Below are 72089 nucleotides of genomic sequence, written 5' to 3'. Positions count from 1 at the left end.
TTCTGTTTGTTATCTATATCAATGATTTGGATGAGAGTGCACAGGCAAGGTTAGTAAGTTTGCAGATGAAACTAAAATGGGAGGCATTGTCCACAGTGAGGAAGGTTATCAGAAATTGCAACAGTACCTTGATCAGCTGGGGAAGTAGGCTGAGAAAGAGCAAATGCAAGTGTGATGTCTTGCATTTTGGAAAGTCAAATTCAGGTGGGAGGTTAATAGTGAATGAGAGGGCTTTAAGGAGTGTAGTGGAACAAAAGGATGTTGGAAATCAGGTGCACGATTATCTGAATTTGAGTCGCAGATACACAGGACAGTGAAGAAGGCTGTTGGCACATTGGCCTTCATCAGGGCATTAAGTATAGAAGTTGGGACGTTATGTTGCAGTTGTACGGGATGTTGTTAAAGTTGCATTTGGAGTATTGTGCTCAGTTGTGTTCACCTTGCCCTAGAAAGGATATTATTGGACTACAATGAATGTAGAACAAATTTACAAAGATGTTTCCTGGGCTAAAGGGTCTGAGTTATAGGGAGAATTTGTACAAGTTAGAATATGCATAGGGATGAATATTTAATTTTTTTTTGCAAGGCTGGGGAACCAAGGACTAGAGGACAAATGTTCATGTTTGGAGAGGACAAAAATAAAAAGGAACCTGAGCGTCAACTTTTTTACACAAAGTGTGGTTTGCATATGGACTGAGCTGCCAGTGGAAGTGGTTGAAGTGGGTACAATAGCAACATTGAAAAGGTATTTGGCAAAATACATGGATAGGAAAGGAACAAGGGCAGGGAAATGGGCTGAGTATGGATGTACATTTTGGTCGGCATGGAACAGCTAGGCCTAAGGGCTTGTTTCCATGCAGTAGAAATGTATGACTGTAAATATGTGTGTTTGGGGATAGAGACAGAGAGGAACAGAGTGAGAAAACATGTCATGGAAAGATATGTTCACAATTTTCAGAATGCTGATATGAAGACATTTCGATAGTATCATACAACATGAATGAATGGAATATTGCTGTGAGTTCAGGCGATGGAGAGTTTTGAATGAGCATTTGTTCTGCAGCTATGTAACTGGGAGTGAGGACAGCAGAGTCTTCGGCTCATTGAACTGTATAAAACAGTAATATGTCTCAGTATCATTTTCACTGAGTGTGACAAAGGAATTGTCTGTACGAAGCTGAGCTAGTTTCCTAGTGCAATCTTATCGAACTCACCTCATTAAATGCCACCCACCTCTCATTGAATTCCAGCCCGATTCTGCCACCCATTAGGATTGGAGGTACTCACAGTCGCCAGGATTTCCCTAGATATTCCGTGTTCCCTGGCACTGCTGCCACCTTTAAAAGGCCAAGGGGCACACGGCTGAGCTTTTTCAGTTTGGAGCTGCCCTGCACAGTTTACCCCGATCATGGCAGATAAGCGGCAATTATACCACAGTTCGTTGACGCTGCATGGTGTGCATAGTAGATGGGCTAGTACAGAGGGGGACCATTGCCTTCCCAGAGGGGGCCTTACCACCAGACCCACTGAGCGTGGTCTGTGCTCACCACCCAGCTCAGTGCAGTATCTGCGGTCTGAAGAAATGTCCAGCAATACAGGACAAGCATCAATAACCTTCCCAGCTCTATCAGGATAAGACTCACCGTATTCTCTCTGCTCCCTCACACTCACTGTATATCTGTTATAGCACGAACAAGGCTCATGCTCCACCACTCTCACCGTCGCATGCAGCAACTTCGCTCTCTCTCTCTCTCTCTCTCTCTCACACACACACCTTTGCAATATCCCCCACACAGTTAGTGAATATTCCGGAGAATACCAATTATGGAATGTTCCACACAGTGTTCCAAATAATGCCCAGTTTCAGGAAAATGCAGTGCTCCAGTGTGTAACCACATAAGAGGAAGGAGTAGGGATGCACTTTTTCCGAATCACACACATTTCAATTCCTGTTGAGGCCATTCAGCCCTTCAAACGTGCTCTAGCATTTAATAGGTCCCGGCTGATCTGATGCTTTTCTCAGCTCCATGTTACAGAAACTTTCAGTCATTCAACCCTCTGGGTTCCTGTCACTGTCCTGACGGCACTCGGGCACTTTTACCCGAGTTTTCTTCAAGCGCCTGTTTGAGGGCTTTTCCCATGGAATGCACTCTCCTAACAGTATATTCCATTAATTATATACTTTCATGCAATGGTCAGCATGCTTTACACAAAAATATACACTTATTTTATAGTTATAGATATCCAATCACACTGAGTATGTCTGGTTATTTCACTTGACTCACCTTAAATATAAAACCAAAAACAGCTTCTAAACACGTCTTGTCATAAAATACAATTTCGAGCAGAGAACGTTTTTACCCTCAGCCGTTATCTTGACCGTTATCTGAACTGTACCACTTTCCTTGTTATGAAAGTTTCTCTTGCCCTTTGTCTGTGACTGTTTCTGTGTGTAACAGTTACACTGTCTCCCACTCAGTTGGCAGGACGGCAGGTTTGTGATACAGAGGGAGGCCAACAGTTCAGGGTCAGTTCCTCACACTGACAGAGGTTACCATGAAGGGGATGCTCTCTCAACCTCACCCCATCACCCGAGGTGTGGTGACCCTCACGTTAAACCACCATGAGTGGTCTCTCTAATGAGAGTTCTTTCGGACTCTATTCTATCAATGTTAGCATTTTAATATTTGTTAAAATATCTTTATTGAAAAATGGATTTTTAATATTATAATAAACCAATAGCAACACAACTCCAGTAACTGATCAAAATTAAACGCATGTTCATTTACATACAAAACAAGTTAAAAATACTAAACGGACAGAAGAAAAACAAAAATAAGCAATAAATAATGAATAAATAATGCAGCTCAGCGTAACAAAATGACAGCTCTCGTTCTTCAAGAGCATTAACTGATATCCATTTTTCTGTTCATTATTCTTCCTCTCTGGATATAAGAGTCATTAGATAATATCGTCAGGGCTGTATAAAAGCCCTTCTGAGAATGCCAAATAAGCCTGTATCATGGTAATCCAAAAAGGTCTGCAATGTCCTATATAAATCTCTGTTTTTTGGTGCACCATGCTAGTGAAAAAGTCCAAAGGGATATTCTCCATGAAGAGCTTACGTTGACCCGGGGGTGGGGGGAGGGGGCGGCGGCAGGGTTTCAGACATCCAACACAACAGAATGCTTTTCCTAGCACAGAAAGTAAGGATATTATTTCACATGTGCATTTGTGTAAAGTACCTTGTGCAGGCCCAGGAAAAGAGAAACCAGGTCCATCTCCAATTCGGTCTCCAGGACCCACTCTATCACACCTAACACAGTGCTCCAATATATATGAAGCCTGCAGCAGGACCACATGCAATGAGCAAGTGTGCCTGTAGTCATTCTGCATTTCGGACATGCTGAAGATTATCCCACTTTGAATTTTAGGAGATAATCTAGGGTCAGATAGACCCTTTTAAGAATTTTCAACTGCATGGAATGGATCCTATTGCAGATGAAATTCTTCGAGCATTTTCACAAATATCCTCCCATGTTTCTGAAGTGGCCTGAAGCCCCAATTCTCTCTCGCAGACATCACAAAGCTGCACAGTCTCGCCTGAGGGGACACTCTCCAACTAATGATAAAGGGTACTGACAGAGAGTGAATTTAAAGAAATAAGCACCCTCTTCTGTCTATTGGATCTGTAAGAGTCTGTTACAAGTGTGCTTATTTTTTAAATCAAATCTCTGATCTGGAAAAGATTGAGAAGAGGTCTCTACTAGCCAGTCCATATGTACGAGTTATTTGATCAAATGACATCATCATTTCTCCCTCAAATAACACTTGGTGGATCGGTGGTGAGCATTGCTGCCTCACAACAGCAGGGTACCGGCTTTGGTTCCGACCTTGGATGCCTGGCTGCATGGAGTTAACATATTCACGCCGTGTCTGTGTGGGTTTCCTCCCACAGTCCAAAGATGTGCTGGTTAGATGAATTGATCATTGATAAATCACCCAGAGTGTTCAGTGATGAGTAGGTTGGGTCATTAGTCAGGGTAAATATAGGATGGTAGAGGAATGGGTCTGGGTGCGCTACTCTTCAGAGGGTCATAGTGGATTTGCTGGGCCCAAGGGCTTGTATCCACACTGAAAGGATTCTACTAATTCTAAATCACTCAAGAAAGGCGCACCCCTTGCTGCCCACAGTTTAAACCTGGAATCCATTATCCCAGGATGAAAACCCGGTATACCAATTATAGGGGTAAGAAACATGGTTTTGGCTGTATTGACCTCGATCTGACGCATTGTGATTCAAGCTATAACAGTATTGATAATTATTGGGTTATGACAATACTCCATAAGTGTTGTCATTTTGTCTAAGACCAGCAGACTAATAAGGGTTCACTTTGTCTGAGAGGGTTCAATATCTAATCCTATTGACGCCGAGTCCTCAGCGGCCCAGGCACTAACATAGGATAAAAAAGTTCTGAATTCATAGCTTTTAATCTGGGAGATCTACTCCCCACAATCTGCGGGGTAGTTAAAATTTGGTTAGCTTGATAGAGAGTCGCTTATGGCCCCTAATGAAATAGCTAAACCAGCCATAAAGTCTCCTAAATGTCTGTCTGGGAAACATCAAAGGAAGCATTCACACAGGGAATAGTAAATGAGGAAGAACATTCATTTTAAGAACAGCCATCCGACCTAGCCAGGATATTGGAGGTGCCTCCCTTCTTTGAATGTCTTGTTTAATTTTTCAAACAAATGGACATAGTTCACGTTAAATAAATGATCAAAAGCGGATGTAATGAATATACTGAAATAGAGCTACCTCCCCCACCTCCCCGTCCATTTAAAAGGAAAACAGGATTTACCCTCAAAATCAGGTATTTCCCTAAGACCTCACATAGGCATGGACTCCAATTTTGTAAAATTAATCTTAAAGCTCAAAAAGGCCACAAGCAAATTAATGCATTGCATCACGTGAGCTTCCGAAATTGCGGGATTTGACAAAAATATAAGACCTTCATCTGCAAACAACATAATCTTATGTGACTTCTATCCCACTTCTGGGGCAGGTATGCTGGGATAATATTCCCAATTGTGCAGAATGCCAACGAACCTAAGATTGTTGCAGGGATGGGGAAGAGAACAACCCTCGTGTGCCATTTATGCGGGTTCAAGAAGAAAATAAAATCTCTACTTGTGAGGTAGATCTGCCTCCAGACATCCACCAGCTCTGATTCTGCACACAAATCCACTAATTACGTACATTATAACGAGGGTAATGGGGACCTTTGGACATTCTGTCCATTGTGGGGTACATAAGACAGTTGAAATATCCTTCTAAAATAATGTGCCACGATGCAAGATAACTTAATTTGGGAAATGCATCTACCAGGATTTTAAGAGGATGCACTGGGTGGCAATAAACATTCAAAATACTGTATTAATTCCCATAGTTCAAGGCTTTGAGGATTATGATCCTTCCATGAGTGTTTAATGCAATCTAATAATTTAAATGGAAGATTCTTACTATCCATTATGACTTTTCTCCTACTGCTAGTATTAAAAGACGCGAAATAAACCCGAATAAAGCCGCCCTGCTGTCACGTCAAATGTTCCTTGTCATCACGGTGCCTCTCCTGCAATGGAGGAACATCCACCCACTTTTTTTTTTAGTCGAGAAATTACATTTTTCCTCTTGACTGGCAGATCACTGCCGTTAATGTTTCAGGTAAACGATTTTAAGCACATAATAATCCATAAAACACTGCAGCAACATTTGAATTCGAGAGAGTTTCACATCGAATTACACATCGCTGAGCATTAATGATAAAAGACTCAGCGACCCTAAAAACTATACAAACTAAAACTAGTACAACTAATAAGCTCACAAAACTTTCCAAAGCTAAACACATTAAAAAACAATGAACGAAACAAAATCCCAAGTGCTAATGACACTTTATAGGGGAATTATCCCCCTCCCATTGGGGACGCTTACATATCCCAAAACTTTATCTTCTGCCCGCTACCAATATGGCATTCAGGGCAATTAATAACAAAAACCAGGCTTCAACTGTCCTTCGGTCGGCAGTTTGTCATCACAACTACCTTTGTAACTCCCTCCAGCTTGAGCCACACCACCGACACAAGCAAAGAAAGAGAAAACGAGTAGTAATACTAATGAAGTTAAAAGTGTGAACTCTACCCATCCCCGACTATAATTTAACACTGGTTAATACCAGAAAAATCCAACAACATTTCTTTAAGGGAGAAACATGATTATCTAAACATCCAGCTTACTTTAAAATGTCCACAAAGTTTTCGCTTTCTCTGGAGAGTCAGTCGAGTTTATTGATCCATTCAAAGCAATACGGAACACCACTGGGAACCATAAGGAATACTGAATCCTCGTTATAATCCCGAGTTCCCTTACACTACTCTTGATATCATCAAAAGATTTTCTTTCCTGAATCACTGTAGCTGAAAAGCCCTGAAAGAATATAATGCTGGAGCTCTCGTGAATTAAAGCCATTGGAAACCACACTGAGCTTCCATCAGTCTTTGTTTATCCCTGTAACTATGTAACCGTACAAGGACAGGGCAAAGGCGTTGGTCTGAGTCTAACCGCCGCGCCATAACGCGATGAACTGTCTTCACCCATCCCTCTTCGGCTTCGAAGTGAAGGAATCACAGCAGCCAGATCTCGAAAAACTCACGAGCTGACCACCTGCCGTCTGGCCCAGCAGATCGACGATGTGAACATTCTTCATCCTGTCCCTGTTCTCGAGGTGGTCATCTTGTTCAGTTAAGGTATGGACCTGTATGTCAAGGAGGAGGATCCTCTCCCGAGAGGAATTGATCGCAGTCTCAGTCAATGCAGTTCGGCACTTAACATTGTATGTTCTGTTTCCAAGGCTGTCTAGTTGCTGCTCAAGATTTTGGAGCACGTCTGAGAGCGGTTCTAGCCACAGCTGAACTTCTGTTCAGTCATGCCTTCAATCATTTCACTTAAGTTGGTGAACTCAGTGACCAAGGCCTGGTGAGTAACTGGGTCTATTGAACGAGCAGAGTGGGTTGCAGCTACAGCCTCAGGCTGTCGATGCTTCTGACGGGTGCACCACGTGTTGGGACTTACTCAATCCTTTCCCATGTTTTGTCATTTCCACTTGACAAAACGGGATTAGTAAAGATTCTATCGCTCTTTTTAGTGTTGAATGTTAAGTAACTGGCTGGGATAGGGTGGGTTAGAGAACCACTTTGCCTGTGCTCTGATGCAGACCCCATTAAAACAGACCTTCCAGATCACCACCATCTGAGCTTCCCCCTTAACATTTTATCGATATTACCATTTCGTTTTGAATTATATTCCTGGATGTTCTGGAGCTTTGTCATTTGGTACCACTGTCTACATTTACCCCTATACCGCATATTATGCCAATCCCTGATAATCCTCGACACCGTTGTTATTTATGAATCTTATGTCTGTTCATCAAAATTATTCAATATCCCTGCCTCCAATGCTCTGTGGGGAAGAGAGTTACAAAGAACCACAACACTGAGAAAAAACTATAAAACTCAAGATCTGAGTGTGATTTTTTTTTGTCTCCTTCTCTGAGAAAGAATATAATTATGTGAGAAGCAGTTCGGCGATGTTTCACTTCACGCATTCCAGGAATGAGTACCTTATATTATGAAGGATTTAACCGGTCACACTTGGAAAGAGAGATGATCTTATTGAAACATACAAGACCTAGATGAGAGTGGATCAGATAGATACCCACTGGGTATAGTCTAAATTTCTTGTCATTTTTACAGAATCTCTACAGTGTGTAAGTAAGACATCCCATTCATCAAATCCACACTGACCCGCCAAACAGCATCCACCGGACCTGTCCCCCTACCCTATCCAAGTAACCCTGCATTTCCCATGACTAACCTACCTAACCTACACATCCCTGGGCATAATGGGCAATTTATCATAGCTAATCCACTCTAAGCTGCGGAGCTTTAGACTGTTGGAGGAAATTGGAGCATTGGGAGGAAACCCACACAGAAAACTGCAGAGAGAATGCTCAAACTCCACACATAGCGTCGCCTGAGGTTATATTGAATGCAGCTCCTTGATGATGGGAGGTAGCAGTGCTAACCAGATATCCACATGCACATCCATCAGTTCTATTAGTTATTTGTGGCTGACTAAAGAAATCTGCCCGACTTGTTCCTGTCACTGAACCTGATGCAGTCTGAGAACTTTGTGATTGGCCACATCACCAACCTGGTTACATTTAAAGTTTACTAGGAGAATACTTCATCCACTTTACTAACACCTTCCACCTCGACCTCAAATTTACCTGGATCGTCTCAGACTCCTCCCTCCCCTTCCGTGACCACTCCATTTTTATCTTGGACGACCGACTCAACACGGACATTTACTATAAACGGACCGACTCCCACAGCTACCTAGATTACACCACTTCCCACCCTGCCTCCTGAAAAAACGCCATCGCATGTTCCTAATTCCTTCGTCTCCGCCACATCTGCTCCCAGGGAGACCAATTCCAATACCGAACAACCCAGATGGCCTCCTTCTTCAAAGACCACAATTTCCCCTCAGACGAGGTTGACGATGCTCTCCACCGCATCTCCTCCACTTCCCACTCCTCCGCCCGTGAACCCCACCCCTCCAATCGCCAGAAGGACAGAACCCCACTGGTCCTCACATACCACCCCACCAGCATCCAGATACATCATATCATCCTTCATCATTTCCGCCACCTCCAAACGGACCCCACCACCAAGGATATATTTCCTTCCCCACCCCTATCATCGTTCCGGAACGACCAGTCCCTCCGCAACTCCCTCGTCAGATCCACACCCCCCACCAACCCAACCTCCGCTCCTGGCACCTTCCCCTGCAACCACAAGAAATGCAAAACATGCGCCCACACCTCTCCCCTCACTTCCCTCAAAGGCCCCAAGGGATCCTTCCATATCCATCAGAAATTCACCTGCACCTCCACACTCATCATTTACTGCATCCGCTGCATCCGATGTGGCCTCCTATACACTGGGGTGACAGGCCGCCTACTTGCAGAACGTTTCAGAGAAAACCGCTTTGACACCCGCACCAACCAACCCAACCGCACTGTGGTTGAACACTTTAACTCCCCTCGCACTCCACCAAAGACATGCAGGTCCTTGGCGTCCTCCATCGCAAGACCGTAGCAACACGACGCCTGGAGGAAGAGCGCCTCTTCTTCCACCTAGGAACTTTCCAACCACAAGGGATGAATGCAGATTCCTCCAGCTTCTTCATTCCCCTCCCCCCAACTTCTCTCAGTCCCTCAGACTCAGCACCGCCTTCTTGAGCTGCAATCTTCTTCCCGACCTCTCTGCCCCACCCCTCTCCTGCCTATCACCTTCACTTTATCCTCCTTCCACCTATCGTATTCCCAACGCCCCTTCCCCAAGTCCCTTCTCCCTATCTTTTATCTTAGCCTGCTTGGAACACCCTCCTCATTGCTGAAGAAGGGCATATGCCCAAAACGTCGATTCTCCTGCTCCTTTGATGCTGCCTGGCCTGCTGCGCTTTTCCAGCAACACATTTTTAAGATACATTTTAAATTTGTTGGGAGCTGTGGAAGAGTGGGATAAAAATGAAACAGTGACACCCTCCAACCTCAGTCAGAGCAGGAATTTGGAGAAATTCACCTAGTGGGAATTTATTCCAGTGGGAATTCTCTTTCGCGGAATTTTGGGATGGCTGAATCTTTATATTATATCGAGGCTGGCTTCGATATAATATAAAATGATTTTCCACAAACAGGTGAATCAGGGATAATAGTGCATCGGGAGCAAAGTGCAGCTGGGAACACAATGAGATGAGCCACAACCTTATTTACTGGTGGAGTAGCGTCAATGGGCAGAATGGCCCACTGATGTGCCTCAGCCCCATGTTCTGATGTTACGTTCAACCCTTCAGACCTGCAACACAGAGGTACATCGAGGCCACTCCGATGGTGAGGTGTAGTTTCGGAAAACTACTTGGAAAATCCAGGCTGGGTCAGGAACCGACCCCCACCCCCAAGCTCTCTTTCCAGGCTTCCCCACTCTGTTACCTCTGCTCCAGATGTGGGTCATGTTACAGATACGTTGGGGAAACAGCCCCCATACCCCACCTACGGTGAACCTAAACAAATCATCTGCTGTCCCTGAATGCAACATTGTGCAACACAACTTCCAGGAAAATAACCTGTTACTTCCAAAGCGTAACATGTGAAATTAATAAATAGGAACGGAAGTAGGTCATTCGCCCCCTCAAGCTTGCCCTGTCATAAAATAAGAACATGGCTGATCTACTCCAGGACTCAACTCCTCTTTCTTGCCGAGTCCTGTATCTCTCCACACCTCTCTGGGTTAGGGAATTCCAGATATTCACTACCTTCTGAGAGAAGGCATCACTTTGCATCTCAGATTGAAATCGATGTTCCTTATTCGGTATCTTTATCCTCGAGTTCGGCACTCTGCCCAGGAATGGGAGCAACTTCTCAACATCTACCTTTTCAAGCCCGCTCTGTATCTTATATATTTCAGCAGTATCCCTCTTCATTCATTTAATCTCCAATGAATAATCACCTCACCATTATAGAGATTCTGAATAACTCATCCCTTTCATCTCTGGAAGCCGGTTAATGATCCAACCGCATTACTTGCTGCAGCAGCATGCTGACGTTATGCTTCATACTCAGGAAGACTCCAATCACTTTGTACTCCTCCTTTTTTGCAAGTCCTCTCCATTAAATAACAGCCAGCTTTTTGGTTTTCAGTGTCTTCCACAAACTCGGATGTATATTGCACTCAGCTCCCTCCTTCAGGCTGTCATTATAGATTGCAATAACTGATGCCATCGGACTGATATGTGTGGTGATCCAGCAGATACACCTTTATCATAAAGATCCATTAATCCTGACTCACCGATTTCTATGTGTTAACCAGTCATCATCGCATGTTAATACATTATCCGTCATCCTACGAGCTTCCGGCTTGAGTAAGATCTGTTATTTTGTAATACCCTGCGGAAAATCTCTGAAAAGCCTCTTGTCTACCAGATTCCCTTTATCAAGTCCGCTTGTTATATTTCCAGGCATCTCCATAAATCTTTGCATGATCTTACAGGGCAAAATATAATTTCCCTTTCACAAAACTTCACTGACACTGCGTGAGGCTTTTCTTAATGTCCATGCTGGGCAAGTTTTCCAAACGAAACTAACTCCATCTGCTTTCATTTGGCCCATAGGCCTCCAAATGTTTCCCATTCGTATGTATGTCCAAATGAATTTTAAATGTTATAGCTATATTGGGATCTACCACTCTTCCTCTGAAAGCTCATTCTATACCCGTACCACTCTGTATAAAAACACTGCCCCTGCGTCCCTTTTAAATCTTCCCCCTTTCACCTTAAACTTATGCCTCCTATGGTTGAACTTCCCCCTCCTGTGGAAAAGCCCTTGGCTTTTCACCCGATCCATACCTCTCATGATTTCATAAACTTCTATAACGTCAGCCCACAACCTTCTACACTCCATCTGATACTAACTTCAAGAACAAGCATTTAAAGACAAGTGCTGCAAATTTGAAACTATATTAAACATGACAGTAAAACAATATACAACCAAAACTTCATACTATTATTTGTTTTTCTCCATATTCCAATACTGAGGCAGCATGAAACGCTTATTTAGTGCCAATAACAAGTCACGCACCTGAATTTATTTGTCTAACGGGGGTGATGATCTCGACAATGAAAACGTAACTATGGCCAGATCTACATAATACCATATAGTCAACATTCCCCCTCCTGGCCTATTAATGATCTTCTGTGCTTGTGTCTTCCTTATCTTGCACTCAATAGAGAGAACCCCTTTCCCCATCGCATCTTAATTTAAACCCGTTTCACAGAATCTTCTTTTATCTTTTGCCACACCCTCTTTTCCCTGTCACCCATTCCCCAACCCTGGCTAGGGATTTAAAGCACATTTTCCAATCATTTTGAGTTCTGAAGAAGTGTCACACTAGACTTGAAACACTAATTCTGTTTCCCTGTCTCTGCAGATGCTGACAGACCTGCTGAGTTTCTCCAGAAATGAATAGGAGCATAGAACAAATTTTCAATGAAAAAATAACGATCGATACTGGAAATAAAAATACCAAAAATTGCTGGAGAAACAGAAAGCTTTGTAGAAGGTTCAATGGACCTGCAAGTTTATATCTGCATTCACTCCAGAAGATGCTGCAACATCTTCAGCAATTTCTGTTTTTGAACAATTTCCAATGATGAATGTCAAAGATGCCCAAACATCCAGTCGAACATGGAGTGCCGTACACTGGGAACTGAACGATAACGCATGGTGACAAGTTCCTTAACTCTGGAACTGCATAAGGCTGGCATCACTGACACTGCAGTGCTCTGAATTATGGTCAGGGAGAAAAACAGAGGAAAACACATTCACTTCAAATACAGAAGATGGCATTACTGAAAGGAAAAGATTTAGATTCGTACCTTAAATTTATTGAGTTAAAGTAACAAATTGGAGGCGTGACACCAAGGAAAGAATTTCAGCAGAATGAGAATATGAAAATGGAAGTGTTACCGCATCAGAAACCAGAGTAGGTCACTGAATACTAGGCTGTTGGGTGAATTGGTCTTGGTGTGAACTGGGGGACAGTCAGTAGAATTGAATTGTAGATATTGCATATTAAACTGGGTTATAATTTGATGCTGTAGGTCACAGCAGCAACAGCAGAAGCAGAATTGTATTCAATGACAATCTGTAACCTTTCCCTCAGGATAATCCCTCAGTCCACCATTACCCTCAAGCCGATGTATAGTTCAGTGACGAGTGTGGGTGAACATGCCAGGGTCAGTACCATGTGTACCTTTACCTGATGACAACCCATGAAAGCTACCGCAATTGGCTGGTTACTCTCGAAACAGCAGAACTAGCATCTTGTACAGAGGCAGAAATTACACCACGAGTAACAAATCAGATCGAAGCACTGTCATCCTGCCAAATCCAAGCATAAATGTCGATGGACCATTAAACAACGTACTGGAGGAGAGGACTCCACAAATATGCCCATCCTAAATAATGGAACAGTCCTGTACATCAGTGTAAAAGTCAAGTATGTGGTGTCTGCACTGTCCTCAGCCAGACGTGTTGAGTGGATGTTCCAACTTACCCTATCATGATGCCCACAGAATCACAGATGCCAGTCTTCAACCATTTCGATCCGCTGCACATGACATGAAGAAACCGCTGAACACAGTAGATACAACAAAGGCAATGGGCCCTGACCCCATTCCTGCAATGGGACTGAAGACTTGTGCTGCACAATAAGCCGTGTCACTGGGGAAGCTGTTTCATTCCAGCTCCAACTCTGACATCTCCCTGGCAATGTGGAAAATTACTCAGCTATGTCCAGTTTCCTAAGAAGGGAATAAATACAATCTGACCAATTACCACCCCATCAGTCCCATCACGACAGTCAAATTGGTGGGAGTTCTATATGACAGAGCTGTCAAGTAGCACAGAAATAACCTGCTCAGTGTGGTTTCAGATAGGTCTCCATGTGGAGATGCTGCTGTTGTGGAATTGTCATTGGATTACTAATACAGACCAGGCTCATGCTCGGGCAGCTGGTGGAAGATAAAAACAATTGTTAACATATCAAGATCGAAAATCTGGTGTCAGTAATAGTGATCTTGTGTCCAATGTTGATTGTTAACATCGATTTCCTTCCCCAATGTACTTTCAGGAAGTGAATCTCCCGTGTTTTCCTGGTCTGGCCTAAAAGTGACTCCAGACGCACAGACATGTGATAAACTCTTCAATAGTCCCTGAAACGGCCAAGCAAGGCACTCAATTGTATCAACTGCTCCGAACTCTTAAAGGACATACCCGGAGAGAACACCTGGCTCCAACTTTGTTGTCGGAAAAGGGAACGGGAAACATAGTCCTGTTGACCCTGCAGAGATCTCCTTCCTAACGTCTGACGGTTTGTGACAACATTTACTGAGCTTTCCACAAACTGTACAGGAACTTCGGGAAATGATTACGTCACACAACACATCAAGCTTTCTCTGTGCAAGTTAATGGTCGAACATCTCCTTAATGCAGTTTTACCCATACAATATTCATATCCATTAATATGTTTAAATATTGTGAAATATAAAGTGAGAACTGCTGTAGTCCCTTCAGCCCATCAATTTTGCTCCTCCAGTCAATATACAGGCAGTTCTCAGATAACGCGTGTTGATTAAATACAATTTGGTTGCAATGTAATTCGTGAACTTTTTTCCATAAAGTGAACTCCCGTTCACTGTGACACAATTCCTTGCCGGGAACCAACTGAACAACAAAACCCAGCCTCAGGATCCTCTGTCTGCAAAATGTACAATCAATGTGTTCAGCTAAAACAGGAATGTAATCCGCTCTGGAAGCCTTGAAACTGAGGCTGAAATGGGGAGTTGTAGTCTACATTTAGAAAGAACTTTATTTCAAACTGTGGGAGAATCTTGAGGAGAACTGGAGTTTCCCCATCGGCATCACGTGTTCAGTCAGCCTCACGCGCTTTCTGGTGAAGAGTGTGGTGAAAGGTCCACTGCTGTAAGTCAGTGACCTGTATTTTGAAAGTCTTACATTTACAGCACTGTTTTATTACAATATGGGACTTAAAGATTTATTTAGACTGTGCTAGTATGTGCGTTAGTCTAAATTAAATTTTTGGCTTTACTAATATTTTTGGGGGTTCGCCCCTTACCCTCTTTTTCCCATAGACCCCATTATTAATATTGCACAATTTTGCACAACACGGTGTTGCACAGGAACACAGCTACTGAGTTATTGGAGAATAACCTGGATTGATAGCTGATCTTCTAACTTCACACGATACTCCGCTCTCTCCCAATCCTTTTAATTTCCAGAAATCCTTATTTATATTCAGTGCCTAGGTTTCCACAGCCCGAACTGGGAGTGAGTACTCCTGGTGCGCCAGCCTCTGAGTGCAGATATTTATTCTCATCTCAATGCAAAGTGGCCTGTCTGTACTTAATGCTGTGGCCCCTTGTTTCAGGCGTCCAAGCCAACTTCCAATCTGTCTCGCCCTGTCAGAGTTTTATATATTTCACCCTGATCACCACTCATTTTCCTAAATCCCATTGAATACAGGTCCAGTCGCCCAAAACTCTGCTCCCACAACAAGCCTATCATCCCAGAGATCAGTCTGGTCATCCTTCCCTGCTCTCCCTCAATGTCAGGTTTGTCCTTTCCTGGGTAAGGCGACCAAAACTGCACACAATACTGTACAATGTTCGAGATGGGGTCTCACTAAGGCTCTGTACAACTGCAGTAGGATACTCTTACTCCTGCACTCACTTCCCCTGAAATGAAGGTGAATACATCATTTATCTGTCTACCTGCTTTCTGCTCCTACAATATTGCTTTAGTGACTGGTGTACAAGGTGATCGTGATTCTTTTCAATGTTACAGCTCCCCACTTGCTGGGTCTATATACACTGGTCAGCGTGTCAATGCTATTCCCAGTATTGACTTCTGGCTTCAGATTCACTGTCACATGTACTCAGAGGGCTGCACAGAAATAAACGAAAATGCAGCTTAAGTTCCTTTATAGAACAACATGTTTCAAACATTCCCTTTTAAAATTACAGGCTGCCAAATTAATTGTTCCCATCAAAGTACACAACATCTCATCTCTGCCATTACTCTCCATCTGCCACGTATTTTCCCAGTAATTTCACTTGTCTCAGTCACTTTGGAGCTTTTTTACATCTTCCTCACAACTCACATGCTGACATCATTTAGTGCTGTCAGCAGACTTGGGAATATTGCATTTGAGCCCGTCAACCAAATATATGATGTGTATTGGGAATAGCTGGGGCCCAAGACACGATCCTTGCTATATCCTCCTCGACTTCCATTTTTTAAAAAAATGTTGTTTTATTCCTGCGCACTGTTTCCTGCCAGCTCTCCCATTCTAAAACCATGACCATACGTTAGACCAAGTCCTTCAGGATTCGAATTCGCACAATATGCTTGGGGCTTTATCAAAAATCTTTCTGAGATTCCCCTCGTATTACATTGCTACCTTCTCCATAATGTTGCTAAAAGCCACTTTAACAAATATGATTCCCATTTCATAAATCTCTGTTGACTTTGTCTATGTCCATTAATTTCATTCCGATACTTTCTCTAAACTGTTTAGTTGCTAATTTCATTCTATTTCCTTTTTCTAACCAGACTAAAGATCCCTAGTATTGCTACGAAGTTTTCTTTTTTATTTTGTTTTCCTCTGTGAAGGCATAACTGAAACTTTTGTTCCATAGTTCTACCATTACCCTGTCCTCAATTATCTGATATCAAACTGTAAGAAAGCTGCACATTTCTTTCTCTTAATTTTGCCATTAACATATTTTCCGAAAATATCACAAGTTCTGTCTTATAAACTTTGTTAAGACATTCTTCAGAAGCCTATCAAATCCTATTTTAAGGTACTCACTGATTGGCCTTCTACAGCCGTACAATCATAGAAGCAAAGACTCTGTACTATCAGAAATACAGCATGGTCTACATAAGGCCCACTTTCCGACACAATACGCATAGCTGTGAATCTTAAGGCATTTCAAGTGCACAACCGCGTATCTTTTAATAGTTTTGACTTTGCCATGATATCTCCCCTCTCAAGAAGTGTACTTCAGACCCCAATACACACTGGCTGAAAAGCAATCCTCAAATCTCACTAAACCGCAAACTCTTCACTTTAAAAGTGTGCCCCCTTGACTAAAAGGAACAACTGCTGCCCATCTACCCTGTCCTTGCTCCTCGTAATCCTATCCTTCAGAATCACGTCCCCCTCAGCCTCCTCTCCTCCAAACTAAACAACTCAAGCTTATCCAGCCTCTCTCCATAGCGGATATGCTCCATCCCAGGGAACATTCTGGTGAATCCCCTCTGCAAACCCTCCCATGCAGTCACATCCTTCCTGTAATATGTTCCCCGGAACTATACACAGTATTCCATCTTGGCCTCACCAAAGTTCCGAATAGCTCTTATAATCTGCGCCTCAATGTTTACAGTCCCTTATACTCTCCCAAATTGTGTATGAACCTGTCCACTCACATTCAGGGATATGTGGAGAAGCACCTTCTGACCTTCCTAGTGTGCTACCATTCATTGAGTCCTCTCCTGTCTGGTTCCTTCTTCCAAAGTGTATCCCCTCCTATTTATCAGGGTTACATTCCATCTGCCATTGATCTTCCCAGCTGACCATTCCATCTGTATCTTCCCGTAACTTAAGGCCGTCCTCCTCAATGCCAGCCAACAGCCAATCTGCATATCAAACACAAACTTACTTCTCACACTCCCCACCTCTCATCCATATTCACAGCTTCATCATTTATGATTACCACAAATATTAAAGTTGAACATCACACAACATCAGGTTACAGTCCAACAGGTTTATTCAGAGGCACTAGCTTTTGAAGCACTACTTCTTCATCAGGTGATTGTGCGCTTTGATGAAGAAGCAGCACTTCGAAAGCTAGTGCCGCTGAATAAACCTGTTGGATTTAACCTGGTGTTATGAGATTTTCAGCATTGTCCACCCAGTCCAACACCACCACCTCCGAATCACAAACAATAAGAGATACAGCACTGATCCCTGTAGTATACCATTGGACACTGGCCTCCAGTCACCCAAGCAGTCAACCACCACCTTGTGTCTCCTACCACTAAACTTCATTTGGATGCAATTTGGCAAGTCACTAATGAGACGTACCTGTTCCCTGGTCATTCTGTTCCACTGGACACACTTGTAGAATATCTGGGAATTCTCCCTAATCTTGCCCTGCCAGCAGGTTTCCATGCCCCTGTGTTAGTTAGTCCCCTACCCGTGCAGAATTGCCTCCTTATTGCAGTCTTAAATGGTCTGTCCTTTATCCTGCCATTATTTCCCTTGATTGTGTATTAGGCAGCCGGAGAAACATCCTGTTAATTTCCAACTTGTCACATGTTTTGTGAATTTTATGCATTTCACAGTGACCCATCTCTAATTCTTTGAAACTCTGGAGAACACAGGCCGAGTTTCATTATCACGCAATCTCGCCAATTGAGGGATTAATCTGGAGAATGTCCATTGAACTTCCTCTGTGGTCGGTATATTCTTTCTCAGATTTGGTGACCAAAACTGTACTCAATATTCCAGGTACAGAACTCACCAACACGCTGTTAAACTGCTTCAAAATGTCTTTACATCTATATTCTGACTCCCTTAAAGCAAGGCAATCCAAACTTTAATTTACCACTTGCATATATTCCTGCAAATACCCTTCACATTCATTGCATTTATGAACTCATTGCGTGAGTTCTTATAGAAAGCCTTCTGATAATCTAAAATATGCCAATTGTAATGGTTCCCCATTATCTATGCTGTAGGAATCATCTTCAAACAATTCCAAAGCTTGTCAAGTATGATTTCCCTTTCAGAAATGCATACTGATTCTCTCCAATGTTGCTGTTAATTTCTAAATAACGAATATCACATCCTATATGATAGATTCCAACCGTATCCCCACAAATGTCAAGTTAATTGGTCTGCAGTTCTCCACACTAACTCTTCTTTCCTTTGTAGATGCTTGAATCACTACCGTTCATCTATAGTGCTTGGATCACGTTTACTAATGTCCATTTATCTGCAACGGCTTCCAGACGATGCAGAATGCACTGGGTAATAGAACACAGTCATCGACAATGCAACTAATACTTCTATTAGTCGTTTATTTCTGAAGATTTTGGTATGAACGACATCTGGTTTGTCAAGGTTAGCAATGCTCAATCCAGCTGCATGTTCAAGTAGAGCCTTGTTACTGATATAAATTGACTTTTTGTCTTTTGATCCATAAGTCCTATATAATGACGTTGTAATTCTGGGTGATTTTCTGGATCTTCCTCCATGAAGACAGATGCGAGGTAACTGGTTATTTGCTTGGCCATTTCCCTGTTATCCATAATAAGCTCGTCTCTCCTGATTGCAGATTTCCACATTTGACTATGCTTCTCTCTTTCCTTTGAAATATAGACCATAGATATATGCAGTCTTTGTGTTCCTGTTTGTTTGCATGCATGTGCCCTTTTTGATTTCCTTACCCGTTTCATGGCCCTGCTTTTCTGGATCGTAAATTTCTGAGAATTCTCAGGATTCCACAATGTGTGGAATTCTTCTGAAGTCACTTCCTATGATTAATATAATCTTAATTTATTATGCTAATCATTGTTAACTCACTTTCTCAGGTGTTTTACCTGAAATAAATAAAGATATTTTTCAGACTTTGTAGTATTTCTATAAATATCCTGGTACTGACCAGATATATTCAGGAACACTGCAGGAGGACAGGAAAGAAATAGCGGGGGCCGTGGATGGTACTTTTGCATCATCAGTAGCCAACGGGTGAAGTCCTGGAGGACTGGAAGGTAGGGAATGCTGTGCCCTTATTCAAGAAGGGCTACAAAGAAAAAACCGGGGAACTATAGACCAGTAAACCTAAAATCTGTAGCAGGTAAGTTACTTGAGGAGATTCTGAGGGAGAAGATATACATGCATTTGGAAAGACAGGGCCTTGTGAATGGGGGATTATGGCTCACACATTTGCTGGAGTGCTTTGATGAAGTGACCACTAACTTTGGTAAGGGCATGGTTGTATATATAGTATATATGGATTGCAGTAAGGCCTTCAATAAGATTCCACATGGTACGCTGCTCTGGAAGGTTAGATCATATGGAATTGAGGGGGAGCTGGCAAATTAGGTCGAAAATTGGATTGATGATAGGAGGAAGAGGGTAATCATGGAAGGATGCTTGTCAGACTGGAGGCCTGTGATGAGTGGAATGCCTCAGGGGTCGGTGCTGCGACCATATATTCATATATTACATATATCTATGATTTAGATGAGAATGTACAGGCATGATTTGTAAGTTTCAAGGTGACACTAAAATAGGTGGTATAGTGGACAGCGAGGAAGTTTATCAGAAATTTCAGAAATTACAGCAGTACCTTGATCAGGTGGGGAATTGGGCCGAGAAATGGCAAATGGAATTTAATTCAGATAAGTGTAAGTTCTTGCATTTTAGAAAATCAAATCAAGGCAGGAGTTTCATGGTGACTGGCAGGGCCTTAAGGATTGCAGTGGAACAGAGTGACGTTGGAATTCAGGTGCACCGTTTTCTGTAAGTGGAGTCCTAGGTAGACAAGGCACTCATAAAGGCTTTTGACTCACTGGCCTTCATCAGTTGGAGCACTGAGTATCGAAATTAGGGAGTTATGTTGCAGTTATACAAGATGTTGGCGAGTCCACACTTGTAGCGTCATGTTCAGTTTTGTTCACTTTGCTCGAGGAAGGATGTTATTAAACTGGAAAGAGTGCAGAAGAAATTTACAAGGATGTTGCCAAGACTCAATGGTCTGAGTTATAGGGAGAGGTTGAACAAGCTAGGATTTTTTAACTTTAGAATGCATGAGGCTGAGGGGGATCTGATAGTAGTGTATAAGATCATGGGTGGCATCGATTCACTCAGTCTTTTTTTCCCTAGGATTGGGCAATCACGGTCTAGAGGGCATCAATTTAACGTCAGAGGGGAAAGAGTAAAAGGGAACCTGAGGGGCAATTTCTTTTAAACACAGGGTGGTATGCATATGGGATGAGCTGCCAGCAGAAGTGTTTGAGACGGGTACATTCACAAAATTTAAAATACATTTGGACAAATACACAGGTAGAAAAGGATTAGAAGGATACAGGGAAATGGCAGGGAAATGGGGTTAGTGTGAAAGGACATTTTGTTTGGAATGGTCCAGATTGGGCCGAATGGCCTGTCGCCGTGCTATAAGACTATATGGGTCTAACAACCATTGTTCTCCTACTGAATGTTATATTGTATTTTCCCAATTCACTGGAGCGAACTTGACACTCTAACCTCTGGGCTTCCATGATGTTTGACCAGAATGTTCAAACATTGCACGTTGAATGCAGACGCCGTGTAAAATACAACATATTAATGTCACTATTCCTCCAAAGCTGCTTCAGAGCAAGGTTAGTAATTAGTCCTTCCGACTACACAATAGACAAGAGACAATAGACAATAGGTGCAGGAGTACGTCATTCTGGCCTTCGAGCTTGCACCACCATTCAATATGATCATGGCTGATCATCTTTAATCAGTATCACACAACACCAAATCCGAAATGATCTGCTCTCTAGTTTGGTTCAGAACATACTCTTCAACCTATCTGATATTCACTTATGGAATTTATTTTTCACAACATTAGCAGTCACTTAGTCAACTCAGTTTCGATGCAACTTGACACCATCCATTATTACTGCAGAACCCACGAGTATTTGTTCCTCATTCACAGGTTGAGGGCTTAGCTGGATACCTAGCATTTACTGGCCATATCAGACGGCAGTTATGAGTCAACAGCGTTGCCTTGGATCCGGAGTGACATGCAGGCCAGACCAGATAAGAACAGCCGTTTCCTTCCCTAATGGACATTAGTGAACCTGATGAGTTTTTCCAACAATCAGGAATGGATTCCTGATCATCATAAACCCTTGATTCCAGATACTTATTGAACTCAAATTTCATAATCTGCCATGGCAGGATTTGAGACCATGTCCCCGGAACATTACCTGGGTCTCTGGGTTAAGAGCCCAACGATAATATCAGTATGTCATAGCTTCCCTTTGCATATAGCTGCATATATAATTTCCAGAGCATGTGATGTAAAATATTTGCGCGTCAGTTTTGGTTCAGATATATAACACATCAAGTTTGTTTCTCCTTGCGATTTGTAAGACCCACCCAAACTGATTCTGTGGAATCTGAGGGACAGAGCCTGTGTCATTATTAGTGATAGACTTGAATAAGACATTCGGGGATGCTGAGATTATGTGAAGACATGTCCGGCAATACAGGACAAGCATCAATATCCACCCTGCTCTGTCAGGATAAGTGTCATCGTATATTCTCACTGATCCCTCACAATCACTGTATGTCTCTTACAGCACCTATCCTTGACCAAGGCTCACACTCTATCTCCAGGTAAGGCTCAAGCATGACCACTCTCACTGTTGCATTCAGCACCTACCCTCCCCCACATGTTCTGCCCCTGATGCAATAGCCCCGCACTTTAATAGCACTATAGAACATAGAACAATACAGCACAGAACAGGCCCTTCAGCCCACGATGTTGTGCCGAACTTCTAACCTAGATTAAGCACCCATCCATGTACCTATCCAAATGCCGCTTAAAGGTCGCCAATGATTCTGACTCTACCACTCCCACGGGCAGCGCATTCCATGCCCCCACCACTCTCTGGGTAAAGAACCCACCCCTGACATCTCCCCGATAACTTCCACCCTTCACCTTAAATTTATGTCCCCTAGTAACACTCTGTTGTACCCGGGGAAAAAGTTTCTGACTGTCTACTCTATCTATTCCTCTGATCATCTTATAAACCTCTATCAAGTCACCCCTCATCCTTCGCCGTTCCAACGAGAAAAGGCCGAGAACTCTCAACCTATCCTCGTACGACCTCCTCTCCATTCCAGGCAACATCCTAGTAAATCTTCTCTGCACCCTCTCCAAAGCTTCCACATCTTTCCTAAAGTGAGGCGACCAGAACTGCACACAGTACTCCAACTGTGGCCTAACCAAAGTCCTGTACAGCTGCAACATCACTTCATGACTCTTTAATTCAATCCCTCTGCTAATGAACGATAATACTCCATAGGCCTTCTTACAAACTCTATCCACCTGAGTGGCAACCTTCAAAGATCTATGTACATAGACCCCAAGATCCCTCTGTTCCTCCACCTGACTAAGAACCCTACCATTAACCCTGTATTCCGCGTTCTTATTTGTTCTTCCAAAATGGACAACCTCACACTTGGCAGGGTTGAACTCCATCTGCCACTCCTCAGCACAGCTCTGCATCATATCTAAGTCCCTCTGAAGCCGACAACAGCCCTCCTCACTGTCCACAACTCCACCTATCTTCGTATCATCTGCAAATTTACTGACCCACCCTTCGACTCCCTAATCTAAGTCATTACTAAAAATTACAAACAGCAGATGACCCAGAACTGATCCCTGCGGAACTCCACTTGTAACTGGGCTCCAGGCTGAATATTTACCATCTACCACCACTCTCTGACTTCGACCGGTTAGCCAGTTTTCTATCCAATTGGCCAAATTTCCCTCTATCCCATGCCTCCTGACTTTCCACATAAGCCTACCATGGGGAACCTTATCAAATGCCTTACTATCAAATGGATGCAACACTGTGGACAGACACCCTCCGGCCATCTCAACATGTCACAACTCACCTAGTCCAGCACTAACAGAAGGGGCATCCACACCCACCCCCACTCATACCCTCCCTTTCTCCCATTCCAGGAGAAGCAGTCCGAAATAGGACAGAACGGGCCAAGCCGGGTGGTGGAGGGCCGGATATCCGTTCCCTCATCCCCCTACCCTGATATGTGGAGAGGATCCTGGAGAGCTCCGGAGAGGACCAAGAGACCTTGTGTGGAGATTCTGAAACATCCACGTCAAACCAACCGAATAAGGAGCAGTGTTCAGTAAAGAGCAATTCTCAATTCAAACCTACTGCCATTTCCAACCTCATCTGTCTCACTCGCAGAAGAACAGATACCCCATTGCACAGAGATGCAGGCATTGAAATACACAGACGTATTGGTAAATACCCCACTATACTAACATACACAATGCATACAAGGAGATAAGCATGCACACATGTAGAAGCACACAATGACATAAACAGTCACACACAAATAGACACAAACACAGATAGAAACACACAGGCTGATACAAAGACAGACAGACATAGTCACACAAATACAAAAGTAATAAGCACATGGACACACACACACTTAAATACACATTAAGACACAGACACGAGTGCCATTAAGACACAAATAAATAAGTTTTTTGATGTATAAGGAGATCAAGGATTCTAGGGAGAAGGTAGGAGAATGATGTTGAGGAACATATTAGAAATGACTGAATGGAATATCAGACTCGATAGGCCAAATGGTCTAATTCTGCTCCTTTTCTAACACTCATCTGGTGTTATGCTCTCAGGTATTCTCTTCCTGAGACAGCAGTAGCATCATATTTGATTGGAAACAGTCAGTGGTAATATGGGAAAAGATTGGAGGGCAGAATGGTTAATGTCTATTCCTAGTTATTGTACCACTATATCCGAAAAGGGGCAGTGATTTGATATGAGGTCAACACAGTTTTTAAGAAAATGTTTCCCACAATGAAAGAAGGATGTCCCTTTCCCTTTACTGTTGTGCTAACTGTGGTGTCCTCATCCTCAGGGAGCAGTGAAGACTCGGTTAATTAAGGTATTTTAGTTTGAGCTTGACTGATCTTTGCCGGACAGAAGAGTCAATGTTTATTGGGAACAGACAGGAGACGGATGGTCAGACACACTCGGATCAGCCATGAGCATTCTGAATGGTGCCGCTAAATGGCCAACTGCTGCCCCTATCCAATGCGTTGTTCCCTCAATCCACCCTCCCGGCCGTTACAGGAATATACTGCTGCCCTTACCCCATGTGTTGTTCCCTCAATCCACGCTCCCGGCCGTTACAGAGATAGACTGCTGCCCTTACCGCATGTGTTGTTCCCTCAATCCACCCCTCAAAGCAGTTACAGAGATATACTGCTGACCCAACCCCAATCCACCCCTCAGTGCGATTACAGGGTAGAGGACCATCCCATTCAGCCAGACCGGATCGTTACAATGAGACGGGAGGAGACCATTCTGCCCATCTAAGGAATTACACAGGAATATAGGATGAATAATTCAGCTCGTTGAGTACATTACACAGCGCAGGACGAGGCCATTCAACCCGCCTGAACTGCTGCACAGGAACAGGGATGCTGTCACTAACAGGAAATAGACAGTAGAGATATATGATTTTTAAAAATAAAACTGTAACTAGTTTTGACTCAGAGATCACTGTAGGGTCATCAATGATCAATAATCTATGTAAAATATCTGGATGAAGGGACTGAATGGATCAAAGCTGAACTACCTTGTACTCCAAAATGATCATTCAATAGATCTTCAAATGGAGGGAGTGAATCTGCATTTTGATGTAGACAGGGAAGGTTAGTGAGCGTACCCTCAGCAGAAATAATATAATGTGAGTTGTCTATTGCAGTCGGGAACAATTTAAATGGAGAGAGATTGCAGAACTCTGTGATGCGGATGTTTTTCATATTCTTGGTACATGAATCATATGAAGTCTGTCTGCAGATGCAGCAAGTGATTCAGAAGGTAAGTGGAATGATGCTGCTTGTGGCAACGTGTATTGGGTTTAATTAGGAATATTTCACTGTATCTGTGCAAGGATTTCTGAGACCACATCAGATACACTGGGTGCAGTTCTGATCCTCTAAACCAATAAAAAGGATTCAATTCCTTTCAAAGATGTTCAAAGATGCTTCCCTTTACTCATTCCTGAAATGAAGGCCTTTTGTTATCGGGGATTATCTGTTTAGATCTTAGATTAGAAATCTTACTGAACCACGATTTTCAGAGAAGTCTTTCAGCTGGATACATATTTTCTCTTGTTAAGAAGACTAAAGCTAGATTTTTTTTTGAATGAGATGCATTGGTATTAACACAAATATTATGAAGATATAAACCCATTTTAAAAAATTACGCAGATGCAAATAACCATTCCATCAAATCATAAAACGGGCACATTATTTTCATTTGCTAATGAAAGGCACTGTGCACAACAACAGCAATGATGCTGCATACAGCATACAGTCTAATATCATCCATTCCAGAGAATGTACATGGAGAGTGCACATGGTCCAATTTGGTGTTCAGTTGACATTCTTGTATTTTTCCACACAGAGACGGAGAAAAATATTACTTGTTTCAGAAGCAGCAGCCAGTTGGTCTCTCTCTCTTACTTTGTTCTGCCTGAAAACAAGGCATGAGAGCAGAAAAATCCTGAGTCATCTTTACCACTCGTGGAAGATTCCCGATGAGGATTCATAGAAATCTCTGTACAGCTCGAAGCAAAGGGAATTCAGATAAATCCAAATCCAACTCTTCCGGGAAGAAATCCGCATTCACAGACATTAGTGTGAGCAGAATAAATTCAAAGTCAGAAACATATTTGAGACACTCTATCATTTTACCATTTGTTCACAGTTCAACTTTCTGTGTCTCAGATTTTTCTAGAAAATTACCCAGTCCGATACCTATATCATTGGGCACAGCACTCAACTGGTTACATTTAAAATTTGCTTTCACCAATAGGGGAGTGGGAAAAGACATGAGTGACCCTCCAACATTGGTCAGAACACGAACAAGAGATTCTCAAAAGGTTTTTAAGGTGTGAATTCCCTTCCACAGAAGATTGTGATGCTTGGATATTTCCATTTGTTCAAAGTTGTCTATGTAAGACATTTGAAAGACAAATGAATGTAGGGAAATTGTCCTGACAGAAAAGTGCTGCTGAGACCTTAATCAGATCATAGTGCATGGTAGAGCCGTGACAAAGTGTCTGATGACCCACTCTTGCTCCACTGTCCCGTGTTAGCATGGTGCATTCAGCCTCTCACAGGTGCTGCAAGGTGCAGATGGAGGCCAATGCTCCACAGTAACACAGGATTTCATTTAATCCCTCACAACTGTCACACTCAGATTGGGATGGATTGGAAAATGTTATTTGGAAATCCAGGCTGGTTTTGAAAGACGCCTCTGGTATGTTTATAGAGTGCCCCCTCTCTACACCTTGTGCTTCATTTATTGGCCTTGGTCTAGACCAGGATTCGTTATGAATAAAGCTCCATACCTCACTCAGAGATGACTCAAAAATGCTTTGCTCTCTCTGATAACAACATACAAATATAGTACATCCAGGAAAATTACAGCCGTTTACTTTGAAATTACAGAAAATGAAAACATAGGGAACAGGAATAGGTAATTCGGATGGTCAAGCCATTGTATATGATCATGGCTGATCTCCTGTTCGCATTAACTCCTCCATAATGCCCAGTTCTTCACACTCCACAGCTCTCTGACAGGTCAAAGATTCATGTACCACCTCTTTAAATACCTTCAGTGATGTAGCTCCCCTAACTCTCTAGTCCAGATAATTCCAGACATTGATTACCCTCTGTGAGAGGAAAACACTCTCTACACATACACCGTCACCTATTGATTTGAACAAGAGGTGAACACAGGGGCTCAGGAAAGAGTGAATGGCCTTGATATCAAGGCAGTAGTTGACTGAGGATGTCATCGGGACCACCTAATTTTTTGAGCTTAATGAGAATCAGGTCTAACCTCCTCACTGGTTGGGGTCTTTCAGAGCACAAAGGAAGATGTTTGTGGTCGGTGGCCAACAATCCTCTCAGTTCCGGGACATCTCTTCAGGAGATCCTCAGATTAACTTCCTCAGCACAGACATCTTCAGCTCATTTGTCAACGTCTATGTGCCGCCATTCCCGTCGCCCCTCATCTATCCCAAGATCAGAAGTGGAGTGATCACTGAAGATCACACAATATTCAGAACATTTTGTCCCCACTCAGCTCCTGAACAGGTCTGTGTCCATATTCAGCAAGACCCAAACAACATTCACGTTTGTGCTGTTATCTTGTCGGTAACATTCATGTAACAGAACGGCCAGGCACTGCACTTTTCCACAGTTAAAAGAAGAGCTCATTCAGCACGTCAAGCTGGTTACACCCGGATATGTGGAAGCAATTCAGACCATCGAAATGACTGAACAAGAAGAGGGACAGCCCATTCAATCCTCCTGCCTGTTCCACAGGAAGAGGAGGCGTCTGGTCAGTATATTGAACTGTTAAACAGGAACAGGCAGAGTTCAGTAAGACCCCTAAACCTGTTCTATGGAACCAGGAGGAGACCATTCACCCCTCGAGACACTTATACAGGAATAGGAGGGTGTCATTGATGCTCCAACCTGGAAAACGAATAGAGCAGAGACTGCACTCATAGACTGCTCACATTGCTCCTCGTGGCTCCATTGCCTGTGGAACAAATGATACTTTAACGTATAGTTCCGGCAGTGAGGAAGGAAGCCAAATGTTTTGTGCCAAGCCTCAAGGAGGCATCTTCCATCTTCAAGAAGACAGACCCATGTTCTCCGTGGGGGTCAGAAGCTGGTGGGGACAGTTAACTGTTTTAGAATGAAGGTGTTTTGGCTCCTGTCGCGATGGAGGATAACGTGAAGTTCTATGTATGATCACACACCAAATGCACTGGATTAATGTTGGAAGAGTTTGGTTAAAGATTGGCTCTCTCTCTCTCAATCGAAATGGGGAGTGGCGTGGAGTGAGAGGAACATTCTCAGAGTCTTTTAAGCCATTGAGAATTATGTAAACCAATTTAAAAAAAACATGGATTTTATCACCGTATTAGTTCTGTTTGGAATATAATGAGTGACTGTCCATCACCTTACGTTTCAATGCAATCACCTCTTATTCTTCAAAGCGCTACAGATCCTCATGCACGCCCGATAGTACAATCATCCCAATAATTAGTCTGGTAAAACTCCTTTATTCTCTTTCTGCCAAGAGGATTATTCCTTATAAAGGAGAGAAAATCTATGCACAATACCCCAAATACTATCTCAACAACACTCTAAGGTTGATCACAGCAATTCTGTTCCCTCACTTAGCTGTCTGAGCTTCTTTCCTGTGGTATAAAAAGCCATTCCTTCTCTCTGCACTGCGAATGTTGTGGAATTTTGAAGCTTCTTACATCTGTACGTCAGTCATCACCAGAGGTGTCGATGGAGTCAGAGGTGTCAATGAATATCACGTTCAGAGGGAGACTCAAATAGAAAGAATTCAATTGAAACAGGGAATGGTCACCTACCTGAATGGAAATGACTTGCAGGAACATGGAAATCAGGCAGAGAAAGGGAGCTATCTTTCCTTTTGTTCTTCCCTCACGGGATGTGTGCAGCCCTGGTCAGGCCAGCATGTTATTCTGATCTTGAACTGAGTGGCTGATTCAGCTGTTGTACAGGATAATAAAGAGTAAACCACATTGCTGCTGGTTTGCAGTCACACAGAGACCTGATCATGAAAGGATAACCCATTGCCTTCTCTAAAGGACATGAGGCAAACAGATATGCTCCTGTTTAAAAAACTAGTGGTGATGATTTCATTTGCATTCCATCAACTTCCTTCATGAGACACCAAAAGATTGTTATTCTGTACCGCTTGATTATGAGTAAATGACTTGACCGCCATGCACTGTCTGTCCATCTGACAGATTCTGTGGAGAGGACAAATTAACCAGCTCAAGTGACGTAAGCATAGTTAGAAGGGACTTGAAACGGTTATATCTGAATTTACCAAAGGAACAAACGATGGATTATTCAGCAGCTGCATTGAGGCTGAGAAGGTGACTGAAATATCCTGATAGTGGTCTTGGGCAGGATTGGTGAATGGGGAGAATATGTAGAAATGTAAATATGAATGAAGAAAAAAAGATAATGGAAATTAGGAACAGTCTGGCTTCTCCTCGCGTATTGTTGAGTAAGCTGTGAATAGTAGTTTGCTAGTTATAATCAGTAAGGAATAAAATTTTTGACTGGACCTGAAAATGATGGCTTGCAAATTTTAAAATTTGAATATGAACAGCAATTCAGTACAACTCAGCTTAATGGTCAGATTGAATGACTTACCAGGAACAACAACTATAGCGAGGATAGGATAGTAACCACCTTGAATAATCCAAAGGGTATCTTCGATCCGTGAGGCTAATGATATCCAAGGCTGAGAAAGGTAGAAAAGACCCAAGGATAAACTCCTGTCTGTTGTAATATTCCAGTCTAATGTTCTCAGATTCTTATCTATCCTCCTGTCTCTCGAGCTGCTGATCCCTGTTAGTCCAGTCATTGATGCTCCCGCCCATACTGGGATAACACATTGAACTCAGTCCTTAATTAATAGAAGAGGCAAACTCTCCAGTGACACATCTCGGATCCACGGAGACTGACATCAATCACAGTCACTGAACAAATAGCTCCAGCCAACGCCTTTCAATTCAATATTGTTTTATTCAAATTCAAAACAATGTCATTTTCTGGATGGGTTATGTGAGGGTGACTGATGGAACAAATCTTGGGTCTGGTAGATCAATTGAGTGTAACCATTCAATCTGTCTTGGATGCAGGAGTAATGACGTAAGTTATCAGAACGTAAACACGTGTCTCTGAATATAAATGGAAACATACATCCTGGAACTATTGATCAAGCATCATAATTTCAATTAAACATTGAAACAATTTTTATAATTCATGATCTGAGGCGAATGCGTGTCTGAAAAACGTGGGATTGTAACAGACAAATGGCATGGATATGTTAACAGAGAATTGAACGTGGCAAATACAATTCAGATTGTTATTCCAGGTTTAGGGAGATGCAGATGAGGCCTGTGCTATTGATGTTGTCGATGTTAGTGAACTGTGATGAAATGTTATTTACTGGACTTCAATTACAGTGTGATTATGGTATTGTGGAGGAGACAGAAAACACAGAATTGTGGGACATGGCAGTTCAGACTGGAGGGAGGGACAATAATATTCCTCAGTCATCAGTATTGGAATGTTACTCTTTATAACTGATATGAAGAACAGATTCAATGATACATCTAAAGTGAGGAATGAGGAGTAAAATCTCTTTATTGAACACAGAATACGGGGACAAAATAATTTTCTGTCCGTACTAAACTATGGGAAGTACAAAGAAATAAGATACACTCATGATATTGAGTTTCATAAATTGAAATGTGTATTACAAAACCACAGAAGTGGTGTGTAATCTTTGTCAATCATTATTTGGCTCACAGCTGAGATGCTGATTTCCCCTCTGTCAGTGATCCACCTCATTGAGATTCTCTGGTGCAGTATCTCAGTATCGAGTACGATTCTCAGTTCCTCCTGCTGTTCATCCAGTCTATTTATATTACATCACCTTCTCACTGTAGAGAAAAAAAAAATCACTCGGCATTTTGGACTCTGTTTAACTGTCAGCAACTCAGCTCTGTGATATTATCGGCGATAAATGCTCTGGGACCATAGCCAGTATCAGCACAGTGCTCAAACGGTATGGCAATAGATAAAGACCTTGCCATCCGTTAGAATTTCTAAATAAAACTTCCATTTTCTGTCCGTTCCTGTCTATCACCCCTCATGCTGTCTTCTGATCTATCTAACTCACCCTCGTTTAACATCCCTCCAATCACTCCCTGTTTGCAAATTGTGCAGTTGTACATCTTGATGTTTTGGCCATTTTGGAGAAATGGACAAATCAGGGACAGGACTGATTGTTGTAGGGTCCGCGGTTTAGATGCTTTAATAAGAACAAGGAAGGTACTAACAGTGGGGCGGGAGTGGGGTTGGGGTGGGGAGGGTGAGGTGTCATTAAAAATCAAAGAGAGCATTACGTTGGTAGAAAGGATGCTTGATAAGGACTCGTCTAGTGAGGTCGTATGGGAAGAGGTGAGATACAAACACGGAGAGGTCTCTGCTGAAAGTTCTCTATTGCCGTCTGAAAAGTTCCAGCGATGTGGAGGAAAGGATTACAAAGATGATACTGGATAGGAGCGAAAAGAACAGAGTAGTTGTTATGTAAGAGTTTAACTTTCCAAATATTGACTCGAAATGCTGCAGCTGAATTACTTTATATGGGTCAGTTTTTGTCCAATGTGTGCAGAATGGTTTCCTGACACAGTATGCAGATAGGCCAACAAGGGCCGAGGCCAAATTGGGTTTGGTACTGAGTAATGAACCAGACCAGGTGTTAGATTTGGAGGTAGGTGAACACTTTGCTGATAGTGACCACCATTCCGTTATGTTTACCTTAGCGATGGAAAGGGACAGGTGTATACCGCAGGGCAAGAGTTATAGCTGGGGAAAAGGCAATTATGATGCGATTAGGAAAGGTTTTAGGATACATAGGATGGGGAAGGAAACTGCAGAGGATGGGTACAATTTAAGAGTGGAGCTTTTTCAAACAACAGCTACTGTGTGTCCTTGATAAGTTTATACCTGTCAGGAAAGGAGCAAGTGGTAGAGTGAGGCTGCTGTGGTTTACTGAAGCAGTTGAATTGCTTGTCAAGAGGAAGAAGGAGGCTTATTTTAAGATGAAACGTGAAGGCTCAGTTCGGATGCTTGAGAGTTACAAGTTAGCCTGGAAGGTCTTTAAAAAAGAGCTAAGATAGCCAAGAGAGAGCATGAGAAGTCTTTGGCAAGTAGGATCGCGGAAAACCCTCAAGCTTTCTATCAGTACGTCATGAATAATAGAATGAACAAATGAAGATTAATGGCAATCAAGGACAGTAGTGTTAAGTTGTGTGTGGAGTCCGAGGAGATAGGACAGGCTGTATATTAATATTTGAATCAGTATTCACAATGGAAAAAGAAAATGCTGTCGAGGCCAATACTGAGATACAGGCTATTAGACTAGACGGGATTGAAGTTTGTAACGTGGAGATGTTAGCAGTTCTGGAGAGTGTGAAAATAGATAAGTCCCCTGGGCCAGATGGGATTTATCCTAGGATTCTCTGAGAAGCTAGGGAGGAGTTTACACAAACATCTGTTCGGATTTTTACATCGCCATTGTCTACAGGAATAGCGCCAGAAGACTGGAGGACAGCAAACGTTGTCCCCTTGCTCAAGAAATGGAGAAGGGGCAACCCTGTTATTTAGATACCAGGCTTACTTTGGTTGTGGGTAAGGTGTTGGAAAGGATTATAAGAGATAGGATTTACTATCGTCTAGAAAGGAATCATTTGATTAGGAATAGTGAACAAGGTTTTGTGAAAGGTATGTCATGCCTCACAAATCTCACCGAGTTCATTGAGAAGGTGACCAAACAGGTGGGTGAGGGTAAAGTGAGGTATGTGGATTTCAGTGAAGCGTTTGATAAGGTCCCTCATGGTAGGCTATTGAAGAAAATATGGAGAGCGTGGTGTTGGAAAAGCCGAACAGATGAGGCAGCGTCCAAGATGCATGCAAGTTGATGTTTCTCTTGTAAGCCTTTCATCAGGAATAAGTTTTTTGGTCTGCAGCATCTGCAGTCTTCATTTTCTCTTCGCTCCTCGGATATTGCCTGACCCGCTGTGCTTTTCCAGCACTACACTCTCGACTCTGATCTCAAATATCTGCAGTCTTTACTTTCTCCCAGAAAATATGGAGACGTGGAATTGTGAGTAATTTAGCGTTTGGATCACAAATCGGCTAGCTGAAAGCAGACAGAAGGTGATAGTTGATGGGGAATGATTATCCTGGAGTTTAGTTGCTAGGGGTATACTGCAAGGATCTGCTTTAGAGTGACTGTTGTCTGTACTTTTGAAAATGACCTTAATGAGGGTACAGAAGGATGAGTTAGTAAATTTACGGTTGACAGTAAAGTCGGTGGATCTGTCGACAGTGCTGAAGGATGTTGTAGGAACTTAGCTGTAATGTTCTATGTGCAGAGACCTACAATGGGCTAAGTAGCTTTCTTCTGTGATGTAACGATTCTGAGGTACTCTGGTCCACAATAAAAACTTTAGGTGCCTGGAGAGACAAGCTGGTCCAGTAATGGACACACACTGCACAATCATCCATCATCTCTTCCTGTTCTCTGATATACAGCGGCCTCAAAATATCAGTCCACACAAATAGATTGATTCACATTCAAGCAGTCAGCAGGACGTTCACCCGAGGGGATTACCGTCAGAGGATTCAATGAATAATAAGGTTTCAGAATAACACAAAAAATAAAGCAATATCACAGCAGCATAATAATTGGCAGCAGAGTGAAACATATAGTTACAAATATTTCCCAGTTCAGCATTGTGTTCAGTTTTGGTCACCTTGCTATAGGAAGGATGGTATTAAACTGAAACTTTACAAGGATGTTGCCAGGCCTCAAGGGTCTGCGTCATACGGAGAGGTTGGATAAGCTGGGACATTTCTTTTTAGAGCGCAGGAGACTGAGGGGAGTGAAGTGCTTCAAGAAGCTCGTCATGGTCCACATCAGTTCCAGTCTCCCAGCCTGCCTCGATCCCCTACAATTTTCCTACCAGTGGAATGGGTCCATAGCGGTGCCATATCCCTGGAACATCTGGACAACAAGGACACCCACGTCAGATTCCTGCTCATTGACTATAGGTTCACCTTCAACACCATTATTCCCTTCAGACTGATCACCAAACTCCCTGACCTTAGTCTTGGCTCCGCCCTCTGAATTTGGATCCTCAGCTTTCTGACCTACAGTGCACAGTGAGTGAAAATAAGTAAGTGTGTCTCTTCCATGATAACATTCTATACTGAAATCCCAAAGGATGTGTCCTCAGCCCCCTAGTATACTCCCTTTTCACCCACGACTGTATTGCCAAATTTTGAACAAATGCCATCTACGTGTTAACTGATGACATCATCATAGTAGGACAGGTATTTAATGATAACAAGTCAAAATACAGAACGGAAATAGAGGACTTGGTGATGTGCTGCACTGAGACCATCCTCTCTTTCAACGTCGGCAGAACTAACCAACTGATCAATGACTTCAGAAAGAAAGGAGGAGAACATGCCCCCATCTGCATCAATGGAACTGAAGTTGAAAGAGTGGAAAGCATGAAGTTTCTTGGAGTGACGATAACCGATCTCCCGTGTAGATATGACAGCCGAGATGGCACAAGAAAAGCCTCTTCTTTCGCTGGCAGCTCAGGACATTTGACATGTCCACAAGGACCCTCACCAATGTCTACAAGTGCACCACTGACAGCAAACTATCTGTGTGCATAATGATCTGGTGTGACCACAGCCCTGCCCAGGACAGTAAGAGAAATGACAGAAGGTTGTGTGCACAGCCCATGCCATCACGGAAACCAACGTCCCATCCATTGTCTCCATTTACACAACTCACTGCTGCAGAAAGGCTGATAACATTACCAAAGACACATCGTACCCTGGATCTCCTGCAATCTCTTCCACCATGCAGACAATACAGAAGCTTGACCACACAAACCAGCAGCTCCTGGACAGCCTCTTCCCAGCCATTATTAAACTGAGGAATGGATTCTCTAACTTCAAATAATGCTGATCTTGCTCACACTGATGTTGCCTATTGCCTGCCCTTTCTGGTGTAGCCTGTATGTCTCAGTCTAAGTTTTTCCTTTTCCCTATGATCTGTATGTCCTTGCTTATTGTAGGAGGGAAATTGCCCAGCTAGGGACAAAGACTCTGGAGGCAGACAGGACACAGGCACGGAATGGACTTTAATTCAAGCAAAACCTGGTTAATGTTGGGAGAATACCAAAGGATCTTCCTCGAATCTGGCTTTGACATGAGAAGACAATCGTTTCTTTAATCTTTAGCTCAGATCAGACGGCAAATCAATGACACACTTCGAGTTTACAGTAAAAATACAGTATTTTTATACGTTCTGTGTTACAATGATCATACACAACCTTGTCAGTGTACCCTCCACTCCCCTTCTGCAGAACCAATCTTGTTAAACAACTGATCAATGATGGACACTCCCAGGGACAGCCCGAGGTTCTTATTTGTTTCGGAAGTTTAACGATTGTTGTTATCTCTAGGCCTTGGGATCTTTCTATAATGCATTCCAAAGTTCGTGGCTGTGCTCTTTTTAGTCATATCCCTCATTGTTTATCTCGAAGGATTGCATAAATTCTATTCTCCAATGGGCAGGCTATCTCTTATCAAATTCCGAGATCACATTTTACATTAAAAAGTTGATTCTGTTACAAAATTCGTATTGTTATTATTATTTCTACTGTTAACGTTTTTTCTTAGTGAATTAGACAAGACATGCCAGGCATCTCTTTAAGCTTTTAGAATTACGTTGAAAGCTCTGTCCACGATTATTTACCAAATATTTAACTCGGACTTATTATAATTGTAAATAGTTTCAAAGGCGCAGCTAGCTTCTGAAAGATAACTTGAGTTGCTGTTTTTGTTTATGAAAAAAATCCTTAACTGAGATGAGAATAAGTTACCTTTTGTTATGATTCTTCAAAGTTTTTGTGCTACAATTTCATTATTTCATCTGTGTTCTGTTAAAAATAATCGATTCTTTAAAAAAGAACTTTCTTTATCACTATGTTGGCATGTTTCAGTATCTTATGAATCAGATTATCCTTTATTTTGCTTTGGAATAATTCCCTTCTCAAAGGCCCTTTTTTCACGAATGCTGAAGCAACCTATTTTAATTTTTGGCTATTTTGTGGCTCTTCAAAAACAGACAGTTGAAGTAGACTTTTAAATTTTGGCCACTCCATGTCTCTAAAAAAAGGCAGCTCCAACTCTCACTATGATCTGCCAGAACTGTGTATAAACAAAGAGTTTCACTCCACTTAGATACATACGACAATGACTCCTATCAAATCAAATCAACCTAAATCTAATGATAGAGAGAGAGAAATTGTCACAAGGTCAATACACCCAGATCGAACTCTGCAGTCTGCCACATCCGGCCAAAAATCTTGATAGACGATTCAACAACTGACTGATGGAGAGGGCTCCACAATTATTCCCATTATATCAATGGATCAGCTCTGCACATCAGTGTAAAAAACAAGGAAATAGTATCTGTACCATCCTAGCCAGGGGTGTTGAGTCGATGATTCAACTCACCGTCATCATGATGCCCACAGAATCACAGATCAGTCTTCAACCAATTCGATTCGCTGCACGTGACATGAAGAAACAGCTGAACACAGTAGAGACGGCAAAGGCAATGGGCCCTGACCCCATTCCTGCAATAGGACTGAAGACTTGTGCTGTACAACAAGCCGTGCCCCTGGGGAAGCGGTTTCCTTCCAGCTCCAACTCTGACATCTCCCTGGCAATGTGGAAAATTACTCAGTGTCGGGGAATAATTAAAATCTGACCAATTACAACCCTCTCAGTCTCATCACGATAGTCAAATTGGGAGTTCGTTTTGATCGAGCTGTCAAGCAGCACAGACATAAACTTGCTCAGTGTGGTTTCCGATCAGTCCCTATGTGGAGATGGTGCTGTTTTGGAAAAGACACTGGATGAATAATCAAGACCAGGCTAATGCTCTGGCAGCTGGTGGAAGTTAAAAAACAATTAATAAAATATCGAGATCTCAAATCTGGTGTCAGTAACAGTGGCCTTGAAGTCAATGTCGATTGTAAACACCAATTTGTTTTTCCAATGAACTTTCAGGAAGTGATTCTCCCGTGCTTTCCTGGTTTGGCCTAAATCTGACTCCAGACACACAGACATGTATCAACTCTTCAATGGTCTCTGAAAAAGCCAAGCAAGACATTCTATTGTATCAAACTGCTCCAAGGTCTTAAAGGATAAAACCTGACAGAACACCCAGCCTCAGCCTCAGTATGGGAAAGGGAACTGGAAAGAAAGTCCTGTTGACCCTGCAGAGACCCCCTTCCTAACATCTGAGAACTTGTGACAACATTTACAGAGCTTTCCTACACCGCACAGAAACATCGGGAGTGGAATAGGCCATACAGCACATTGAGCCTGCCCCATTCTAGTTAATGTCTGAACATCTCCTCAATGCACTTTCCCCACACACTGTACACATCCCTTAATGTGATTAACCTTGTGTAGCTATAAAATAGGAACTGCAGTTGTCCCCTTGGTCTGTCGAGTTTGCTATCCAATTCAATATAATGATGGCTGACCCTTTATTTGTACGACATACTCCTGCTCTCTCCCCCATCCTTTCGGTGTCTAGACATCCTTATTAGTCTTTAGTGCCTTGTCTTCCACAGCCTTATGTGAGAGAGAATTCCCAGGTTCACCAGTCTCTGAGTGCAGACATTTATTCGTATCTAAATGCAATGTGACCCATCTGTATTTAATACTGTGGCCTCTTGTTTTAGACTTCCCAGCCAAGGGAATTATCAACACTGCTTCCAATCTACCTAACCCTGTCAGTTTTTTATATATCTCATTGAGATCCCCACTCATTTTCCTAAACCCCATGGAATACAGGCTCAGTTGTCCCAAACTCTGCTCCACAAAAAGTCTGCCATCCCAGAGATCAGTCTGGTCATCCTTCACTGCTCTCCCTCAATGTCAGGTTTGTCCTTTATTAGGTACGGACACCAAAACTGCACACAATACTGCACAATGTTCGAGTTGAGGTCTAACCATGGGCCTGTACAGCTGCACTGAGACACCCTTACTCCTGGACTCAAGCCAACCTGAAATAAGGGTCAACACCTCATTTATCTTCCTGACTGCTTTCTGCTCCTGCAATATTGCTTTCAGTGACTGGTGTACAGGGAAATCCCAGAATCTTTTCAATGTTAAAGCTCCCCACATGATGGGTCTGTGTAAACTGGTCTGTGTGCCAATGTATTCCCTGTATTGGCTTCTGTCTTCAGAACTCACTGCCCTGCATGGAACTCAGATGTCTGTCCAAACAATAACAGAAGAAAAGTGCAATTCCCTTCATAGATGGACATTTCTCAACCACTCCCTTTTCCAATGGTTGTCTGGAATTTAAGTGTTTCCCAACAAAGTAGACAACATCACATCTATCCACACTGCTCTTCATCTGCCACATGTTTACTCATTCACTCCATTTGTTTCAATGACCTTTAATTTTTTTTCACATCCTCCTCACTTTCAAAATCCTAGTTCCGTCAGCAGACTTAGAAACTTGGCATTTGTTTCCCTCAACGAGATGTTTGAGATGTATTGAGAATATCTGGTGCCCCGGCACCAATCATTCCGATGCCTCATGAGCCTTCCAAACCGAAAACCATCCATTTATTCCTCCTCATTGTTTCCTGTCAACACTCCCATTTTAACACCACGTTCATATATTACCCCCTATCCCATGTGTTTTTACTTTGCACACTAGGCTTGGGACTCTATTAAACTTCTTGCTGAAAATCCAAGTTCAATGCCTCTATTCTATTTTCTGTAATTGATCTACCAGTCAGTTTCTCAAATATGTTTCCCATTTCATCAATCTGTGTTGTTTTTTTTTCTATGCCCATTATTTTCAGTTCCAATACTTTCTCCAAATTAGTTTATTTACTAGTTTCATTCTACATAATTTTCTCATCAGACTCAGATTTTCTCCTATTGCTGGGAAGGCTTTGTTTATGTATTTTTCTGTGAAGATAGAAGTGAAGTAGCTGTGTCATGTTTCTCTGTTCTCCATTCTCCATTCCCTGGTTTCACTTTGTAAGGAAGCTGAAACTTTGACTAAAAAGAACAGCTGTTGTCTATTCACTCTGTCCATGCCCCTTGTAATCTTAAACCTGAATGACTTATCCGCTCAACTTCCTCTGCTCCAAAATAAATAACTCGAGCTTACCCGGCCTCTCTCCACAGCTCATATGGTCCATCCCAGGGAACCTCCTGGTGAATCTCTTCTGCACCTCATCCAGTACAATCACATCCTTCCTGTAATGCGGCTCCCAGAACTGCACACAATATCTCATTTGGCCTTACCGAAGTGCTATATAAAACTCGGATAATCTTTGTGTCAATGAATAAAGGCTTTACCTACAGTCATGCTGAACTCATCAATTATCATATCCAGTCACATTCAGGAATGTGTGGAGAAGCACGCTCTGAGCTTCCTAGTGTGATGCCATTCTTTGAGTACTCCCCTTGTCTGGTTCCTTCGTCCAAACTTTATCCCCTATTTATTCATCTGCCATTGTTCTGTCCATCTGACCATTCTATCTGTATCTTCCTGTAACATAAGACCTCCCTCCTCACTGCCAACCACCCGGCCAATCTTTGTGTCAAACACAAACGTACTTATCACACTCCCCTTACCCACTTCACATTCACATCACTTATGAATACCACAAATAATACGGAACACAGCACTGATCTCTACCGGGTGCACCGGGGAAATTCGGCTCCAGTCACACAAACACCCTTCTACCATGAAGTTGATTTTGGATACAACTTGCCAAGTCACTAATAGGCCCTACATGTTCCCTGGTTGTTCTGTTCCACCTGATATACGTGAAGAATATCTGGGATTCTCCTTAATCTTGCCCTGCCAACAGGCTTCCATGCCGCTGTGTTAGTCAGTCCCCTCCAAGGGAAGAATATCCTCCTTATTACGGTCTTAAATGGCATATCCCTTATCCTGTCATTATTTGCCTTAAATATAGAGTAGACAGCTAGAGAAACATCCTGTTTATTTCCACCACATCACATGAATCATAGATTTTTGAAATTTCACTGCGATCACCTCTCTTGCTTTGAAACTGGAGAGGTCGCAAGACAAATCTCCCCATCAGAAACTCTTGTCATCTCAGGAATTAATCTGGAGAATGTTCATTGCACGTCCTCTGTGATCAGTGTAATCTTTCTTAGATGAGATCACCAACGCTGCACTCAATACCTCAGGTACACTCTCATCAACATTCTATGCCACTGCTTCATGATGCCTTTACCTCTATATTTCAATTCCCTTGAACAATCTCCAACCTAACTTTAACTTTCGAATTACATGTATTCCTCCAAATACCATTCACACTAGTTGCATTTACGAACTCACTGTATGAGTTAAAAAGGCATAGAGATGTACAGCATGGAAACAGACCCTTCAGTCCAACCCGTCCATGTCGAGCAGATATCCCAACCCGATCTAGTCTCACCTGCCTGCACCCGGACCATATCCCTCCAAACCCTTCCTATTTATATAACCATCCAAAAGTCTTTTAAATGCTGCAATTGTACCAGCCTCCACCACATCCTCTGGCAGCTCATTCCATACACGTACCACTGTCTGTGTGAAAAAGTTGCCCCTTAGGTCCTTTACGTTTAATTACTTACAGTGTGGGAACAAGTCCACACCAACCCGCCGAAGCACAACCCCCCCAGACCCATTCCCCTACATTCATCCCTTCACCTAACACCACAGGCAACTTAGTATGGCTAATTCACCTAGCCTGCACATTTTTGGATTGTGGGAGGAAACCCACGCAGACACAGGGAGAATGTGCAAACTCCACACAGAAAATCCACACAGCCTGAGGCAGGAATTGAACCTGAGTCTCTAGCATTATGCAGCAGCATTGCTAACCACTGTGCCACCGTGCCACCCAACACCTTCTGCCTCTCACCCTAAACCTATGCCCTTTAGTTCTGGACTCCATGACCCCAGGGAAAAGACTTTGTCCATTTATCCTCTCCATACCCTTCATAATTTTATACATCTCTATAAGGTCACCCCTCAGCCTCCAGCGCTCAATGAAAAACAGCCCCAGCCTGTACAGCCTCTCCCTGTAGCTCAAATGCTCCAAACCCATCAACGTTCTTGTAAATTTTTCCTGAACCCTTTCAATTTTCACAACATACTTCTAATAGGAAGGAGACCAGAATTCCATGCAATATTCCAACAGTGGCCGAACCAGTGTCCCGTATAGCCCCAACATGACCTCCCAACTCCAATACTCAGTACTCTAACCAATAAAGGAAAGCATGCCAAACGCCGCCTTAACTATCCTATCTACCTGCCACTCCACTTTCAAGGAGCTATAAACCTGCACTCCAAGCTCTCTTTATTTAGCAACACTCCCCAGGAAATTGCCATTAAGTGTATAAGTCCTGCTAAAATTTGCTTTTCCAAAATGCAGCGCCTCGCATTTATCTGAATTAAACTCCATGAAGTAAACTGAATTAAACTTCTCAGACCATTGGCCCATCTGATCAAGATCCTGTTGTACTCTGAGGTAACCTTCTTCACTGTCCACTGCACGCCAATTTTGTTGTCATCTGTGAACTTACTAACGATACCTCTTAGGCTCGCATCCAAATCATTTATGTAAATGACAAAAAATAGAGGACCCAGCACCGATCCTTGTGGTACTCCACTGGTCACAGACCTCCAGTCTGAAAAACAACCGTCCACCTCCACCATCTGTCTTCAACTTTCAGCCAGTTCTGTATCCAAATGGCTCGTTGTCCCCGTATTCCATGCGATCTAAACTTGCTAACCAGTCTCCCATAGAGAATCTTGTCGAACACGTCCATATAGATCACATCTACCGCTCTGCCCTCTTCGTTACTTCTTCAAAAAACTCTGGCAGGATTGTGAGATATGATTTCCATGCACAAAGCCATGTTGACTATCCCTAATCAGTTCTTGTCTTTCCAAATGCATGTACATCCTGTCCTTCAGGATTCTTTCCAATAACTTGCCCCCCACCGACGTCAGGCTCACTGGCCTATAGTTCCCTGGCTTGTCCGTACACCCTTCTTAAACAGTGGCACCACGTTAGCCAAACTCCAGTCATCCGCCAGCGCACCTGTGACTATCGATGATACAAATATCTCAGCAAGAGGCCCAGCAATCACATCTGTAGCTTTCCACAGAGTTCTCGGATGCACCTGATCAGGTCCTGGAGATTTGTCCACCTTTAACCATTTCAAGACATCCTACGCTTCCTTCTCTGTAATATGGACATTTTTCAACACGTAACCATCTATTTCCTGACATTCTATGTCTTCCATATCCTTTTCCACAGTAAATACTGATGCAAAATACTCGTTTAGTATCTCCCCCATTTTCTGCGGCTCCACACAAACGCTGCCTTGCTGAACTTTGCGGGGCCTTATTCTCTCCCTAGTTATGATTTTGTCCTTAATGTATTTGTAGAGAAAAACCCTTTGGATTCTCCTTAGTTCTACTTGGTAAAGCTATCTCATGTCCCCATTTTGCCCTCCTCACCTCCCTCTTAAGTATACTCCTACTGCCTTTATACCCTTCTAAGGATTCACTCGATCTATCCTGTCTATACCTGACAGATGCTTCATTCTTTTTATTAATCAAACCCCCTAGTTAGCCAGCAATCCCTATACCTCCCAGCCTTTCCTTTCATTCTAACAGTAATATACTTTCTCTGGATTATTGTTATCTCATTTCTGAAGGCTTCCTATTTTCCAGCCGTCTGTGAATATCTGCCCCCAATCAGGTTTTGAACGTCCTTACCAAATACCGTCAAAATTGGCATTTCTCCAATTTAGAACTTGAACTTTTAGATCTGGTCTATCCTTTTCCATCATTATTTTAAATCTAATAGAATTACGGTAGCTGGCCCCATAGTGCATCTCCACTGACTTATTTCCCCAAAGTGGGTCAGGTTTTGCACCTTCTCTTGTAGGGTCATCCACATACTGAATCAGAAAATCTTCTTGTGCACACTTAACAAATTCCTCTCCATCTAGACCCATAAAGCAATGGCAGCCCCAGTCTATGTTTGGAAAGTTAAAATCTCCGACCAAATCACTCTACTTTCTGACACCCTAGCTGAGATCTCCTTACAAGTTTGTTTCTCAATTTCCCTCTGACTATTAGGGGGTCTATAATACGAGCCCAATAAGGTGATCATCCCGTTCTTATTTCTCAGTTCTACCCAAATAACTTCCCTGGATGTATTTCCGGGAATATCCTCCCTCAGCACAGCTGTAATGCTATCCCTAATCAAAATCGCCACTCCCACTCCTCTCCTGCCTCCCTTTCTATCTTTACTGTATCATTTGTATCCTAGAACATTTAGCTGCCTGTCCTGCCCATCTCTGAGCCATGTTTCTGCAATTGCTATGATATCCCAGTCCCATGTTCCTAACCATGCCCTGAGTTCATCTACCTTCCCTGTTAGGTCCCTTGCATTGAAATAAATGCAGTTTACTTTATTAGTCCTACCTTGTCCCTGTCTGCCCTGACTATTTGACTTGTTTCTTTTCTCAATTGTACCAATTTCAGATTGATCTGTTTCCTCATTATCTCTCTGCCCACTCCCCCATCCCCTGCTTTACTAGTTTAAATCCACCCGAGCAGCTGGAGCAAATCTCCCTGTCAGTATATTCGTCCCCTTCCAATTTAGGTGCAACCCGTCCTTCTGGTCTAGGTCACTTCTACCCCAAAAGAGATTCCAGTGATCCAAAAAGGTGAATACTTCTCCCATACACCAACTCCACAGCCATGCCTTCATCTGCTCTATCCCTCTATTCCTGTCCTCACTAGCTCGTAGCACCGGGAGTAATCCAGATATTACTACTCTCGAGAACCTCCTTTTAAAATTTCTGCCTAACACCCTGCAATCTCCCTCCAGAATCTCAAACTTTTCCCTTCCTATGTCGTTGGTTCCAATTTGGACAATGACCTCTTGCTGGCTCCTCTCCCCCGTGAGAACATTCTACACCCTTTCTGAGACATCATTGATCCTGGCACCAGGGAAGCAACATACCATCCACCATTTTTTTCTTTGCTGGCCACAGAACCGTCTGTCTGTTCCTCAGACTAGGGAGTCCCCTAACACAATTGACCTCGTGGAAGCCGACGTATCCCTTGTTGCAGTCGAGCCAATCTCAATACCAGATACCTGCCTGTTCGTGCTCCATTCCCCTATGAATCCATCACCCGCTACATTTTCCAAAACAGCATATTTGTTTGGAATGGGGACAGTCACAGAAGACTCCTGCACTACCTGCTTAACTGTTTTACCTTACTTGGAGTTAACCCATCTATGTGACTGTATCTGAGACCTCCCCCCTTCCTATAACTGCTATCCATCACATACTGTTGCTGTTACAAATTCTTCATTGTCTTTAACTGTCTCTCAAAATGATACATTCGATCTGACAGAATTCTCAACCAGAAGCATTTATTGCAGATATAATCTGCAGTAACCCTTAAATCCTCTTTAAACTCCCACATTTGACAAGAAGCGCATATGATTCTACGAAGGCCATTTGTGCTGTTTCACAATCTACTGACCCAGAAAAACAAAACTGTCTTATTCCTCTACAAAACACTGCTCAAAGTATAATTAATATTTATGGCTTATATTTTAAGATTAATCAAGAGACATATCTCAGAAACATATAATTAAGGAAGAACCCACTCGACTTACTTCTGCAGACTTTCTGTAGGACACAGATAAAACAATTCACTATCTGGCAGGGAACCTTGCCCAAACAGTCCCTCCAAACCAGTTGTAAATTTCACTGTTTGTTAAATTTCCTAGACGCACTCCGATATCCAGCGATACATGAATTCAAATATAAAAGGCAGTAACTCAGCAGGTACGCTGTCCTATCAGTTTCTTCCCCTCACCATGTGCTTCCTTTGTCTGTTCTTTTCCCTCTTAAAGCTGCTGTTGCTTTGACTTTTTTTTCCCAAAGTTCCAAAATAATGCAACAGCATACAAAACAGTAATTGCTGCTTCTGGAATTCGAGGAAATCAACTCCAACACCTAAAATACCTCAAAAAATGAGCAGCTGTTACAGCTAGGAATTTTTCCTGCCCTGACTTCTGAAAATCCAAATACATTACTTCCACTGGCTGTCCGTGGTCTATGCTGCAAGAAAGAACTTCAAATAATTCCGACATTTGTCAGGCAAGATTTCTCTGACAGCAATGCATTGTGATTCTCTGCAATTTTGCTGTTCATTTCTACATACCCTATATCACTTCTTATATAATGGATTCCAACTCTTTCCTACATATGTCAAATCAATTGGTCTGCAGTCCTCCACATTATCTCTTCTTCCCTGTGTACATAGATGGATCATGTTTACTACCTTTCAGTTATCTACAATGTCTATGGCCTTTGCAGAGTCTGCAAGAAAATAAAACACAGTCACTGACAGTTCAATTAATATGCTGTTTTATTTCTGACATTTTGATATGAAGTATATTTGGTGCATCAGACTTAGCAATGATCAATCTAGCTCAATTTTCAAGGACTACCTTGTTGCTGATATGAATGGACTTTCTGTCTTTAGTTCCACAAGTCCCATGTGATCACTTGCTTTACACAGAGATTGCCTGGCGCTTTCTCCATGAAGACAGATGCAAAGTAGCTGGTTATTTTCTCTACCATTTCCTTGTTCCCCATAAATAAATTCTTCTGTACCTTACAAATTTCTACATTTGACCTTGCTTTTGTTTTCTTTGGTATATGGATTGTAGATGTAAGCAGTCTGTGTGTTTCCTGTTTGTTTGTTTTCATGTTCTTTTTGATTTCCTTAACACTTTCTTCATCCTTATTATCGGAAAAGTAAATCTCTCAGAATGTTCAGGTTTGCACAATATCTCGAATTCTTCTGAAGCTGCTTCCTTAGATTTAATGCAATCTTTGCTTTCTTACGTAAACCATTGATGAGTCACCTTCCCTTTCGTTGGTGTTTGTAACTTAGTGATATGTATGTATTTTTCAGACTTTACAGTATTTCTATCACTAAATGCCATTGTTTGCCTCACACTAAATGTCATATTGTATTTTTCCAATTCACTTGCCCCTCTAGCATTCGGGTTTCCATGATATTTGAGTGTAATGTTCAAAAATTCTATATTACTTGCAGGCGCCGTGTAAAATTCAACATATTAATGCGATTGCCCAAAAGCTGCCTCAGAGCACGGTAAGTAATTAGTCCTTCTGACCACACAACACCCCACCCGAAATAACCTGCTATCTACTTTGGTTCACAACACACTCTTCAACCTACCTCATATACACATGAAATAGATTTTTCACAGCATTAGCAATCATTTAGTTGACGCAGTTTAGATGCAAATTTAGATCATCCAGTATTACCGCATCACTCAAGATATTTACATATCTAATTTCCAGATAATCGGATGCGCAAAGTTGCACAACAGTTTTGGTTTAGATATGTAAGGCACCAATGTGTGTTCCTCCTTGTTGTTTGCAAGATCCATGAAAACATATTCTGAAGAAGCTATGGGATGTGCTCTGTGCTGTTATTAGTGATAGACGTGGACAAGACATTGGGGAGGCTCACCCCGATGCTGAGATGATCTGAAGAAATGCCCATCAATACAGGACAAGCATCAATAACCTTCCCCGTTCAGCCAGGACAAAGGTCTTCCTATTCTCTCTACTCCCTCACACTCTCTGTATATCTGTTACAGCACCTACCCCCGAACAAGGCTCTTGTTCCACTACACTCACTATTGCATGCAACACTCTCTTTCCTTCACTCTCTCTGTCACTGAAAGCAAATCGAGATTAAATGTATTGTTTTGCCAACATTGAAACAGTGAGACAGTTTGATGCTGGGGACATAAAATGCGGACATTTTGAAAATTGGGGAGAGAACAGATGCCATCGAGATGGAAGAAGCCTGGGATCAATCATCGTGCTCCGCAAGAAATTAGGAAATACTCACTGTCATATATATTTTTTCATATGAAACATATTCACAGTAAACAGAAATACGACGACCCAGGGAATTCATCAGCCAGGAGAGTAACATCACAGAGGACGGCAGTGGCTGTGTGGTTTTGAAATTAAGTTGATGTAATCTTTATAAGTGTCTGATTGAAACAGCATATTGTTAGAGATTTGGGGGCAGTTGTGGGGGGTGGGTTGGTTAAAGTTGTAAATAGTTGTGGCATAATGTTCACTTTTACAGTTAAAAATAAATTGGCGTTATTTTCTTTAAATAGTGGAATTTGGGAGTTCTCTGTCACTCATATTCTAATAGATTACGAGGTGAGGTGAGCTCTCCTGGGTGTTTGGTTTCATTAACAGAGGCGTTCACCCCCACATCGTAACACTTGCAAAGACCAACAGAGAGAAAAAAAATAAGGAGTGAGAAAGTTAAATATGAGGATAAGCAAGCCAGTTATGTAAAGAAAGATTGTAAGAGCTTCTTTCGAGACAGAAAGGGCAAAAGAGAGGCAAAATTGGGCATCTGATCGCTAGAAATTGACACAGGAGAGATAGTAATGTGGAACAAGGAAATGACTGAGGAGCTGAAAAATTATTTTGTGTCAGTCTTCACGGTTGAAAACACGAGTAATATCCCAAACATTGAAAAGACTTAGTGGACAGACCTGAGTAAGGTGGTCATCACCTCGGAGAAGGCGCTGGGAAAACTGCATGGCCTGAAGGTAAGTAAATCACCTGGACCAGATGGACTCCACTCCAGATTTCTAAGGCAGATAGCTGATGAGACAGGGGAGGCGTTGGTGGAGATCTTTCAGGAATCTCTCGAATCAGGGAGATTCCCAGAGGACTGGAAAATCGCTAGCGTGATACCACCGTTTAAAAAAGTAAACAAAAAAACGGAAAATTACAAAGTGACTAATCTAAACTTGGCTGTACGTAAGATCCTGGAATCCATTGTGAAGGATGAAATTTCTGAATACTTGGATGTGGATGGTAAAGTAGGACAAAGTTAGCATGGTTTCATCAAGGGGAGGTCATGCCTGGAAAATCTGCTAGAAAACCTTGAGGATGTAACAATCAGCTTAGATCAAGGAGAGCCATGGATGTCATCGACCAGAACTTCCAGAAGATCTTTGACAGGAGGCTACTGAGTAAGGCAAGGGCCCATGGTGTTAGAGGCAAGGTGCTAACATGGATAGAAGTTTGGCTGTCTGGCAGGAAGCAAACAGTGTCGATAAAAGTGTCCCTCTCCGGTTGACAGTCGGTGACAAGTGGTGTTCCATAAGGCTCAATGTTGGGACCATAACGTTTCACTTTATACATTAACGATCCAGATGAAGGATCTGAAGACATTCTATCTACGTTTGAAGATGAAGCAAAAATAGGTATAGGGACAGGTAACGTCGAAGAGGCAGGGAAGCTCACGAAGGATTTGTATAGGTTAGGATAATAAACAAAGAAATGGCAGATGGAGTACAACGTGGGAAATTGTGGGAACATGCACTTTGTTAGGAAGAATAAAAAACATGGACTACCGAGAAAATTCAGATGTCTGACGTGCAAAGGGACTTGGGAATTCTACTCCAGGATTGTCTCAATGTAAACTTGCAGGTTGAGTCAGTAGTTAGGAAGGCAAATGCAGTGATGGAATTTATTTTGAAAGGGTTTGAATGTAAAAGCAGGGACGTACTTCTGAGGCTCTATAAGGCTCTTGTCTGACTATATTTGGAGTAGTGTGCGTTGTTCTGAGCCCCATATCTCAGGAAGGATGTGCTGACCTTGGAATGGGTTCACAGGACGTACACGGGAATGTTCCCAGGAATGAAAAGCTTAACATATGAGAACGTTTGAGGATGCTGGGTCTGTTCTTGATGGAGTTCAGAGGGATGTGGGGGGATCTAATTGAAACATACAGAATACTAAATGGCCTGGACAGTACGGATGGTGAGAAGACTTCCATTGGTAGGAGACTATAGGACCCAAGGATACAACCTTAGAGCCAAGGGAAATTCTTTAAGAACGGAAGTAAGGAGAAACGTTTTCAGCCAGAGAGTGGAAAATCAATGGAATTCATTTTCACAGAAGGCAGTGGAGGTCAGTTCATTGTGTATATTTAAGATAAAGGTCGTTAGCTTCTTGAGTATCAAAGGGTTCAAGGGTTACAGGGAGAAGGCAGGAGAATGATTTTGAGAAACTTGTCAGCCGTAATTGAATAGTGGATCAGACTCGATGGGCTGAATGGCCTAATTTCTGTTCCTGTATCCGATGATCTTATGGTCGTTACCCACTGTCTATTGCCCACTCTCTCTCACTTTGGCCCGTCTGACCACAAAATGTGAGAGTAACAATCCCTGAGTCATCTTCACCAAAGTTGGAGCATTCCTGTTGAGGATTCATGGGAATCGCTCCACTGATTGAAGGAAAGGAAATTCCGCCAAATCCAACTGTTCCAGGAAGAAGTCTCATACCAGCAGCTTGTTTGAGTAGAATACCGTTGGAGACAGTGTATCAGTTGGGACGCATTATCTCTTTTCCATTTGAAATGAGTTCAACTATTATGAAACTCTGGAAACCTTTTCCTATTCATTTTCGTCTTCAGACATGTGCGATTGTGTATGTGTCTGTACGTGTGTGACTTTGTGTATTCACATTTTTTGAGAGACTGGGCTAGGTTACACTTCAAACCTGTTGTAACCAGTGGAGAAGTGCGGCTGGAAAAGGACACAGTGACCGTCCAACATTTGTTGGAGCAGAAATGAGAAATTCGCACGGGCTGTTCAAATGGGAATTCTCTTCCCCAGATGTTTCAGCTCAAGATGGCAGCTCAACACCACCACTTCCAGCGTAATTAGACATGGTCCATAAATGTTGGCCTATCAACTACACCCACATTACATGAACAAATCTAAAATGATAAACTGCAGCAGAATTAATTGAATGGGAACAAGACTGATAGATAAATGCCTGCTGCCTTCCAGAATTGTGCTTCCTCTGTACTTTGACTTTGTGCAGTTCCCTAGTATTGCGCCTGGATGCTTGCATTTATTCAAAGTTGTGTTTTGGAACATTTGACAGACATGTGAATGGAGGAAAATTGTGGACAGACAGAAAAGTGCTGCGCAGACCACTCTCAGATCAGTCATGATCTTATTGTCTGTTCGAGCAATGACAAAGTGTCTAATGACCCACTCCGGCTCCTCAGTTCTCTGTTCCTATGTTCCATTCAGTCCTTAAAACCACTTGTATAGGAGCAGATAGAGACCACTTGCTCCAAATACCTGGTTCGCAGTATTACAGGATATCATTCAGTCCCTCAACACTGTGTGGTTTGCTGTGAGTTGGAAAATGTGATGGGAAATTCAAGCTTGTATGAAAGTAGTCTCCCACCTCTTTAAAGAGTGTCTCCTCTCTGCAAGTGGTGTTTCATTTGTTGGTCATGTTGTAGACCCAGATTCATGTGAATATCCAGCCGATACCTCTCCCAGAGATGGCTCATAAAATTCTTTTCTCTCATTGTCCTCAACATTCAATAGGAAAATTTCCAGGAAAATTAAAATCATTAACATTCCAAAGACAGAATATGAGAACATAAGAAACAGGAAGAGGTAATTTGGATGCTCAAACCATTGTATGCTATCATGGCTAACCTACTGTTGGCATTAACTCTTCTTTAATGCGCAATTATTCACACCCCTCAGCTCTATGACAGGTCAAAAATCCATCTGCCTCCTTTTTAAATACTTGGAGTGATATAGCTCCCCTAACTTTCTAGACCGAGAATTCCTAACATTCACTACCCTCTATGAGAAGAAAATACTCTCCACACAGACACCATCACGTATTAACATTAACAAAAGTGTTTAACTGACCTGCTCAGGTAAGAGGGATTGACCCTAATATCAAGGCTGGATATGACTGAAGATTTTATCGACAGAGGCGCTTAAATACCCAGAATCATGCATCCCGAGTAAAAATAAAAAATACAAACCATGGAATTCATCACATTCTCAGTGTCTGTGTAGAATATAACGAGTGATTGTCCATCACCATCAAGTTTCAATGCAATGACCTGTTATTCGTTGACTGTGCTACAGATTAACCTTCACTCACTCGTCTTTTACAACCAGCCCAGGGATTAGTCTCATAAAATTCCTTTGCACAACCTCTATTGTAATGAGATAATTCCTTTTAAAGGAGAAAACTCTGTCCATAATACCCCGAATATGTCCTCAACTACACTCTCAGTGATGATCACAATAATTCCTTTCCCTCACTTACTGGTCTCCGTATCTTTATTATGACATAAAAACCCATTCCTTCTCTATGCACTGCCACTGTTGTGGAATTTAAAAGTTCCTTACATCTGTCTGTCAGCATCAGTAAAGCCAGCACCAGAGGTGCCCGTGGAAATGAACATCACTCTTGGGGAGAGACTCGGTCAGAAAGATTGCACTTGAAATAGGGAATGGTCACCTACCTGAATGGAAATGAAGTGTAGAAATAAGGAAAACAGGCACAGGAAGGGAGCTAACTTTACTTTTGTTCGTCTCTCACGGGATGTGTGCAGCCATGGTCAGGCCAGAATGTTATGCTGAGCTTGAACTGAGTGCCTGGTTCAGCTGTTCCACAGGACAGTCAAGAGTAAAACATATTGCTGTGGGTTTGCCCAGACATGACTGGGGAAGGATAACGCATTGGCTTCTTTGAAGGACATGGAGCAAACAGATGGGCCTTTTCTCACAAATGATGATAGTTTCAGTCCAATAACATCAATTTCGTTCATGAGATATCAACAGATTATTATTCTGTGCCTCTAGATTATGTGTCAGTGACTTAAGCAGCATGCAGCATCTGCCCGTCTGACAGAATCTGTGCAGTAAACAAGTTCAACATACTCAAGAGCAATTATTCTGTAAGTGACATGTGGTTAAAAGGGACTTGATAAATTGTATCCAGATTTAACAAAGACACAATTGATGGTTTATTCAGAAGATGCACTGAGGCAGAGGAGGAGTTGAGGATATCATGATGGTGGTATTGGACAGGATTAGTGAGTGGGAGGATATAGAAATGTAGATCTGTGCAGGGCTAGACGGATTATGGAGTTTGAGAACAATCTGGTTCTCCTCACAATTTGGTGAGTAATTTGTCATGAGTAATTTGATCAATACTATTTGTGAGGAATGGAATATTTCATTGGAATTGAAAATGTTGACATCCACCTTTCTAAATTTTAAATAATATGTGCAGCAATTCAGTCCAACCTGTCTTAATGAACAGATAGAATGAATTACCAGGAACACCAAATTAGCGAGGATGGGATAGTAACCAGCTTGAATAACCATCAGTACATCATAGATCCGCAAAGCTAATGAGATCCAAGGCCGAGAAAGACAGTAAAGACCCTCGGATAAACTCCTGTCCATTGCTGGAACATTCCAGTCTAATGTTCTCAGATTCTGATCCATTGTTGGAACATTCCAGTCTAATGTTCTCAGATTCTGATCTCTCCTCCCCCTCTCTCTGGATCTGCTGATGCCTGTTACTGCTGTCGGTGATGCTCCCACTGATACTATGAGATAACACATTTAACCGAGTCCCTAATTAATAGAAGAGGAAAGTCCTCCAGTGACATATTTAGGATGCACGGGGACTGACATCAATCATAGTCACTGAACAAATACCTCCCGTTAACCCATTTCACTTCAATGTCTTTTATTAAAATTACAAATTATGATTAAAAATTTACATATTCTAGATGATATATCAGGGGGTGACTGAGGGAACAAATGTTGGGTCTGGTAGATCAATCATGTGTAAGCATTCAATCTGCCTTGGATATGGGAGCGATGCCAAAGGTTTATCAGAATATAAGCGTGCTTCTTCATTTATGAATTGAAACATACGTTCTGTATCTACTGATCAGACACTGCAATATCAGGAAGACATTGAGAGAACTTTTATCGTCCATGATCTGAGAAGAAAATATCCCTAAGACTACATGCGGTTATAACAGACTGCGACATGGCTATGTTAAAAGGGAATTGTACCTAAGAGATAATGGTGACTGCAGATATTGGATAATTCAGTGCAGATAAAGCATGGCGGTGGAAAATGCACAGTAAGCCAGGCAACATCCAAGGAGCAAGAGAGTCGACGTTTCAAGCAGGACCTTTCTTCAGGACTGGGGAGGGAGAAGGGGCTAACAGAAAATGGGTGATGGGGTGATGCTGGGGGAAAGATCAGTGATAGGTGAGTGAAGACAGGAGGTGATAGTGATAGATCGGTGGGGAGTGTGGAGCAGATGGTGAGAAGGAAGATGGACATTAAGTCTCCTCGAGAGGGCAGATGTGAGTCCGGGAGTTGCTTCTGGGATCTGGGTTGGCCAGGGGAGATTTGTAAACCAGTGAATCCAATGTTCATGCCGTGTTTTTGGGGCTTCCGAGGCAGAAGATGAGGTGTTACTGGTAACATCCTGGTAATCTCTTCTCAACCATCTCCGGCTTAATAATCTCCTTCCTATAACAGAACTGCACACAGTACTTCAGAAGAGGCTGTATCAATATCCTGCACAATCTCAGCATGACTTCCCAACTTCTAACCTCAAAGGTATGAGCAATGAAGTATCCTTAAACACCCTACGCCACAACTTCAAAGAATTATACCTGCGCCCCGGGTCCCTCTTTTCTATGTAACTACCAAAGCCCAGCATTAATTGTATAAGTCCTCCCCTTGTTTGTTTTTTCAAAATGCAATGCCTCACATGTATCCATGTTAAACTCCATCTGCCACACCTCAGCCCAGTGAGTGATATTACTGCCCCCTCACACTCCCCCTTTGGATTAAACGACAATCCCCTCTCCAGAAGGCCTACAGACACCAACCTTGAGTTTCCCAAAGACCCAGTGCTTGGTTTGCCTTGTACAGGCAGAGTGAGGAGTCCATAACCAAAAGCTGGAAAGGAAACAGTTGCCTTGTATCAATGAATGATTTTAGGACGAGGGAAGCCAAATGATTGAGATTTGAAATAGTGACAAGTATTTTGGGCCCAGAATTGTGCTCCTTTCTCCTCTCTGGTGTTCAGTATTGATATCTACTCGAGATCATTAATAGTGCAGAGTGTGTCTGCAGGATTTCTTTCCCTAATATAGCAGACTACTGGCAATAACCATTTAAACCAGAAATCATAGCCAAGCAATTGAAGATGTTCATTCGTTATCTCAATGACACAGCGAATGCACTCAACATCCTTTAGTTGAGGCTAATAACTTGTACTTTTTTTTCAATTAGAAATGTCCCCTGTATAATTTGGTAATGTTAACCAGAATTTAATAAATCCACACACTTCAAATATGACCCGAAATCTGGGCATGATTTAGGCCTTGTTTAATGGATGGTGCCCACGTTTCTGCGCCGGAGCTCTGGATTCGATTCCAGTCCATGAATGTCTGATAGTGCCCCTATCTCTGGAGAAGGTGGAGTGGAGTCATGTCCTATGGAGTTGTGTCACAGCATGTTACAACAGGCTGATGAACAACATACAAGAGCATCATGTTGCAGCTTTAGGGGCTAATGCTGAATGATGGTAGTGTCCCTATCACTGCGCCGAAAAATCTAGTTCCAGCTCCCACAGAGCTGTTTCATAATATATCTGAACAAGTTGATGAAACTTTTTTGGAATCATGCCTTGATGGAGAAGGAAGAGGTACCACGACTGAATTTGAGACTATAGACCCAGGATGACTGAAAGCACAGCCAACCCTCTTGATTGGAGTCACATTTACACTTTCTAGAGGTTTATAAAATTATTAAGGGCATGGATAGCCCCCCTCCCTCCCCCCACCCCCCACAAGGTAGGAGAGTCTAAAACTAGAAGGCATAGGTTGAAGGTGGGAAGAGAAATATTTGAAAGACAATGAAGAACCACTTTTTTTCCTGCAGAGGGTGGTGCTTCTATGGAATAAACTGCCAGAGAAACTGGTGGAGGCTGGAACAATTATAACATTTAAAAGGCAACTGGATGGCTTTATGATTAGTGGGACATGGGCCAAATGCTGGCAAATGTGAGTGGATCAATTTAGAATAATCGGATGGCATGAACAAGTTGAAGGGTCTGTTTCCCTGCTGTACATCTCTATGAATCATTGATTTAATTAGTGAAGGTCTCTTTGTAATCTTCAGCTGTTCACCATTATACAAACACTGTTCACTGTACACCAAAACTTGATGTCATTCGCAAATTTGCGAAATATACCTTCTATAACTCTCATCTAAATCATATATATAAATGACAAACAAAAGTGGACCCAACAATTTTGCCTCTGTATCATCGCTGCTCACAGGCTTCCTGTTCAAAAACAACCATCCACCACTACCCTGTCTCCTACCATTAAACAGATATACACAGAAACACACACGCAATCACACACACATACAGAGACACCGACGCAACTATGTCTTTAAGACAAAGGTTAAATTAAAACAACGATCGAGAGTTACAGTGAGAAGGCAGGAAAGATGTGTTGAGAAACACACCCGACAGGATCAAATAGCAAAGTAGACTTGATGGGCCAAATGGCCTAATTCCAATTTCATATGCTCTGTGGCCTTAAGGTGTCAGGATTATTTTCCAAGGGTGCAGTAGAATCTAAGTTTGATGAATACTTGACTGAACAGTCAATTTGACTGTGGGATAGGTTTGAGGGGCTGAATGGTATATGTTTGTTCCTATTTGCTGTGCCCTTGTTTCTGAAAAGAGTAGGTGACTTGCTGTGAGGTTAACACGCTTTAATATAAAAGGGGTCTCCCATTTCCATTTGAGATTACTTTGCTCCTTTCTCCTTTGGATTGTGCGATCTGTGGCGTTCTCATCCCCCGAGAACAGTGAAGTCTGGGTCATTGAGGATATTCAAGGTTGACCTTAACTGATCATTGATGGCCAGGAGGGTCAACATTTATTGGGAACAGACAGAAAAGGGGTATTCAATTACAATCAGACCAGCCATGATGTTTCTAAACTGAGCAGCAAGTTGGAGAGGGGACGAATGGCCAACTGCTGCTCCTACCTCATCCGTTGTTCTGTCAATTCACCTCCAAGGCTGTTACAGAGGGAGAGAAAGATCCCATTCAGCCAGTCAGCATCGTAACAATACAGCAGGTGGAGGCCATAATGCACCTCTATGGGGTTAGACAGGAATAGAATGAAGTATTCAAATCATTTCAGTAAATTACACAGCACAGGAGGACGCCATATAACCATCCCAGGCTGTTACGCAGGAGCAGGGGCGCCTTGGGCAGCATCAGGAAATACAGAGAAGAGATCATTACTGATTTTGTTTTTGGCAAGCTGTAACTAGTGGAATTCTTCAGGAATCTGTGTGAGGTCATCAACAAATTACAATCCACACCAATGAGTTGGATGGAGAGGATTTATCTCAGTTTGCTCATACATCAGGATAGTCAATCAATAAGATGTCAAAGGGAGACAGAGCGTCTCCAATGAAATACAGACAGGGAGGGCAGCACGTCGGCAACGGGATACAGACGGGGAAGGCATAGCATCTACAGTGGAATACAGACAGGGGGAGGGCAGACCGTCTGCAATAGGATAAAACGGGGGAGCGGGGGGGGGGGGGGTTCAGAGCATCTGCAATGGGATAGAGACAGAGAAAGGGCAAAGCATCTGTAATGGGATACAGACAGGGGAGGGAAGAGCGTCTGCAATGGGATAGAGACAGGGGGAGGGACAGAGAATCAAGCGATGGGATACAGACAGGAGAGTGCAGAGCGTCTGCAATGGGATACAGACAGGGGACAGTTTTGAGCAAACCTTCAGCAGAAAAAAGTACAACATTTCTGTGATGGGAATTTTCTGTTTTGGGGAAAAGACAAAACAGCAGAAAATTATTTAAATGCAAGGAGAATGCAGAACAGAGTGGTACAGAGGGATCTGTGTGTCTTAGTACATGAATCACATCAAATTACTCTGAAGATGCAGCTGGTGATTTGATAATAAATGGAATTATTCTGTTCCGTGTAAGGGGTGTTGTGTTTGATCTTAGCGATGATTTTTGCATCAGTACAGGGCATTGTTGAGATCACATCTGATGTATTATGTGTCGTTATAATTGCCTTAACTGATAAAAACAAAATTGCTTTCGAAAGGTTTCAAAGATTTTTCTCTTTACTCATTCTTGGGATGAAGGCATTACGTTACAAAGAAGGAACAGTTCGACCTGAGAATGAGAGATGTTTTATTGACCGTATAACATCTTGAGAAGAGTGTAGTTGGTAAATACCGGATGGATAGTTTTTCTTATTTGGGAGAATAAAATTGGGGAAATAATTTAAGAATAAGTCAGGTTCAAAGGAAAGGTCATTGGACCGAAAAATTGAACTCTGATTTCTCTTCATATCTGATGCCAGACAGGCTGAGCTTTTCCAGCAATTTCTGTATTTGTTTAAGAATAAAACATATTCATCTTAACACAGATATTGTGAAGTCATCAAACGCTTATGTTTACACTATGCAGGCACATATCAACCCATCTTCAAAACAAGTCGGGCCATTTGTTTTTAATGAATTGATTCGGTGTATGACAACAGAAATGATGCACTGACCTGGAGTCGAGAATGTGATGGAGTCATATAGTTCAGACAATATTCAAGGAGAGCTCACATGGTCCCGTTTGGGGCCTGATAACATTACTGATTTAACTTACAGATAGAAAAATGTAGCCTATCTGTGAAGGAACAGTCTATTGCTCCTTTTCTCTTTCCCTGCCGCTCAACACAGCACTGTGTGGGAATGAAAACAAGCCTCGTCGTCTTTTCCACTCATTGAGGATTCCTGATGATGATTCATTGGAATCTCCCCACTGCCTGAAGCAAAGCAATTCAGCCAATCCAACTGTTTCAGGAAGACATCCCATTGTCAGAAGGTTATGCGAGACGAATAACTTCAGAAGTAATTATTCAGACTCGATATGTGAGGGCATCAGACAAGGGAGTCTATGGCTGCAAATGGAAATCCAAGATGATGTATAGTCTCCTATGTGCCAGGGTCCAGGATATCTCAGAGCGGCTGCAGGACGTTCTCACCGGGGTGAGGGAGCAGCCAGAAGTCATTGTGCACATTGGTGCAAATGACACAGGTAGAAGTAGTGATGAGGTAATGCAGAGTGATGATAGAGAGCGAGGAAAAAGGGTAAAAGTCAGGACCACGACAGTGTAATATCCGGTTTACTTCCAGTGTTCCGTGCTAGTGAGGGTAAGAACAGGCGGACATGGCAGAGGAATGCGTGGCTAAATAATTGGTACAGGAGGTCGCGATTCAGAGTTTTAGATCACTCGGATCTTTTGTGGGGCAGAGGTGACGTGTTCAGGAAGGACGGGTCGTACCTGAATTGGAAGGGGACTAATATCCTGGCTGGCAGGTTTGCTAGTGCTACAAGGGAGTGTTTCAACTAGACAGGCTGGCGTGGGGGGCAGCGTGGGATCCTCAACAGCAGGGTTGCAAGTGTGAGGCTGGAAGGAGATACCGTAATCACAAAGAGTAAAGTGCAGAAACAGGTTAGACAGGAACACGACAGGGAGCAAGGAATGCCTGTTGGATTAAATTGCATCTATCTCAATGTAAGGTGGCTGACAGGTAAGGCCGATGAACTCAGTGCCTGGAGAGGTACGTGGGACTGCGATATTATAGCCATGACAGAAACATGGCTAAGGGAGGGACCGGACTGGCAGCTTCATGTACCAAGGTACAGGTGCTTTATGTGAGACAGAGTTGGTGGAAGGAGGTGTGGGGGTTTAATTTTTGATTATGGAGAGTACCACAGCAGTAATCAGAGATAAAATAACTAATGGATCATCCAGTGAGGATTTGTGGGGGAAGCTAAGAAATAAAAAAAGGATTGATGATATGATTTGGGTTGTACTATAGCCCCCCTAATAGTAAACGGGAATTAGAATCATTAAAATATGTAGAGAGATTGGGGAGACTTGCAGGGCCAATAGGATTGCCATAGTCGGAGATTTTAATTTTCCTAACATTGACTGAGAATTACATAGAATTAAGGACTGAGATGGGGTGTATCTATTAAGTGTGTTCAGAAACGTTTCCTCAAGCAGTTTGTAGAGGGTGCAATTCGGGAAGGGGTAAAACTTCACCTACTCTAAGAAATAGGGCAGGACAGGTGACTGAGGTGACAGTGGGGGAGCACGCTGGGACCAGTGACCATAGATTTAAAATACTTATGGAGAAGGACAAAACTGGCCCGCATGTTCAATTTCTAAATTGGGGGAAAGCGAATTTTGATGGAATTAGAGAGGAACTTGTAGGGGTTGGTTGGAGGAGTTTGTTTGCAGGCGAGGGGACCTCCGACTATTGGGAGGCCTTGAAAAGTGAAATAGCGGGAGTTCAAGGTCTGTATGTTCCTGTGAGCGTAAAAGGCAAGGTTGGCAGGAAGAGGGAACCCTGGAGGTCAGGAGATATTGTGGCTTTGACAGGCAAAAAGGAGGAGTGGCTGAGATCCGTGCAGCTGGGATCAAGGAAATCCCTGGCGGTGTACAGGGAATACAGGAGTTTACCGAAGAAGGAAATCAGAAGGGCGAAAAGGGAGCACACGACAGCATTGTCTGAGAAGATTAGGGTGAATCCAAAGAGGTTCTTTAAGTATATTAAAGTTAAATGAATAACTACATGAGAATATGACCCCTCAAGGTCCAAAGTGGACATGCATGTCTAGAACCATAGGAGATGTGTGAGATTCTCAATGAATATTTCTCCTCTGTCTTTACTGTAGAGAAATACATGAAGACTTGGGAGGTTAACAAAGGTAGTGATGATATCTTGGGGTTAGTCGATATCACAGGAGAGGACGTGTTGGATGCATTAGAATGTATGAAGGTGGATAAATCTCCTGGTCCTAAACAGATGCATCCAAGAATACTGCAAGAGGCTACGGAAGAAACTACGGGAACCTGGGTGATATTTTTGCATCATCGTTAGCCGCAGGTTAGGTTCCAGAATATTGAAGTGTAGCAAACGTTGTGCCATTATTCAGGAAGGGAAGCAAAGAAAAATCTGGGAACTATTGACCGGGAAGCCTAACCTCTGGAGTCGGTAGGTTTCTTGAGAAGATTCTGAGGGATAAGATATACACACGTTTGGAAAGACAGAGTTGATTAGAAATAGTTTATTTTTTTTCAATTTCCTACAGTATAGAAACAGGCCATTTGGCCCAACAAGGCCACACCGACCCTCTGAATAGCAACCCACCCAGTCCCATGCCCCTAATCTATATTTACCCCTAACTAATGCACATGAGGCTGTGGCCAATTCACCGAACCTGTACATCTTTGGATTGTGGAAGGAAAATGAAGCTCCCAGAGGAAACCCACACAAACACAGGGAGAATGTGCAAACTCCAAAAGAGTGTCACCCGAGGCTGAAAACAAACCCGGATCAGTGGCACTATGAGGCAGCATGCTAACCACTGAGCCACCATGCCACCCCTGCTTTTTTTCAACGCAGTTCAATGACACAGGTACAAAATCTATTCTATGTTGCTGCAAAAGCGCAGCAGGTCAGGCAGCATCCAAGGAGCAGGAGAATCGACGTTTCGGGCATGAGCCCTTCTTCAGGAATCATCCTGAAGCCCTCCCTGAAGAAGGGCTCATGCCCGAAACGTCGATTCTCCTGCTCCTTGGATGCTGCCTGACCTGCTGCGCTTTTCCAGCAACACATTTTCAGCTCTGAACTCCAGCATCTGCAGTCCTCACTTTCTCCACAAAATCGATTCTGCCCTTCACCAATGATGCACGTTCCAATGCCACAAACCATGGATAATTTATTGTCCATTGAAAATGTCATCTTACTATTATTTATTATTGTTTGTTGTTATTTATTTTAATAATTATTATTAATAGTTGTTTTTAGACTGGAACGATTGCATGACTTTGTGAGTGGGAGATCATGCCTCACAAATTTGTTTGAGTTCTTTGATGAAGTGACCAGGAATGTTGATGAGGGTAGCGCAGTAGACATAGTCTGTATGGTTTTCAGTAAGGCCTTGGACAAGATTACTCTTGATAGGTTGGTCTGGAAGGTTAGATTCGCATGGAATCCAGAGGGAGCTGACAAATTGGATGTACAATTGGCTTGATGGTAGTAAACAGAGGGTTATCGTGGAAGGATGCTCTCGGAGTGGAGGCCTGTGACACATGAAATGCCTCAAGGGTCAGTGCTGGGCCCATTGTTGTTTATTATCTATTTCAATGATATTCTTCAGAATGTATAAGGCATGATTAGTAAATTTGAAGGTGACACTAAAGTTGGTGGTATTGTGGACCAACAGCGCGTTTTCAATTCCCAACACAGACAGAGGTTGCCACGAAGGGCACACCCTCTCAACATCATCCTGTCACCCGAAGTGTGATGACCCTTAAGATAAACCATAATTTGTGGTCTCACTAACGAGAAAGTGGTCCTTTGGGACTTTATTATATCCATGTTAATATTTTAATTTTTTCAAAAATATTTTTATTCAGAGAAAATCTTTTTAATGCTTCGATGAACCAATAAGTACCCAACTCAAAACACAATGCAAATTGAACACAATTACACCCATGTGCATGTACATAAAGAAAAGGTAAATCAACGGACTGAAGAAAAATAAAAAAATAAAAAAAACGAAAAGTAGAACTCAGTGTAACAAAACTATAAGTCTGAGAGTTCAAGAGTATTAATTAGATTCATTAGTCAAGTTCGTCATAGCTATATAAAAGTCCTTATTAGAATGGCAGATCAGCCTGTACCTTGGTAATACAAAAAGTGCTGCCATGTCTTATAAAAATCCTCTATTTTATGGTGCAACATATATTTTAAAAAGTCCAAAGGGATATGCTCCATGACGAGGTTATGACAAACCAATAGACCCAGGGGGTGTTCAGACACCGAATGCAACAGAATTTTTTTTCTGAACTCAGAGAGTGAGGGTATTAAAGTATTTTTTCTTATGCACATCTGAGTAAGGTAGACTGGGCAGGCCCAGGAAAAGGGAAATCTGATACATCTCCAATTCGGTCCGCAAGATCCTCTCCATCCCAGCGAGCACACCGCTCCTATAGCGCCGGTGGAAGGTCAACAAGCAATGAGTAAGAGTGTCCAGTCATTTTTGTATTTAAGACATACTCCATCTTGAATTTTTAGAGAGGATCTAGGGCCAGATAGACTCTATGAAGAATTTTCAACTACATGGCAAGAGTCTTCTTGCAGATTGAAATCCTTCTTGCATTTACACAAACATCCTCCCCTACGTCCAAAGAGATCTGAATCCCCAACTCTCTTTGTAGACCTCAGAAAGTCACAATGTCTCATCTGAGAGGTCACTCTCCAACAAAAGATAAAGGGTACTGACAGAGAGTGTGTTCTTAGCAATAAGACCCTCTTCTCTGTATCGGATGTGTACGGGTCTGTTAAAAGCGTGGTTCTTTTCTGAATAACATCTCTGATCTGATAAAAAGAAAACAGAAGAGATCTCTACTCGGTAGTCTATAGTTATGACTTATTTGATCAAAGGACATCTTTGTTTCTCCCTCAGATAAACCATCAAAGCAAGATACAAGCACGAGTTGTCCATAGTTTAAGCATGGAATCCAGTATTCCCCGTCGGAAACATGGTACACCACGCTTTGGGGTAAGAAATGAGGTTTGGCTATGTTGCCCTCGATCGGACACATTGCCCTCCCTACTTTAAAGTTGTCGATATTTATTGGGAAATGGTAATACTTCCTAACTGTCCTCATTTTGTCTATGAATAGCAGACTAATAAGGGAGCACTTTGCCTGAGAAGCTTCAATATCTAACCGTATTGACACTGAGGCCTCACTAACATCGGGTGAAGAAGAGCTTAATTGATAGCTTTTAATATCCGGGAGATCTACTCCCCACAAACTGTGGGGTCGTTGTAATTTGGTTAACTTGATAAGGGGTCACTTATGGTGACAAATCAGAGCTACATCATCCATTTAATCTCCTAAATGGCTGTCTGGGAAACATCAAAGAAAGCATTCACACGGGGTATAGCAAATAAGGAAGGGAATTCATGTTAATAAGAGCTATCTGACCCAGCCAGGATATTGGAAGTATTCAAAGATCTCGTTTAATTTTGTCAAACAAATGGACAAATCACACATTAAATATAAGTCCAAAGATAGGATTAATGAATATACCTAAATAGGGAACATCCCCATTACCCCCGGACCATTGAAAAGGAAATCAGGATTCTCCCACGGCATCAGGTGTTTCCCTGAGTTTGCCCAGAGGCATGGCCTCTGACTTCATAAAATCAATATTATAGCCGGAAAAGGCACCAAACGAACTGATGCATTGCATGAGGTGAGGTACCAAAACTGTGGTATTTAACAAAAATTTAAGACCATCATCTGCAGACAATGTAATCTTACGTGACTTCTATCCCACTTCTGTGGCAGATATGTTTGGGTCCTTGCAGATGGCCTTCACCAGTGGCTCCATCACCATCGTAAACAACACTGGTGTAAACAACCTTGTCGACTGCTCTAGAAATATTAATTTTACAGGATCGCACACAGAGGGTCATTTTCAAGGACCCTCACCCACTTGATAAAAACTTTGCCGAGACCAAACCATTCTAATGTATAGAAGAGATAGAGCTACTCAACCCAAGCAAATGTCTTCTCTGCATCTAAAGAGATCATTAATACCTGCATAATGTGTTGTTGACACGCTTGGATCATATTGAGTAATCTCCTAACATTGTTGGAATATCTGCAGCCTTTTATAAGCCGGTTTGTTATACTTTGACAATGGAAGGATAAATAGTTTCCATCCTCAATGTAAGGGACTCAGACAGAATTTTGAAATCAACATTTAGATGTGAGATAGGCCTATAGGAAGCACAATCTTTCGGTGTCTTCCTTTTCTTCAGAATAAGAGAGATATGAGCCTCTCTTAAGGATGGTGGGACACAGTCGTAACTGTGTGAGTGACGAACATAGTCAGCATCGGCCAGGACCGGGTGCCTTTCCGCCTGGAAGCTGCTTTACACCCTCCAGCACTGACAATGGTGAATGAAGGCAAGACACTTATTTGGAGGTTACACCTGGAAGGTCCAAGTTCTTGAAGAAAGATTCCATCTTAATCCATCTATCCTCAGAATGCTCAGTCTGATATAATTCGGAGTAAAATCTCCGAAATGTTGCTTTAATCTTGATGGGATCGCAGGAAAGGGTCCCGGTACCTTTCCTAATTGAGGTAATGGCTTTGGGGCTCTCTTTTTCATCGCAAGATAGGCTAACTACTTGCCCAGTTTATCATCATGCTCAAACAGCCTTTGTTTTGCAAAAGTAAGTTCCTTCTCGGCTGTCTGTGTGAGCATAGAATTCACTGCACATCGAAGTGTTGTGATCCTCTGCAGCCTAGCCACCGAGGGTCTATCACATTATACCGTCTCGGCTGCCTTCAACCGTGCCTGGAGCAAGCGTTCCTGCTCCAGCTTCTGCCGCATCCTAAGGAATAATTATTCCTTTGGCATAAATCTTAGCAATTTTCCATAGAATGGATGGGTTACTGGTTGAATCTGAATTAATGTCTAAGAAAGATCTGAATTCATTACAGAAATACTCAATGTACTTTCTATCCTTAAGAATAAAGGGATTCGGCAGTGTCTCGAACCTGCTGTATTGCCCTTAATCTTAACGATAAGTATGCTGCTGCATGGTCAGAAATGGTAATATTCCCAATTGTACAGAAAACCACTGAATCAAAGATTGCTGCAAGTTGAGGAAGAGATCAACACTAGTGTTGCATTTCTGCGGGTTAAAGAAGAAAGTAAAATCCCTATTTATAAGGTGGATCTGCCTCCAAACATCCACCAGCCCCAGTTCCACACAAAAATCCACTAATTGCTTAGATTGGAAAGATGGTGCTAGGAGCCTTTGGGCATGCTATCCACCGTGGGTGCAAGAGACAATTGAAAACTCCTCCTACGATAATGTGCTACGAAGAAAGATTACTTAATTTAGAAAATGCATCTATCAGGAATTGACACCAGTGAGCCAGGGAGCAAAAAACATTCAAACTATTGCCTTCTTCCCCATATATCTTTGAGGGTTATGATCCTCCCGTGGGTGTCTAATACAATCTACTAATTTAAATGAAAGATTCTTCCTCACCAGTATGGCTTCTCTCCTATTCCTAGTGTTAAAAGACGAGAAATAAACCCGATCAAATCCACCTTGCTGCAATGTCAAATGTTCCTTGTTATCAAAGTGCATTTCTGCAATACGACAATATCCACCCTCGCCTTTTTCTTAACTGGCGAATGGCTCCCCTAAATGTTTCAGATACACCATTTAAGCACGACATTAGCCATTACACACTGAAACAATATTTGAAATCCAGAGAGGAAGAACTCGAATTACAAATCACTGAGCACCAACGAAAAAAGAATCATAGAGCCTAAAAAAAATACAAACTAAAGCTACTATAACTGACAAGCTCTCAAAACGTTCCAAACCTAAATACATACAAAAACAAAAAAAAGTATAAAGTGCCATTGGCTCTCAGGAAGGGTATTTACCCCCCGCCGACTGGGGGCATTTGCATGTCACTAATCTCTATCTTCTGCCCCATTATCAATCCTGCATCCAGGGCAATTAATCACAAACATCGGGACTGAACTGCTCTTAGGTAGGCATTCAGTCATCAAGATCACCTTCATAACTTCCTGCAGCTTGAGCCGAACCCGACACACAAACTAAGCAAGAGAAAAACGAGTAGTATTACTAATGAAGAAGTTAAACGTGTGTACTCTACCCATTCCCGACTATAATTTAACACTGCTTAATACCAGAAACGGTCAACAAACTTTCTTTTAAAAAAGAGAAACAAGGTTATCGCTTTCCATTAACGTATCCAGCCTACTTTAAAGTGTCCACAAAGTTTTCGCATCCTCTGGAGAGTTAGTGGATCTATTGAAAGATCCACTAGAGCATACGGAGCACCGCTGAGTCCATTAAGGAATACTGAATCTCAAGTTCCCTTAATCTTCTCTTGATATCATCAAAAGATTTTATTTTCTGAATCACTGCTGCTGAAAAGACCTGGAAGAACATAATCCTGGAGCCCTCTTCGGGTCTCTTCCCTGTGTTCTGGAAGATTCCCTAAATCTTTGTTTGTCCCTGCAACAATGTAATCGCCCAAGGACAGGGTGAGGGCGTTGGTCTGAGCCTGACCTGCGCACCATAACACGATGAACTGTCTCACTCTTCACCCGTCCCTCTTCAGCTTCGAAGTGAAGGAATCTCTGCAGCCAGTTCTCGCAGAAAAGCTCACCAGCTGATCACCTTCTGTCCAGTCCAGCAGACGGATGATATGAACATTCTTCATCCTGCCCCTGCTCTCGAGGTCGTCACCTTGTTTAGTTAAGGTACGGACCTATTTTTCAAGGGTGAGGATCCGCTCCTTACAGGAATCGATCACAGTCTCTGCCCCTGCAGTTTGGCCCTCGACCTCATCCGTTCTGTTTCCAAGCCTTTCAAGTTGCTGTTCATGTTTTTGGAGCACTGCTGAGAGTGGTTCTATCCACCTGCTGAATTTTTCTTCAATCATGGTTTCAGTCATTTCACATAATTTGGTGAACTCGGTGCCCATGTCCTGGTGAGTAACTCGGTCCATTAAACGAACAGAGGGTGTTACAGGTGCGGCCACAGACATGCTGAAAGCTTCTGACGGGTGCGCTGTGTGTTGGGACTTACTCGATCCTTTCCAATGTTTTGTCATTTCCACTTGACAAAATGGCATTAGTGAGGATTCTGTAGATCTTTTAGTGTTCAATTGTAAGTAAATGACTGTGGTGGGGTGGGGTCGAGCATTATTGTGGTACAGAGATCAGCAAAGCTGACCTTTCAGATCGCTGCCATCTTGTTTCCCCATTCAAACTTTATCGATGTTGTCCATTTCGTTTAATTCCTGGATATTCTGGAGCCGTATCATTCAGTATTACTGTCTACATTTTCCCCAACACTGCACATTGGTGCCCACTCCGCGATAATCCTTGACTCATCTATGATTCGTGAGCCTTGTCTCAAAAATATTTAATATTTCTGCCTCGAATGGTCTGCAGGGAAGAGTGTTCCAAAGACTCACTACACCCTGAGTAAACAAAAAAAACAGACTAATCGGTAATTTAGCATGGCCAATCAAACTAAGCTGTATAGCTTTGAACTGTGGGAGGAAGCTGGAGAACTGGGAAGAAACCCACACAGACACGGGAAGAATGTTCAAACTCCACATCGAGTGTGGGACGAAGTTGGAATTGAGCTCAGATTCTTGCTGATATGAGGCAGCAGTGCTAACCACAAATCTATCACGCTGCTCCGTTAGCCCTATTAGTTACCTGCGGCTGACGAAAGAAATCTGCCTGACTTGTTCCTGTCGCTGAACCTGACCCCGTCTGAGACCTTTATCATCAGTCATATCACCGACCCGGTTACATTTAACATTTGTTGTGAGCAGTGGAGGAGTGGGACTAGAAAAGGAAACAGTGACACCCTCCAACTTCAGTCAGAACTGGAGTGAGGAAAAATTCACAAAGTCGGATTCACTCAAGTGGGTATTCCCTTCCCGAGAAGTTTTGGATGGCTGAATCTTTATATTATATCGAGGCTGGCTTTGTCTGATTTTCCATGTGCAGGTGAATCAGGGACAATGGTGCGTGGAGAGAAAAGTGCAGCTGGGACCACAATGAGATGAGCCATGACCTTATTTACTGGTCGGGTAGTGTCAAAGGGCCGTTTAGCCCACTCGCGTCCCTCAGCCCTATGTTCTGATGTTTCATTCAGCCCTTCGGACCTGCTACAAACAGGCAGATGGAAGCCACGCCGATGGTTAGGTGTTGTTTCGGAAATGTACTTGGAAATTGCAGGCTTGGTCAGGAAGTGGCCCGCAGCCGCAATCCCTTTTTCCATGATTCCCCACTCTGTAACTTCTGCTCTGGAATTGCTTTGAATGCAGATCTCATATCCCATCCAGGATTAACTCAGGCAAATTTTCTCCTCTCCTGAATGCAACATTGTCCAACACTACTTCCAGGACAATAACCAATTACTTTCCAAAAGCATGACATAAAAAACTAAGAAGTAGGAACATGAGACGGCTATTCGACCCCTCAAGTCTGAATTCTCATTCAATAAGAACATGGCTGATCTATTTCCGGGCTCAACTTCACTTTCCTATCCAATTTCTTGCTTCCCTCCACAACTCCCTGTGTTAGGGAATTCCAGACATTCACTACCTTCTGAGAGAATGCATCATTTTTCACCTCAGATTGAAATCGATGTCCCTTATTCAGTATCTACCACCTCGAGTTCGAGACTCAGGGGAAACACCTTCTCAGCATCTACCTTGTCAAGCCCCCTCTGTATCTTGTACATTTCAGTAATAAGCCCCTCATTCATTTCAACTACAATGAATAATCTCCTCACCATTTTAAATGTATTCAATAATTCAACCCTTCCATCTCAGGAAGCCGCCTCATGAACCAACCCAGTTACTTGCTGCATCAGCATGCAGACGTTACGTTTCATACTTAGGATCACTCCAATCTCTTTGACTACTCCTGTTTTGGGAGTCCTCTTCATTAAATAGCAGCCTGCATTTTGGTTCTCAAAGTCATCCACAAACTCCAATGTATATTGCACTCAGCTCCCGCTATCAGGTTATCAGTATAGATTGTACATAACTGATGCCATCGGCCTGATATTTGTGGTAATCCAGTAGATACGTCTTTATCATAAAGATCCAATAATCCTGACTCTCCGATTTCTATGTGTTAAGCAACCATTATCCCATGCAAATGTATTATTCATCATAATACAAGCCTCTGTCTTGTGTCAGAACATTTATTTTGTGATACCTTGTGAAAACTTTCTGGAAAGCCTCATGTTGACCAGTGCCCTTTATCAAATCTGCTTGTCACTTCCTCAGGGATTCCTGATGAACGGCTCCTGCCCGAAACATTGATTTTTTTCCTGCTCCTCGGATGCTGCCTGACATGCTGTGCTTTTCGAGCATGACTCTAATCTTGACATTCTCAGGGATCTCCAAAACAGAATTTGTATGATTTTACTGAGCAAAAATAGTTTCCCCTTTACAAAACCATGCCAACTCTGCGTTAAGCTTTTCTAAGTGCCCTGCAATGCCTTGCTTAAGAACAGGCTCTAGCAGATTCCCAGCAATAATGGTGAGGCTAAATTGTTCCTGCCTTCTGTCTCATTCCTTTCTTGAAGACAGGCGCCACATTGGAGGTTCTCCAGTTTCACTGGAACACTCCTGTCATCCAAAGAGTTATGGAATATTTCACACAATGCCGCTATTCACTCTGTGTCCACTTCTTTTAAAATTAACTATGAATTACTGCTGACCTGCCTACCCTTATTCTTATCTGTTAGGTAAATACCTTGTTCCTTTTGTTAGAGACAGTTCAAGAACTTCCCTCCTGTTACCACTTTGTTTATACCATTGACATGCTTACACTACTTTCCTCATGAGGAGTGATTTAAAATACTAGTGTAAATTATCTGCCTGTTCCCTGTGGCCAGTTCTCCAGGCACACCCTCCTAATGGCCTCAATGTACTTTCCTCACTTCACTACTGCTTCAGCTCACACACACATCTTCAAACTTTTTAAATGTTGACAGAAAAGCTCATGATGCTTGTTTTAATATTTCTTACCAATTTATTACATCATATCTTTTCGTACATTTTCCTCAGTTTCTACATTCATACAGTCACATCGCGCACAAACTGACCCTTTGGTCCAACATGTCCATGCTGACCAGGTTTTCTAAATTAAACAAATCCCATCTGTTTGCACTTGGCCCATATGCCTCTAAACTTTTCCCATTCATATGTTGGTCCAAATGTCTTTGAAATATTGTAGCTGTACTTGCATCTCCCACTGTTCCTCTGGCAGCTCATTCCATAATACATCACACTCTGTGTAAAAACAAGTTGTCCCTTTGTCCCTTTCAAGTTTCCCCCCTTCCACCTTAAAGCTATGCATCTGTGTTTGAACTCCCTGATCCTACAGACATGACCTTCGCTATTCACTCTATCCATGCCTCCCATGATATTATAAACTTCTAGAATGCCACCCTTCAAACTCGCACACTCCATCTGATACTAACTTCAAGATCAAACGTTTAACGATAAGCACTGCAAATTTGAAAGAATATTAAAAATGACAGGTGTAGAAAACAGCCCAAACTTCAAACTGTTATTTTTACTCTATGTTACAAAACTAAGGCAGCATGAAACTCTTACTAGTGCCAATTAGAGGTCAAGCACCTGAATTTCATAGTGTGAAGTCAGTGATGATGTATACTGTGAAAACATATAGATCTAGATCTATATAATACCACATTGTCGACATGCTCTCTATTGTTCTCCCTATGGCCTTGTGTGGTTTTGTCTTCTTTATCTTACACTCAACGAGAGAGAACCCCTTTCCCCCATTCACACCTTAATTTAGACCCATTTTGCGTCATATACTCGTTCACCACTGCTAATAGCCCGTTTATCTTTTGCCACGCCCTCTTTTCCAAGTCACCCATTCCCCCATCTCCGGCAAGGGATTAAAAAGCCAACCCTTTTCAGTTCAGAACAAGTCACATTGGGCTTGTTACGCCAACTCTGTTTCTCTGTCTCTGCAGATGCTGCCAGACTTGCTGAGGTTCTTCAGAAACGAATGGGCACAGCACAAAGTTTCAATGAAACAAATAACTATGGAAACTGGCAATAAATACAAAATAAATACAAAAATTGCTGAAGAAACTGCGGACATTGTAGAGGGCCACTGGACTCGAAAGATTAACTCTACATTCACTACAAAAGATGCCGCCAGAGCTGCTTTGTTTCTTCAACAATTTCTGTTTTTGAACAAGTTCCAATGACGTGTTTGAAAGCTGCTCAAATGCCCTGTCCAACACAGAGCGCCCTACACTGGGAACTGAAGTGCACACATTCATTCGCTCAGAAACTGCATAGGCTGGCATCACGGACACCACAGAGCCCTTAATCATGGTCAGGGAGAAAACCAGAGGGAAACACATTTAATTCAAACGCAGATGGCATGACGAGCAAGGAAAAGATTCAGATGAATATGTTAAAGGGTTTGAGTAATGTAACAAATTGGATGCATGACACCAAGGGGAACCATCAGCAGAATGAGAATATGAAAATGGAAATATTACTGCATCATAAACCAGGTGAGGTCACTGAGTACACAGCTGATCGGTGAATGGGTCTCGATGTGAACTGGGGGAGAGTCAGTAGAATTGAATTGCAGATATTGCAGCTCAAACTGGGCTTTCATGTGATGCTGTAGTCAACAGCAGCAACAGAAGCAGGATTGTATTCAAACATAATCTGTAACATTTTCCCCAGGATATTCCATCAGTCTACCATTACCATCAAACCGAGTGATGGTTCAGTGATGAGTGTGGGTGAACATGCCAAGGTCAGAACCATGTGTGCCTAAAGCTGATGACAAACCATTACAGCTATGGCGCTTGAGTGGTTTCATTCCAAACAGCAGAACTAACATCTGATAGAGAGGACGAAATGATCCCAAGACCAACAGATCAGATCTAAGTTCTGCAGTCCTGCCACATCCAGACATAAATGTCGTTG

Source organism: Chiloscyllium punctatum, chromosome 28, assembly GCF_047496795.1.
Source record: "Chiloscyllium punctatum isolate Juve2018m chromosome 28, sChiPun1.3, whole genome shotgun sequence".
Lineage (NCBI taxonomy): Eukaryota > Metazoa > Chordata > Chondrichthyes > Orectolobiformes > Hemiscylliidae > Chiloscyllium > Chiloscyllium punctatum.
The sequence above is the reverse complement of the archived record's forward strand: the minus strand, read 5'-3'. Positions refer to the sequence as shown.